This window comes from Octopus sinensis, unplaced genomic scaffold (assembly GCF_006345805.1).
Source record: "Octopus sinensis unplaced genomic scaffold, ASM634580v1 Contig15273, whole genome shotgun sequence".
Classification (NCBI taxonomy): Eukaryota; Metazoa; Mollusca; class Cephalopoda; order Octopoda; family Octopodidae; genus Octopus; species Octopus sinensis.
Genome location: NW_021833643.1, coordinates 1 through 58,187, shown reverse-complemented (window position 1 = coordinate 58,187; position 58,187 = coordinate 1). Strand labels below are relative to the sequence as shown.

The 58,187-nt window shown below is 37.9% G+C and overlaps 1 protein-coding gene across 1 annotated transcript; it reads left to right on the top strand.

Annotated features, from left to right (window-relative positions):
• The first annotated feature begins 23,230 nt into the window (after window positions 1-23,230).
• LOC115230310 (C3 and PZP-like alpha-2-macroglobulin domain-containing protein 8) lies at window positions 23,231-41,887 on the top strand. Its single transcript, XM_029800515.2, has 4 exons — window positions 23,231-23,359; window positions 29,726-29,842; window positions 32,968-33,414; window positions 41,767-41,887. Exons 1-4 carry the CDS (start codon window positions 23,335-23,337, stop codon window positions 41,796-41,798), a joined length of 621 nt encoding a protein of 206 aa, XP_029656375.2. The 5' UTR covers window positions 23,231-23,334; the 3' UTR covers window positions 41,799-41,887.
• The last annotated feature ends 16,300 nt before the right edge of the window (window positions 41,888-58,187 follow it).

Sequence of the window (58,187 nt, the reverse complement as noted above, 5' to 3'; positions counted from 1 at the left end):
TCGTGAATGACAAAGAGGGTTCTGTAAACAAAGCATTAATCATATTCTATGGACACGAATGTGTCTCTTTAGACCTGCTGGAGCCTTGCAACTTTTTTGCCGAATGGAACAGTTGAGCACTCAGTTTTCTTACTCAACTAATATAATAATAATTCTTTCTACTATACAGGCACAAGGCCTGGAGTTTTGGGGGAGGGGCTAGTGATTAGATCAACCCCAGTATGCAACTGGTACTTAATGTATCGAGCCCGAAAGGATGAAAGGCAAAGTTAACCTTGACATTAGCTCACCTCACTCCATCAAATTGATATGTTTGAACAGGTGTCGAAGTGATCGCTGAGCAAAATGAGATGGAGTGTCTTGCTCAAGAACACAATGCACTACCCAATCTAGGAATAGAAACCATGATTTTGAAACCATGAGTGCAATACTCTAACTACTAGGGCAACAACAGCAGCAGCAATAACAACAACAACAACAATAATAATAATCCTTTCTACTTGGCACAAGATCTGAAATTATTGGGAGGGGACCAGTCGATTACATCGACCCCAGTACTCCACTGGTACTTAATTTATCTACCCCAAAAGGATGAAAGACAAGGTTGACCTTGGTGGAATTTGAACTCAGAATGTAGTGACAGATGAAATGCTGCTATGTTTTTTTCCTGGTATGCTACCAATTCTGCCAGCTTGCTGCCTTATAATAATAATAATAATAGTAACAATAATAACAAGAGCACTCAAAGAGCACAAACCTCCGCCAAAGCAACACCAGCGTCCTCTCAATGATTAGCTAGAGATTATCATCATCATCGTTTAATGTCTGCTTTCCATGCTAGCATGGGTTGGACGGTTCAACTGGGGTCTGGCAAGCCCGAAGGCTGCACCAGGCCAGTCAGATCTGGCAGTGTTTCTACAGCTGGATGCCCTTCCTAACGCCAACCACTCCGAGAGTGTAGTGGGTGATTTTATGTGCCACCGACACAGGTGCCAGACGAGGCTGGCGAACGGCTACGATCGGATGGTAAGCTCGACTGTCCTCACAAACGAGAATACTAAAAATAAACCAGACCACTCTAAAAAATTAAGTAAAAAAACAGGAAAAATAATCCAGAATCCTTGTCCAGCACCAAATCGATCCCAAAACCTAATCAGTTTGTGCCAGTCATGAGGGCAAACATCACTGAAAGTTTCATCCGAATCCATCTAAAAGTTCTTGAAATATCTTGTCCATGATCAAAGAAACAAACACAACTGAAAACAATACCTCTGCCTTCACTAAGGTAGAGGTAATAACAGAAATAACGGCACTTTACTTTTAAAAAGTTCCTCCTTGGTATTAGGAAGGGCATCCAGCTATAAAAACTATACCAAAACGGACACTGAAGCCTGGTGTAGTCTTCTGCCTAGCCAGTCCTCAGTCAAACCTTCCAACTCATGCCAGCATGGAAGGTGGACGTTAAACAATGATGATGATGATACACACACACACACACATCATCATCATCGTTTAACGTCCGCTTTCCATGCTAGCATGGGTCGGACGATTTTGACTGAGGGCTGGCGAACCATGGCTGCACCAGGCTCCAATCTTGATCTGGCAGTGTTTCTACAGCTGGATGCTCTTCCTAACGCCAACCACTCGGAAGTGTATTGGGCGCTTTTTATGTATATATATTATATATATATAATATATATATATATATATATATAAAAATATATAATGTTTGTTTTTATGTTCAGTTCTAATAAAACCAATCTTACATTAATCTGAGGGGTTACTCTATATACTTTGTTAGAGAGTACAAATTATTATTCTTATACAAGAATGTTATTGACAGTGACTTCGAAGTTCCAGCCAGCTAAGCCATCATTAGTTTGTTAGCTAGATATGTATATGTGTGTGTCTTTGTGTTTTTCCATTCACTTTTAACATGCCCATGACCTATCTGTTTGGTAGAACTGACTGATAGAATAAATATCAATATTAAATTATAAGTTCTCGGGTCAGTTTATTTAACTAAGCTCTTCAGAGTGGTACTCCAGCGTGGCTGCAGTCCAATGAGTGAAACAAGTTAAAGGGAGATGTGAAATAAGATAAATTTGTTCTTTGTAAGGAGAGATGAATTCTGATATTTTAGGCTGGGGCTATTTCAACATAATATATGTGAATGGTCCATAAAAGGCTGATGCTTGACGTATCAAGCCTGTTGGCTTAATTTAACTAGTTTGCCATATTGCTTCAAATGTTTAAGTTGCTACACACTGCTTGTTTAGCCTGATCAAACAGAATAACAAAGTAACATGGGCTTTTCCGGCACTGGCAGTGATGTAAAAGCACATCATGATGATATGTACATAGCACAGAGAGAGTCACAGAGAGAATTCTAGCAACTGTCTTTTTTTTTTCACTTAATGATCATAAATTTAATCTTTTACTTTTTTACTCTTTTACTTGTTTCAGTCAGTTGACTGCGGCCATGCTGGAGCACCGCCTTTGGTCGAGCAACTCGACCCCGGGACTTATTCTTTGTAAGCCCAGTACTTATTCTATCGGTCTCTTTTGCCGAACCGCTAAGTGACGGGGACATAAACACACCAGCATCGGTTGTCAAGCAATGGTAGGGGGACAGGCACACAAACATACACTCACACACACACATACATATACATATATACGACGGGCTTCTTTCAGTTTCCGTCTACCAAATCCACTCACAAGGCTTTGGTCGGCCCGAGGCTATAGCAGAAGACAATTGCCCAAGATGCCCACGCGGTGGGACTGAACCCGAAACCATGCGGTTGGTAAGCAAGCTACTTACCACACAGCCACTCCTGCGCCTTAATGTTTTCATGTAAAAGATTCAACATGTAAAAGACGAAAAAATCCCTGCACATGCAAATATACAAGCAATGAGGAATGAAAAAAAAAACCCTCTCCCCTGCCAACAAAAAACAAAACAAAAGCCTAAAAAAAGGAAACGGTAAAAAAAACCCCCCCAAAACCCCAAGTGTATAAATGATACTGTGAAACAAATCACCTTTGATTATGTGATGTGATTTCATTGTTTAATCACGTGACCATATAATCTTCATGGAAAGGAACATGGCTGTGAAGATACATCAGAATGTGTAATGGATATCGCGTTAGCGTTTAGGAGTGGTCTACTTCCCTGTCAATGATTGCTTGTCTGTCATTCTATCTCTTCCTCTCGTCATATATATATGACGTAGTACATCAACATCAAAATAAATATCAAATGGAAATTGTAGTTGTGATACCTGTACCAGTGGCATGTAAAAAGCACCATCCAAATGTAGCCAAAGCCAGTGCTGCCTTGACTGGCTTCAGTGCCGGTGGCACATGACCTGCTGTGCTTGAGGAGACCTATTGAGTCAAGTACATCAACATCGAAATAAATATCAAATGGAAATAGTAGTTGTGATACATGTGCCGGTGACACGTAAAAAGCACCATCCGAACATGGCTAATGCCAGCGCAGCCTTGACTGGCTTCTGTGCCAGTGGCATGTAAAAAGCACCAACTGATTGTGACCGCTGCCAGCCTCCCCTGGCACCTGTGCTGGTGGCATGTAAAAAGCACCCACTACACTCTCAGAGTGGTTGGCGTTAGGAAGGGCATCCAGCTGTAGAAACTCTGCCAGATCAGACTAGAGCCTGGTGCAGCCCCCTGGTTTCTCAGACCCCAGTCGAACCATCCAGCCCGTGCTAGCACGGAAAACGGATGTTAAACGATGATGATGATGATGATATGCATACATCGATAGGATCCTTTCAGTTTCCTTCTGCCAGATTCATTCATAAGGTTTTGGTCAGCTTGAAGCTATAGTAGAAGGTACTTGCTGAAGGTGCCATGCAGTGGAATTGAACCTGAAACCATGTGGTTAAGAGGTGAACTACCTCCATGTCATGTCAGCTTGTGCAAAAGTAAAAACTAAGAAAACCCCAAAACCTAAAGAAAGTGTACCGTATGTAGAACAGAATGGAACAATGCATGAAACAGAAAACAGTGGTTAGTGTATACAAAAGAATAAAGGAAAGAAGAACTATGTAGTATAAAGAGAAACTTTGGTAAAAAAAAAAAGAAAAGGGGGATGGAAGTTTGTTTAACCCTTAAGCATTTACTTCAGCCATATCCGGCCAAAACTGACCAGTTCCAGCCTCTTGCACCTACCTTACAATGTTAGTCTAAAAATTATAGTCACGCAGTCAAAATTTCAATGCTATAAGGTAATACTCTCTTTACTCTTTTACTTGTTTCAATTATTTGACTGCGGTCATGCTGGAGCACCACCTTTAGTTGAGCAAATCGACCCCAGGACTTATTCTTTGTAAGCCTAGTACATATTCTAACAGTCTCTTTTGCCGAACTGCTAAGTTACTGGGACGTAAATACACCAGCATCGGTTGTCAAGCAATGTTGCGGGGACAAACACACACACAAACACACACACACACAAACATATACATATATGCGACAGGCTTCTTTTCAGTTTCCGTCTACCAAATCCACTCACAAGGCTTTGGTTGGCCCGAAGCTATTGTAAAAGACACTTGCCCAAGGTGCCACTCAGTGGGACTGAACCCGGAACCATGTGGTTGGTTGGTAAGCAAGCTACTTACCACACAGCCACTCCTATTCAAAACAATGTGGTGGATAAATAGCCATCACTTTTGCTAGAATAATTCGAATACTAAAGGGTTAAAGAAAGGAAACTATTCTGTAAGAAAAAAAAAAAAGGAAAAAGAAAGGATCTGCAAAAAAATAAAATAAAATAAAAGCTGTAAATTAGACAGAGCAGAAACCCAGTGTGTTAATTGTAATTGTGCATAATTAGAAAACGAGTCTTGCAGAAGAATGATACTTTTTACAAAATAATCGACTGCTTCAATTATCCTATTGTTCTATTATTCATTGCCGATGACATTATTTTTTTTTGTTTTTTTTTTGCTTTTCTAAATAGTTGAGTTAACCACAAAAAACTACAAATTTTACATGCCTTACTCAGCACTCTAAAGTTTTTTTTTTATTGTGTTTCTTTTTGTATTTTTTTTTACTTATATGTGCATTCACCTGCTTCTCTGACCTTTGTTTGTTTGTCATTCTATCAGTGTCTGTCTGTCTGCCTGTCGTTGTTGTTGTTGTTTTTATTTCGTCTTGTATTTTTGTTTATTATATCTTTGCATTGTTTCAATGGTCATTGGGTTTGGTTCCTTCTTCCTATTGTCTTTCTTGTATTTGCTGTTTGGTTTTGGCCATATGTAGAAATCTCTCTCTCTCACTCTTGATACCTCCTCTAAGATTTCTCCTCTCTCTCTCTCTCACTCTTGATCCCTCTTCTAAGATTTCTCCTCTCTCTCTCTCTCACTCTTGATCCCTCTTCTAAGATTTCTCCTCTCTCTCTCTCACTCTTGATCCCTCCTCTAAGATTTCTCCTCTCTCTCTCTCACTCTTGATCCCTCTTCTAAGATTTCTCCTCTCTCTCTCTCTCACTCTTGATCCCTCCTCTAAGATTTCTCCTCTCTCTCTCTCGCATTCACCTTATACACACATATATTCACATATATATGTATACATAACATGCAGTTCTGTAGTGAGTGTCATGACCTGTCACTTGATCTTACAGATTTTCTGAAAATGCCATGTGGTTGTGTGTATTTGTGTGTGTGTGTGGAGGCTTTGATGAGTGGTTAAAAAGTTCACTTTGCAATCATATAGTCTTGATTTCAATCACACTTGATGACAGCTTTGCTTAATGTCTATCACTATAGACTAGTATCAACCCAGACCATGGAATTGACATTGAAAGGATAGAAAATATAGAAGCCCATCATTTGAGCTGTAACAAGAATTTGAGCATCCATCCTTATCACACTGTGTGTGTCATGGATTTTACTTGAAAATTACACTAAAATTTACACATTGTGGTTAAACCACAGGCCTGTCTCTGGATAACCTTTGACCGTTTACCTGTTTCAGTCATTGGATTACGGCCATGTTGGAGCACTGCCAATGGGCTTCTTTCAGTTTCCATATACCAGATCCACTCACAAGGCTTTGGTCTGCTCAAGGTGCCATGCACTGGGACTGAACCTGAAACCATGTGGTTGGGAAGCAAGCTTCTTATCACTCAGGCACTCAACAAAAATAATTATGTTTGGTCATTACTGGATCGTGAAGACTGTTTTTTTCGTCTATAACAGAGAAAGAGAAAGAGAGAGAGAGAGAGTAGCTTACAACAATTGAAAACGTATTTATTTACAACATATTCATTAACACATTGCTGTGTTGCCAATTAAGAGGAATCTGATGAATGCATTGATATGCAAATGAGTAAAAGCAGTCACTGTTATTCATCACATTTTTCATAAGAAGTTATATATTTCTTTCTCTCTCTCTCTCTCTCTCTCTCCCTCTGTCTTTCTCTCTCTCTCTCTGTCCGTCTTTCTCTCTCTCTCTGTCTGTCTTTCTCTCTCTCTTTCTGTCTTTCTCTCTCTCTCTCTCTCTCTGTCCGCCTTTCTCTCTCTCTCTCTCTGTTTTTCTCTCTCGCTCTGTCCGTCTTTCTCTCTCTCTCTCTCTCTTTCTCTCTCTCTGTCTTTCTCTCTCTCTCTCTCTGTCCGTCTTTCTCTCTCTCTCTCTCTCTCTCTGTCCATCTTTCTCTCTCTTTCTTTTTCTTTAAAACACAATGTTAAACAAGCTATTGGTCAAGTATTGTTCTTTCTGTTTTTCTCTACAAAAGATCCATTTTCATTTTCTTCTCTGGACATAACTGCATAAAACTGACCACGAGAGAAGTATTCATTGTTTCAAACTCTGAAAGCATTTTGCATTGAGCTTTGTTAGTGTGGAAACCAAAATATGGCTTGACAGGAAATTGATACATTTGCATTTGGAAAAGCAATGCTCGATCACTTGGTGGCTTATACATTGTTGGGATAAATAAATCTTTTCTTTTATGGGCACCCAAAGCAGTAAAAGCACAAATAACAAGAGCATTCAGAGAGCGCAAACCTCTGCCAAGATAACACCAATGCCCTCTCAACGATTAACCAGAGATGATTTTTGAAATGAGAATATCTGAAATAAACTTGACTGCTCTCACAAATGGGAATACTGAAAATGAACCTGACCATTCTCAAAAATTAAGTATAAAAACTGGAAAAATAATCCAGAATCCTTGTCTGGTACTGGATTGATCCCAAAATCTAATGTGACTGTGCCAGTCATGAGGCCAAACATGCCTGAAAGTTTCATGTGAATCCATCCAGCAGTTCTTGAGATATCTTGTGCACGGACAAACATACAGACAAACAAACAAATATGACTGAAAACAATACCTCTGCTTTTGCTAAGGTGGATGTAACAATGCTGAAAGTGAGTGAAAGAATGGGAGATAGAGAAGGAGATTTGGAAAGAAAGTGGGGAAATAAATAAACTGAATTTACAGAATGAAGCAGTGTTTGTTTGTTGGATAAGTTGTGTGGTTTATAAAATTGTTTCTTAGATACAAATGTGTCTTAGAGCTGTACAGGTGTCTCTGCAGTTTCCTCTTTTGATCAAAAAGGTGCTAGAAGAACTTGATATGATGTATGACTTCTCATCGTTACTGTTATAATATCAAATGTTTCTGATGTTCTCTTATTACTCTCCAACTGTGTATCTTCAACAAGCACTCCACGATATCTCTATTCAATAATTCTTATGACCTGTACACTATACTTACTTACTTGTACTTGTGGGGAAATTCATCCTGGGCGGGTTGAGTCGGCTTCTTCCACCACCCTCGAAGCATCTCGAACCATGCTAGTGGAAGAAGTTTCGTGGGAATATGAATTTCACAAGCGATCCCCAACAATCCCGCATGTAGAGACACCCTGTTTGCTGCAGATTGTCCGCAGACGCAGGGACAGAACGACCGAGGAGCTGCCAGTTACCGAAACAGACACTCCGAGGATTTTCACTAGAGCCTCGTCTGCCGGGTTGTGGCCCTAATACCACTCGGTGTCAGACCAATCCGCCTTGGGTGGCCCTACCAGGAACCAAAGTTTCTGACGGCATAGCTCTGACACTACCCGTTGCCAGCGTCCCCACCACGGTGAGGAGGAAATGGACTTTGGAGACACTGTACACTATGACTGCACATATGTCACTCTTCCTAGACTGTTCTGCACATGCTCATTTATACTAACTAGTGTAGTTCACTTAGCCAATCATGGGGGTGTATAGATTCCCCATACAACAGAACTATAATGGAGTAAACTTTACAGTTCGAAAGGGTTTTGATTTTTCAGCCTTTAGGAATGGTTGAATTAATTCTTTGGTAGGAGGGGGCAGTTGAATCCTTTAAAGTTATTCGGCTACCAAAAGGAGTTTCTTTTTTTCTTTGGATTGTCTTGCAGAAAATTTTCTCTCTCTTTCATTATTTGACTGCTATTTCTAAATTTTCAGTATGTGGCTAAGCAACTTGTTGCTTAACCTTATATATATAAAGAACTTTCTGTAAAAGTTCCTACCGATAATGGTTCTATTTCCATACTGTAACTACTTGGTAATAATTATTCACTTTTAAAATTAATAATTATTTACCCTTATTATTAATAATGAAATATATATATATATATATATATATATATATATATATATGTTTGCTCTTGACAGGAACCCATGGTACCCTAGTTAGCTCACAATATAGCATATGTATATATATATATATATATATATATATATATATATATATATATATATATATGTGTATATATATATATATATGTGTATAATATATATATATGTGTATATATATATATGTGTATTATATATATGTGTGTATATATATATATATGTGTATATGTATGTAATATATATGTGTATATATATATATATGTGTATATATGTATGTATATATATATGTATATATATATTATGTGTATATATATATGTGTATATATATATGTATAATATATATATATATATGTGTATATATATATATATGTGTATATATTATTTATATATATATATGTATATATTATATATATTATATATGTATGTATATATATATGTATATAGATATATATATATATTTGTAATATATATATATATATATGTGTATATATATATATGTGTATATATATATAATATATATATATATGTGTTATATATATATGTGTATATATATATATGTGTATATATATATATATATGTGTATATATATATATGTGTTATATATATATATATGTGTATATATATATATATGTGTGGTTAATATATATGTGTGTATATATATAGGTGTATATATATATATATATGTGGGTATATATTATATATATGTGTGTATATATATATATATATGTGTGTATATATATATATATATGTGTGTATATTATATAATATATATATGTGTATATATATATATATATATAATAATATAAATATATATATATATATATATATATATTGTGCCTGTTGCTGGTGAAAAGAAATTGGCTAAAATTAATATTACCAGGCAACCTTTGGAAACCTATACAGGTATAAATGTGTGAAGGCGCATTTTGTAATTATAGGTGTGCATGTCGGGTGTGGCAAAAAGTTGAGTCACCGTATTAAAACATATGGAATGTTGTCTTGGTGTATAAATACACGTGTGTCTATGTGTCTGGATATCTATGATTATATGTATGTTTGTGTTTTCATGTGTGTGCCCATTTCTGTGTGTTCATCTTGAACTCTGTCTCAGTGGGGTTTTTCTATATTTACCTGCTATATCTGTATGTCTTTGTGTATGTCTAATAAATAGGTGACTATTAAAGAAATGATCATTCATTAAATTTTGATAATATATGCATACTAAATATGTGTGTGTGTCTTTATATTTATATTATATAGTATTATGGTATATATGTCTATATATATATATATATATATATATATATATAAAGTAGGTGAATGAATTATCCTATGTTTATCGTCAGCATGGAAAATTCGTTTAACCGATACCTGGGTAGCAAATATGTCAAGAGTAAAGGAATTTTGTTAACATCTTCGTTCGACTCCATTCTTTCATTCATTCATATATATATATACACACACACACACACACATATATATAATGTAAGTGAACATGTGTATATGTTTACAGATACATATGTATATACATACATTCATATATATATAATGTAATTGAACACATGTGTATATGTTTACAGATACATATGTATATACATACATTCATATATATATAATGTAAGTGAACACATGTGTATATGTTTACAGATACATATGTATATACATACATTCATATATATATAATGTAAGTGAACACATGTATATATGTTTACAGATGCATATGTATATACATTATCATCATCATCGTTTAACGTCCGTTCTCCATGCTAGCATGGGCTGGACGGTTCGACTGGAGTCTGGGAAGCCAGGAGGCTGCACCAGGCTCCAGTCTGATCTGGCAGAGTTTCTACAGCTGGATGCCCTTCCTAACGCCAACCACTCTGAGAGTGTAGTGGGTGCTTTTTACATGCCACCGGCACATGGGCCAGAGGAGGCTGGCAATGCCCATGATCGGTTGCTGCTTTTTACGTGCCGCATCTACAATTTCCATTTGATTTTTATTTTGATGTTGATGTACTTGAATCAATAGATTTCCTGAAGCACAGCTGGTCACCCTATGATTCAAAGTACTTTGAATGGGCTGGGGCTGGTTATGTGAAGCTGGTGTAGGATATGCCGTGGACTCACATTATTTGTCTGGACTTCGCAGTCACAGCATATCTCCAGAGGTTTCGGTCTTTTGTCATTGCCTCTGTGAGGCCCAACGTTTGAAGGTCATGCTTGACCACCTCATCCCATGTCTTCCTGGGTCTACCTCTACCCTGGATTCCTTCAACTGTTTGGGAGTGGCACTTCTTCACACATCTCTCCTCATCCATCCATAGTACATGACCATACCAGCACAAACGTCTCTCTTGCACACCACATCCAATGCTTCTTATGTCTAACATTTCTCTCAGGGTGCTTACACTCTGTCATGTGTACACACTGACATTACACATCCAGCAGATCATGCTAGCTTCATTTCTTTTTGAGCCTACGCATGTCCTCCACAGTCATGGCCCATGTTTTGCTGCCGTGAAGCATGGCAGTTCACACACATGCATTGTACAATCTACCTTTCACTCTGAGCGAGAGACCCTTTGTCACCAGTACTTTGTCACTTATTCTAGTGGTCACACTCTCTGAGCATCCACCCCAACTACTAACCTGGTCACCTAGGTAGCAGAAGCTATCAACTACTTCTAGCTTCTCCTCCTGGAGTGCGATGGAATCTGTTTTCTGAGCATCTGTGTTGTCTATTGCCCTTGTGCATCTGCCGCACATGAAAGCTATCTTCTCGGTTAATCTTCCTTTGATGTTGTTGCACCTCTTATGTGTCCATAGCTTACACTGGGTACACCTTAAGGAGTTTCTACCTACACCTTTTCTACAAATCGAGCAGGGCCACCTGTCTGAGGGTGTGTGTTTAATGAGTTCGCCTTCCTACTTACTAGAACTTTGGTCTTTGCTACATTGACTGTAAGTCCTTTTGATTCTAAACTTTGCTTCCACACCCGAAATTTCTTTTCTAGTTCCGGTAGTGATTCTGTTATGAGGGCCAGGTCATCAGCATAGAGGAGCTCCCAGGGGCAACCCATCTTGAATTCCTCTGTTATTGCTTGGAGGACTATGATGAATAAAAGGGGACTGAGGGCTGAACCTTGGTGGACCCCTACTTCTACCCAGAATTCTTCACTATACTCATTGCCAATCCTAACCTTACTAACAGCCTCTCTGTATAGGTCCTGTACAGTCCTTATTAACCATACGTCAATCTCCAGTTTCCACATCACCCACCAGATAAGGGATCGGGGGACCCTGTCAAAGGCTTTCTCAAAGTCCACAAAAGCTAAGTATAGGGATTTATCTTTAGCTAGGTATTTCCCCTGCAGTTGTCGAACCATGAATATGGCATCAGTGGTGCTTCTACCCAGCACAAAACCAAACTGCATCTCATCTAAGCAGACTCTCTCCCTAATGAGATGGGCTACAATCCTCTCCTTGACCTTCATCACCTGATCAAGCAGTTTGATACCCCTGTAGTTATTTCTGTTTAGAGCATCACCTTTACCCTTGACTATGGTGCCGCGCTACCCAGTCATTGGGTATGACTCCATCATGAACTGCCTGGTTTACAATGTGGGTGACAAGGCCATAGCCCACACCACCAGATGTTTTAAGCATCTATTATATATAATATATATATATATAACACACAGGGAGAGAGAGAGGGAATATATATATATATATATATATATATATATATATATATATATATAGCAGCTCACTTGTTTCTGTACTCATTCCTAATCTCTCTCTCTCTCTCTCTCTCTCTCTCTCTGCCTGCAACGGGTAACCTTGTACCTCCTCTACAGCAAGATACCTGTTTCTCTCTCTCTGTCTCACTATAACCATTCATCATCTGACACAAGATCACATCGTCCAATACCCTGCTTCTCTCAAACATTTTTGTCTTGCAAATTATTTGGTGACCCTGTCGGTGCAGGTGCCACTTAAAAAGCACCGAGTCCACACTGTAAAGTGGTTGACATTTGGATGGGCATCCAGCTGTAAAAATCTTGCCGAAACTGACCTCACCTGTGCTTGTGCCATGTGAAAAGCACTACATCCACTCTGCTGGGGAGTGGTTGATGTTAGGAAGGACATCCAGTTTTAAAAACCCTGCCAAAACACACAGAAGTCCAGTGCGGGCTTCTGCCTGGCTGGCTCCTGTCAAACTCTCACCCATCCAGCATTGACAGCAGATGATGATATATATGTACATATACGTATGTATATATATATATGTATATATATGTATACTCATACACACACACTTATAAAACAAGAATACTCTTGCTATGTGTGTGCATATATATATATATATATATATATATATATATATAATATATATATATACACACACATATATACTTACTTTACTTTACTTTTACTTGTTTCAGTCATTTGACTGCGGCCATGCTGGAGCACCGCCTTTTAGTCGAGCAAATCGACACCGGGACTTATTCTTTGTAAGCCCAGTACTTATTCTATCGGTCTCTTTTTGCCGAACCGCTAAGTGACGGGGACATAAACACACCAGAATCGGTTGTCAAGCAATGCTAGGGGGACAAACACAGACACGCAAACACATACACACACACATACATATATATACACATATATATGACAGGCTTCTTTCAGTTTCCGTCTACCAAATCCACTCACAAGGTATTGGTTGGCCCGAGGCTATGTATGTATGTATGTATGTATGTATATTTATATTTAACGAGATATACACATGCACACACATATATAAATAAATATGTAAAATATATATACATATTTATATCTGTGTATATTTGTTACACATATTTATTTGTTATTTATAACATCATGTTCTCATCTTGGAAGTTGACTCACCTCACTTTGTGCGACTAAAGTATTAGGTAATGTTGTTGTAGGTGGAGAGGTTTCCTTTTCAAATCAATAGAAGCATGAACAACTACAACAACAACAGACAATACAATAAAAAACGTATTAGTACCAACACCAACAGATGACCAATCTACATTTTCAAAGACACCTGCTATATATATGTGTGTGTGTGTGTGTGTGTGTGTGTGTGTGTGTGTGTGTGTGTGTGTGTGTATATGTAAGTTCTTCCTTTTTCACATCCTGAACAAACCCATCAGGACCCAATGACAAAGAAATAAATACTTGAGCTGAGACATACCATATACGTATTCGCAATGATCATTGAATTATGATAACGCATATACCTGTTTTTTTGATGGTTGAATTAGAACATAGTAATTCAAGCAGAAAAAAATTAGTAGGCGAAGATGTCTGTTCAATGCACACCTTAAAAGTCTTACAAAAAGAACAGAGAGAGAGATAGATAGGTAGATTATATAGATAAATAGAAAGAGAGAGAGACGAAGGAAGAGAGTAAAGCATGCTTTAGGAAATGTCCCATGGACAAGGACTACATAGAAAATGGGAGAGATGTGTGTAGGTGTGGGTGTGTTACTGTATACATTGATATGTTTTTCCCATGTAGACGAAGGAAAAAAATTTGAAAGAATTATACGTATTTTATTAAATGTATGAATCTATGTGAATATTCTTCCTATGGTACAGTGTATGTGTGGAATGAGAGTGAGGAGTGAAACTGGTTTTATGCCAGTGCTTTTCAGCCGATATATTTTGTCTGTACATGTAATGTGTTCTACACACCTGAATATGTAGAAACTTGCATGTACCATGGGAAGCAAATTTCTTACCTCATAGCCATGATGTAATGTGTCGAAGAAGACCAAGATACAAAGGTTGATGAACACACACACGCATATGTATAAGAACATATATATATAGGTGTGGCTGTATGATAAGAAATTTGCTTACCAACCACAGGGTTCTGGGTTCAGTCCCACTGCATGGCACCTTCAGCAAGTGTCTTCTACTATAGCCTTGGGCCGACCAAAGCCTTGTGAGTGGATTTGGTAGACGGAAACTGAAAGAAGTCCGTCGCATATGTGTGTGTGTGTGTGTGTGTGTGTGTGTGTCTGTGTCTGTGTTTGTTCCTCCACCATTGCTTGACAACCACATCTGTGGAGTCATATCTGTAGTGAAAAGAATTAGCTGTCTTTTGGCTGCTATTTCTAAATTTTTGGTATGTGGTGAAGCACTTAATTATATTTATAATTTTATATAAAAAAAACTTTTTGTAAAAGTTTCTGCCGATAATGGTTCTTTTCCATACAGAAATTACTTGGTAAAATTTATTAATTATTAAATTAATAATTCTTTAACCTATATCTGTAATGAGTAATATATTATATATATATATATATATATATATATATATAATATATATATATATATCATATATATATTACATACACCACCCATATACATATATATATATATCTATCTTTATATAATACACACACACACCACACACATATATATATATAGCAAAGATATGTTGTTAACACTCTCACACCGTCTCTCTCTTTCTTTTTCTCTCTGTTTCTTGCACGCACACACACGCATGAGTAAACAGATACATTTGTTAACACTCATGTACCATCTCTCTCTTTCTCTCTCTCTCTCTCTCATACACACACACAGACATACACATACAACTATGGTTTCTAACATACGTAATTGAAAAATAATGCTTCAGGTATTTTTTGTCCACCCTACACACGTAGCCACCCACACATGTCTACTACTACGTTATTCATAATATTTTATTTCTTCTGGTTTTCTGTTCTCAGTTAGTGGCTGAGTTCTTTTTGAGCCTCATGGAGGCCAAGTGGCCAAGCTCCTTCCAAGTGATGGGCCTCATGGAGGCAATGACCAAGACCTTTGGCATTATACTTACTTTTTTTTAAAACTTTTTTACTTGTTTCAGTCATTTGACTGTGGCCATGCTGGAGCACCACCTTTAATCGGGACTTATTCTTTTGTAAGTCCAGTACTTATTCTATTGGTCTCTTTTGCCGAACCGCTAAGTGACGGGGACATAAACATACCAGCATCGGTTGTCAAGCAATGCTAGGGGAACAAACACAGACACACTAACACACACACACACACACACACACATACACATATACATATACATATATATGACAGGCTTCTTTCAGTTTCCGTCTACCAAATCCACTCCCAAGGCATTGGTCGGCCCGAGGCTATAGTAGAAGAAACCTGCCCAAGGTGCCCACGCAGTGGGGACTGAACCCAGAACCAATGTGGTTGGTAAACAGCCTTACCACACAGCCACTCCTGCGCCTATGTCATGCTTAAGAAGAAGACTCATCAAGCCAAGCAAAATCACAGTTGTGACAGATACTGGTGTCGCACAAATGGCACCAGCGCCAGTGACATGTAAAAAAAACACCCATTAGACTTGAGTGGTTGGTGTTAGGAAGGGCATCCAGCCATAGAAAACCATCTCAAATCAGACAGGATCCTGGCACAGCCTTCCAGCTTGCCAGCCCAGTCAAACCGTCCAACCCATGCTAGCATGGACAACAGACATTTAATGATAATGATACTCTTTTACTTGTTTCAGTCATTTGACTGTAGCCATACTGGAGCACCACCTTTAGTTGAGCAAATCGACCCCAGGACTTATTCTTTGTAAGCCTAGTACTTATTCTATCGGTCTCTTTTGCCAAAACACTAAGTTGTGGGGACGTAAACACACCAGCATCGGTTGTCAAGCAATGTTGGGGGACAGACATAGACACACAAACATATACACACACATACTACATACATCGTATTATATATATATATATATATATATATATATTATATATACGATGGACTTTCAGTTTCCGTCTACCAAATCCACTCACTTTGGTTGGCCTGCAGCTATAATAGAAGACACTTGCCCAAGGTGCCATGCAGTGGGACTGAACCCAGAACCGTGTGGCTAGTAAGCAAGCTACTTACCACACAGCCACTCCGGTGATGATGATAATGATAAGATTGTCCTTGTCTTTGATCCTTTTGGGGTCAGTAAGAATAGATAATCACCTGTTGAGCTCTGGGGTCGATGTAAATGACTTAGGCTCTCTGCTAAAATTGCTGGCCTTGTGATTGATGTAGAAAGAAAAGAGAACTTTTCATTATGCTAAGAAGCTTGATCATCACCCTCTATCTCTCTCTCTCTCTCTATACATCATCATCATCATCGTTTAACGTCCGTTTTCCATGCTAGCATGGGTTGGACGGTTCAACTGGGGTCTGGGAAGCCAGAAGGCTGCACCAGGCCCAGTCTAATCTGGCAATGTTTCTACAGCTGGATGCCCTTCCTAACGCCAACCACTCCGTGAGTGTAGTGGGTGCTTTTTACGTGCCACCTGCTACATATACACTTGCGTCAGAAATTAATTAGCACTTCTCAAATTTCTACATTAAATAGGTTAAATCAACTAACCTATGAGCTGTTCAAAACGTCTTACGCGATGAGAAAACTTAGTATGGTGTGATTTCGGTCCTTGCGAGGCGCTACCTATATCTATTAAACAAAGGAAGATTTGTCTGCATCCGCACTCCAAGTTGTTGTTGCACTGCTATGTCAACATCATAAGGCTGTAGACTCTCAAACTGCTCTGCAAACAAAGTTACGTCATCGTTCTGCGCAACAGTGAACTCGCAACAAAGCAATAGTTCGAGATATGGCCACTAGGTGACAGCACATACCTTGAGTGAAGAGCAAATCAAGGGTGCTAATTAATTTCTGACGGTAGTGTATATATGTGTGTGTGTGTGTATATATAAAATTTGTGATGTATGGTATTCAGTTACTCAATAAATGAAAACTGCATTAAATACTCCAAAACATAGGACAAACACAGAAAGACTGTAATTCTTCATCAGTTATCGACTGAAAAATACTAATACTCAGTTTTGTACCTTTAACGATAAAACTGAGAGCTTAGTATATTGGTGGCACCTGCAAGATATACATCATCGTCATTTTAGGTCTGTTTTCCATGCTGGATATATATATATATATATATATATATATATATAATATATATATAACAAACAAATATATTAGTTTAATGCTCAAGAAGTGAAAAGTCTTATATATGTGTGTGAGTGTGTGTATTTGTATATATATATATATATATATATATATATATATATATATATATAGTTATGTGTGTCTGTGTTAGTCCACCATCACTCTCACTTGACAACTGATGTTGGTGTGATTATGTCACCATAACTTAGCGGTTCAACAAACGTGACTGATATAATAGGTACAAGGGGTTGATTTCTTAGACTAAAACCGTTTAAGATGGTATTCCATCATGGCAGCAATCTGATGACTGAAACAAGTAAAAGATGAAAGATTGTACATCAGTGATTCTCAACCAGGGTCCATTTGGCTCCTGAGTATTATAAGATTTTGTGAGGGCCCACGCAAGCAAAATAGTTAACTGGAGCTCCAAAGATGAATCTTAGGGGCTCATGGAAAAAATTTTGCTTTTGGTATATTCACTGCAAGAAACAGTTAAGCTTCTTTAGAACAGGAAATTTGAAAGAAGTCTCTATAAAACTAGGTTTTAAACATCGAAAGACTATGGGGTTCACTAGAATAAAATAGTAATTAAAGGGGTTCATAGAGAAATCCTGCTTTAAATGTAGTATGTATTGCAAGAAACATATAGGTTTCTGTCTCTAACATTTTACATAGTCCAACCTTCACAAGTTAATGTGTGAAAAACGAAATAGGAAATTTGAAAGAAGTGTCTATAAAACTAGCTTTTAAACATGGAATGGCTATGGGGGTCCACCAGAATAAAATAGTAACGAAAGGGGTCCATAGATAAAAAAAAACATGTATGGTAAGTAGCTTGCTTACCAGCCACATGGTTCCAGGTTCAGTCCCACTGCGTGGCACCTTGGGCAAGTGTCTTCTACTATAGCCTCGGGTCAACCAAAGCCTTGGATTTGGTAAACGGAAACTGAAAGAATCCCGTCGTATATATCTGTATATATATGTATGTGTATGTTTGTGTGTCTGTGTTTGTCCCCCCCCCAACATCGCTTGACAACCGATGGTGGTGTGTTTACGTCCCTGTAACTTAGCGGTTCGGCAAAAGAGACCGATAGAATAAGTCCTAGGCTTACAAAGAATAAGTCCTGGGGTCGATTTGCTCGACTAAAGGCGGTGCTCCAGCATGGCCGCTGTCAAATGACTGAAACAAGTAAAAGAATAAAAGAGTAAAGGAGTAGCTACTGTCGTACATAATATTATTTATAAAATGCAAATAATATTCTGCTGAGTTGCTTCCCTTGCACACTAGTGATATTTGTACAGCAGTACTCAATGATTCTCATAATGTGGCCCATTACATGCAGTGGGTGCATAGCTTACCAGTAATCAGTAAAGAGCCATTTCTCAAGTCAAATGCAGCCAGAGTTTCACTCATCACAGGCATCTCATTAATTTGATACATAATTATATGCCTAATGAAATGCAGAGTACTGGCTTCATGAATCTCTGATGTATACTTATATATATACTCTAGATAATGTACTAAGTGCACTTTTTTCCTGCATTTTTACACATACTTATGCACGCATATTTACACACACATACTCTCTCTCTTTCACACACACATGCACACACACTTTCACTCACACACAAACACGCATGCACACACACACACAGATGCACTCACATACACAGGCACATATACACTCTCTCTCTCTCACACACATGCATTCTCTCTCATACACACATTCACTCATACATACACAATTGTGCATGCATGCACACATACACATACACACACACACACACACATGTACACATCTTTGGGAGCTTTACTTGTTTGGTAAGTGAGTTGCTCTGAGGCTCTGTGTTGAAACTGCAGGAATTGCATCATCTTAGAAGAGCCTGCTTAGTTTATTTCAGAACATGCTAAATCTGTTACACTTGCTTTTCCATTTAATTTATGAGCCATTGCGGTTTTTGTCACGCATTTCTGATCTGATCACTGATGCAATTCAATGGCTGTGTAATTGTGTCAGTAATTAAGTCACAAATCTTTATATATAAAAGTAAGGTTGTGTGTCTGTCTCCTACGATTTAGATTCCTAACTACTCCCACATTTTGCGGTGCAGTTTAACCAAAACCAGGTATCTTATAGTCGTGATTCATATCGAGCCCTTCTGGGTATTGGCGCGCGTCTACGATGAGTCTACGATGAGTCTACGATTTAAAAAATAATTTACCATCATTTTTTTCCATTTTGATGCATTTTTTCGCTATTATATAAGGGAAGTAACTCTCTAAAAATGTCTACGATGAGTCAACGATTTAAAAAAAAATTTACCATAATTTTTTTTCCATTTTTAATGCATTTTTTGCTATTTTTGGGCTATAACTCTATAAAAATGCTTATATAGTTATTTCCCTTACAAACCTGAGCAACGCCGGGCGATACTGCTAGTGCATGATAAAAATTTTTTTAGTACTTAGGTAATTAGGCACAATTATGGCTATGTGCTTAAGAAGTTTGCCTCCCAACAGTTTTGGTCTAGGGTTCAGCCTCACTGCATGACACCATGGGTAAAGTGTTTTAAGTATAGCTGCAGGCTGACCAAAACCTTGTGAGTGGTCCAAATTCATGTGTACTTACTTACTACTTGTATTTATGATGGCTTCTTCTCTGTTCCTAATGGCATCACGAACCATGGCGGCCCATGCTCGACAGTCCTGTGTGAGGTCACTGGAGATAGCGAGCCATTCGCGGTTCCATCTGCGCAGACCGACCACTGGCCTTCTGCCACAATTTAAAGCTATTATTTATTTTAGATCCTTCAGGTGAGCTGGCAGAATCGTTAGCACACCGAGCAAGATACTTAGTAGCAGTTCTTCCAGTTCTTTACATTCTGAGTTCAAATATTGCTGAAGTCGACTTTACCTTTTGTCTTTCCAAGGGTCATAAAATAAATACCAGATGAACACTAGGGCCAATATAAATAGCCGTCCACTTACCATGAAATTTCAGGCTTTTTACCTATAGTAAGAATAATTATTTATCTTTAGACCTAACCAAAGGTGCAAGCCTATGACCATATATTTCTGAGAACAAATTCTTAGATCCAATATCATTCTTGACAATCTCATGTCTGAAAGTATTGCAAGAAGCATAAATGCAAATATTTCTGCAGTATATTTACCAAACTTGAAACTGTAACAATTTTAGTAGTTGACCTTTTCAGATTTGAATGCTAATAACGAATGTAGCTATTAATTTAGTCTAAATTAAGCAACTCATTGATCCAGTCACAGCTACTATAATGCGAACCTGGGAGACTGGTTTCATAGACGAGTTAATTATAGATAATGACTTTGAAGGGTGGTGGTGTTTGGTGTTGAAGGCCCTCCCACCCTCAGTGAAAAAAATATATATAAAAAAAAAAAGAAAAAGCAAATAGAAAATATCTAACAGTCTGGGTTTGATGATGGCTGCAATGTTTAATTTGTGACTTATGAGTTCTGTTTCTAAGCTGCATAATATGTGTGTGTGTGTGTGTATATAGATCAAATAGAGTGAACATGCTTCAAAGCATTGCGTGTGTGGGTGTACTTGTGTGTATGTGTCCACGTGTGCACATGTGTGTGTGCATCTGTGGGGGTGTGTGAACATGTGGATGTGTGTTTGTCTGTGTGTGTATGTGTGTGTGCATCTGTGGGGGTGTGTGCACATGTGGATGTGTGTTTGTCTGTGTGTGTATGTGTGTGTGCATCTGTGGGGGTGTGTGCACATGTGGATGTGTGTTTGTCTGTGTGTGTATGTGTGTGTGCATCTGTGGGGGTGTGTGCACATGTGGATGTGTGTTTGTCTGTGTGTGTATGTGTGTGTGCATCTGTGGGGGTGTGTGCACATGTGGATGTGTGTTTGTCTGTGTGTGTATGTGTGTGTGTGTTCATGTGTGTTTGTGTGTGTTTGGATATGTGTGTGTGCACACCTGTATGTGGATGTATGTGTGTTTGCATATATGTGTGTGTATAGATAAAATAGAGTGAACAAGCTTCAAAGCATTGTGTGTGTGCTTGTGTGTATGTGTGTGTGCATCTGTGTAGGTGTGTGAACATGTGGTTGTGTGCTGGTCTTTGTGTGCATATGTGTGTGCATGTGTGTGGGTGTTCATGTGTGTTTGTGTGTGTTTGGATATGTGTGTGTGCATCTGTATGTGGATGTATGTGTGTTTGCATATGTATGCGTGTATGTATGTATATATATATATATGTATATATATATATATATATATATATATATGTGATGCTATAGGGATAGAAATGAAGCTATTATGTTCTACTGGGCACAATATAATAGTTACATTGATGTTGTTGTTGTTGTTGTTGTTCCCCAGTTCAGCCTTTATTGAAATGGACCTTTGATCAAATGTATTCCAATCACGATCACTTTATATTTATTATTTTTGTATATTTAGAATTACATTGCCTAATTCATCCTTCTTTCTTATAAACAATAGAGTGTGATTTCAGGAAGTGTTGGCTACTATATCTAGTAGATTATACAACTTTTGTATATACAGTTCTTTGATGGTGGTGTTCTTGTTGTTGATACCCCAAAGCCAATTCTGATCAAGCAGACTTATGATCAAAAGGCACAGTCTTCCTAACATTATCAAAGACTATCCAATACATTCTTCCTTTTTTTTTTAATTTATAAGACAATAGGGTGTAGTTTAAAGAGGATTTACCTGGGGGTTTTTTCTAACGGTTTCTAACACTTCCCTCCATGGTTTGTCAACTAGCATTGGTTTGTTTACATCCTTTTAACATAGTAGTTTGCCAAAAGGAAAGGGATAGAATAAGTTCTAGACTTCAAGAACAAAACTAAGTATTGTTCAGTGAAACCCTTCATTGGGGTGTCAAAGCATGGCTGCAATCCAGTGAGTGAAACAAGTTAAAGATAAAAAATATGGTTATGTAATTTGTTCAATTCTACATTTCCTATAATAATAATAATAATGATAATGATAATAACAATAATAATAATGATGATAATAATAATAATAATAATAATGATAATAACAATAATAATAATGATAATAATAATGATAATAACAATAATAATAATAATAATAATGATGATAATAGTAATAATAATAATAATAATAATAATAATAATAATCTAAAGGTACATGGCTCAGTTGTTAGGGCATTGGGCTAACAATCACGAGATAGTGAATTTGATTCCCAGACCAGGCTATGTGTTGTGTTCTTGAGCAAGACACTTTATTTCACGTTGCTCCAGTTCACTCAGCTGTAGGAAATAGTTGCGATGTCATAGATGCCAAACTGTATCAGCCTTTGCCTTTCCCTTGGATAACATCGGTGGCGTGGAGAGGAGAGGCTGGTATGCATGGGTGACTGATGGTCTTCTAAATACAATCTTGCCCAGATTTGTGCCTTGCAAGGGAACTTTTTATGTGCAATCCCATTGGTCATTCATCACCAAAGGGGATCTTTACTGCTTTACTGTTTTTTATAATAATAATAATAATAATAATAATTACTCTCTTTTCCTGATCTGGTATTGCAGGACTATTGGACCCTCAGGTTTTGGTTCCTAGGTCGAGCTGATGGAGTCACTAAAAAGAGGGCCTTCACTGATTACTTTCAGGAATTGATGAACCAAGAAGACTTTCCAAAAAGTATGTTGTTTATATTGTTTTTAAATATATTGACTCCTGAGCCTTATTTCTTATTTTGTTCCAGGGTTCCAGTTCAATATCTTATCTAATTTTGATATCAATGCCTTAATGATTTTTTTCTCTGTATCACGCATAAACCGGGGTTAAATAGACTTTTTTTTTTTCCATGATCCACTTGTAGGTCATTTTTGATATCTAAGTTCATTTTATGAACTAGACCTTCCAGTGGATCATAAAATAAATTCAAATTCTTGGCTATTAGGACGTCAATGATATTGAAGATGTGAATATTCAGATTTCATAAATACTGAATTTGACTCGTATATAATTCCTTTAAATGAATTGAATGAAGGTTCAGTCCTCTTACTAGAAACAGTAGGCACATGTATTTTCTCCAAAATCTTTAAAAAGTAACAAATGGTTGGTTTCCTTGGTACATAAAATGTATTCTGTTCCCTTCTGTTAATTTTATATTCTGTTCAATCAGACATTTTATCAGTATGATATAAATGCGAAAAATCAAAAGAAAATGCAAAATAAATTACAAAATATATGAAAAAAATAGAAGTTCTAGTGGACTGTAATTACTAGTTTAAGCAGCAATAACATGCCAACTCCCAAAAGGGCTCATCGAAAAGAAATAATAAGATGGCCCACCAGAAATCATATGGGTTTTGCAAACGTAACACCATGACCCTATGATGGGTCATGTGGGAATTGATGTGTTCAAGAAATTCTACTATTGGTGCACATTTCAGTATTCTACACATAGGGAAAGTGTTTGTTGTTGGTAATCTCTTGGACCTGAGAAACATGATTCCACAACTTCTTGTTGAAAACCCTGTACAAATGCATTATATTTGTGTTGTACATTAGTTCCCTCCCTCCATCAAATCAACGTTACCTGGACAGGTATATGGTGTACTACACACACACAAACACATACTGCATATATCATCATCATCATCATCGTTTAGCATCCGCTTTCCATGCTAGCATGGGTTGGACGGTTCAACTGGGGTCTGGGAAGCCAGAAGGCTGCACCAGGCCCAGTCTGATCTGGCAATGTTTCTACGGCTGGATGCCCTTCCTAACACCAACCACTCCATGAGTGTACTGGGTGCTTTTTACGTGCCACCTGCACAGGTGCCAGACGAGTCTGGCAAACGGCCACGATCGGATGGTGCTTTACATGTGCCACCGGCAATGGAATCTCCTGTCAAAGATGATGGATGAACATTCAGCTGAATGACCTGCACACACAAGTACATGTACACACACACACAAGAACAACTACATACACACACACAATACTTAAGCACGGTACTACATCAACTAGAAAATATAACTGAAATTTAAACCAGTTTAAGCCTTTTGTTGTGAAATTTGAAAACAGTGGGAATACATTTAGTTAATTTCTTTATACAGAGAGAAATAAATGAGGATTTTTTGACATATTTCATGGCTTGTTGATTACTCAGAAGACAAGTATCCCTAACTCCATCTACCCATAAAGAAAGTATTTAATTCAATCACTGTACCGAGACTAAGTCGCAGGCCATGTTATTATCAGTGACATAAATTAGATAATTGGTATTTATACATAATAGAGTGGAGGCGCAATGGCCCAGTGGTTAGGGCAGTAGTCTCGTGGTCGGAGGATCATGGTTTTGATTCCCAGACTGGGCGTTGTGTGTGTTTATTGAGCGAAAACACCCAAAAGCTCCACGAGGCTCCAGCAGGGGATGGTGGTGATCCCTGCTGTACTCTTTCGCCACAACTTTCTCTCACTCTTTCTTCTGTTGGCCTGCTCGCTTAGCCAGCGGGGTGGCGTCATTTGAAGGCTAAAACAATGCGAAGTGCATTGTAACCAGCGATGTGTAGCAACATCTGATAGCCTGGTCGGTCATGGTGACAGTGACATAATAGAATGTGATTTAAAAATACTGACATAAATAGAAAGTATGTGTATAGTACATGCATAGATAGAGGTGCAGAAATGGCTGTGTGGTAAGTAGCTTGCTTACCAACCACATAGCCCTAGAGATCAGTCCCACTGCATGGCACCTTGGGCAAGTGTCTTCTACTATACCTATTTCTTTACTACCCACAAGGGGCTAAACACAGAGGAGGCAAACAAGGACAGACAAATAGATTAAGTTGATTATATCGACCCCAGTGTGGTACTGGTACTTATTTAATCGACCCCGAAAGGATGAAAGGCAAAGTCGACCAAATCCTTGTGAGTGGATTTGGTTGATGGAAACTGAAAGAAGCCCATAGTATATATACATATGTGTGTGTCTGTGTTTCACGCCCCTACCATTGCTTGACAACTGATGCTGGTGTGTTTATGTCCCCTTAGTGGTTTGGCAAAAGGGACCAATAGGATAAGTACTAGGCTTTTAAGAATTAATCCTCGGGTCGATTTGCTCGACTAAAGGTGGTGCTCCAGCATGACCATAGTCAAATGACTGAAAGAAGTATAAGAATATGTAAATGCACACACACTAACATACATATATGTGTGTGTGTGTGTGTGTATATGTGTATGTGTGTGTGTGTAGTTATATATGTGTGTGTGTGAGTATATATATATATATATATATATATTACGGAGATGTACTTGCATAGCAAGTGACTTGATCTGAGATCGTGTGCTGGAAGGAAAACAATTGCAGTGTGGAAGGTGTTTATAAGCCATTTAAGAACCACACAAAACCGTGTGTTTCTTAAATGGCTTATAAACACCTTCCACGCTGCAATTATATATATATACACACACGTATGTACACTCACACACACACACACACATAAGTTTCATAGTCATGCCCATTGTCAGTGTCTTGTAAATGACAACCATGCTGGTGGCACGTATAATGCACCCACTACAACCTCGGAGTGGTTGGCATTAGGAAAGTCATCCTACCATAGAAACCTAACCAAAATCAGACTGAGACCTTTTTGTGGCTGTCAGTATGTATGTATGATTTGTTTGTTGTAAGAGTGTTTTTTTTTATATTTATGAAAAATATTTTCCCAGATCTAAACTTTATTTCGTTGGAGAAGATATTATCTATATTTTGTTATTTACTCTCAACCCATATATTAAGCACATTGGTATTAGTTCGAGCCTATTGAAAGCAAGTCTTGGAAGGGGTTTCATGGGAGTTACGTAGAATGAATTTTATTTTCTGTTCTACGTTCATCTCCCTGACACTAGATGTAAAGAAGAATAATCCGAAGTTAGGTAAAGTGAGAAAAACCTGAAATTATGTAAAGGGAGATAATCTGAAGTTATGTAAAGGGAAATAATCTGAAATTATGTAAAGGGAAATAATCTGAAGTTATGTAAAGGGAAATAATCTGAAGTATTGTAAGTGGTAATAAGCCGAAGCTGTGTAATACCCTTACACACTAACTTGAAGTGTTGTCAAGGGAAATAATCCGGAGTTGTGTAAGGGGAAATAACCCAACATACTACGTTGAAAAATTTATGGAACGAATTTCAGTACTTGCATTTCGTTTATTTTTATACTGAAAATAAATATCCATGATCAATATTTTTTTTCGTGTTTCCTTGCCTAACTAGTACAGTAACAGCCGTGAGCAAAAATCCGCCAAAATTTCCACACTATATCATTGGTTCTCAACCGGCGCCCTTATGGCCCCTGAGGTCCACATAACATTCTTGGGGATCCGTGTTAATGAAATAATAAATTGAGGATCCATAATATTATTTTAAGGTTACCTGAAAAAAGATTTGCTTTAGATGTATGTATTGGTATTTATTACCAGATACAGTTAAGTTTCTTTCTCTAAAATTTTACTTAATTCAAACTACACAAGGTGATGTGTGAAAAACAAAATAGGTATTTTGAAAGAAGTTGCTGTAAAAGTAGTTTGTAGACATCAAAGGGCTATGGGGGTGCACCAGAATAAAATGATAATCAAAGGGATCCATAGATAAAAAAAAATTGGTAGAGAACCATTGCTGCAAACGATTGAACGACTTGCTCGATTTAGCAGCCAAATTTCGCTGAGGTCACATTCGACAATCAGTTCAAGAAGACAAGCCATCTTGGCTCATGCAAAACTAAATATACAGCAACCGGTGGTCATGTTTGGTACGTTTCTAATCATGAGATTGCTCAATAAATTCTGAGCAGGGCTACATCAATACTAACAACAAATTTTGTACTTTCTAGAAATGAAGGTTTAGTCCTCTTACTAGAAACAATAGGCACATCTATTTTCTCCAAAATCTTTAAAAAGTAACAAATGGTTGGTTTCCTTGGTACATAAAATGTATTCTGTTCCCTTCTGTGATGATGGTGATCTACGTGTCAACTGAAAGTTACGTGAAGCAGAAGAGGACGGCATTAACTTCACGAATAATATCTCTCTGAAGTTGTCTGTGTATGGCAGGTTTGGTAGCCTTCAACTAACACTATCTCCTCAGAGACCCTGCGGTGCAAGTTAACCAAAATTGAGAGAGTATGATAGAAGAAGGCTTGCTCTTCCATCCGCAGAAGAAAAAATTTAAATCGGACCATGTTAACACCAAAAATTATTTACATCAATAAGGTGCTTTTTTTCTATAAAAACCCTTAGTTTTTACGATTTTTTTACTGCTGTGTCGTCATTTTTCGGTGTATTTCAACCAGAAAAATGTTCACTAAAAGAGAATAACCAGCTACATAATGCAAAATTTTTACTTTTCAAAAATTCCAATTCTAAAGATTCAAAAAGAAAACAAGCCTGAGCAACGCCGGGCTATACTGCTAGTTTTAAATATTTTTAACGTAAAATATTTTAGTGACTCCCTCAGCAGGTAAGGGAAGCAACTCTTATTGTTTGGTATGATTACGCCACAGTGAAGGGTAAACTTTACTTTATGTGCTGTACTAGTGATAGTGTAAAGGAGGCGCAATGGCCCAGTGGTTAGGGCAGCGGACTCGCGGTCGTAGGATCGCGGTTTCGATTCCCAGACCGGGCGTTGTGAGTGTTTATTGAGCGAAATCACCTAAAAGCTCCACGAGGCTCCGGCAGGGATGGTGGTGATCCCTGCTGTACTTTTTCACCACAACTTTCTCACACTCTTACTTCCTGTTTCTGTTGTACCTGTATTTCAAAGGGCTGGCCTTGTCACTCTCTGTGTCACGCTGAATATCCCCGAGAACTACGTTAAGGGTACACGTGTCTGTGGAGTACTCAGCCACTTACATGTTAATTTCACGAGCAGGCTGTTGATCGGATTAACCGGAACCCTCGTCGTCGTAACCGACGGAGTGCTTCCAAGATAGTGTAAAACTACTGTGTAGCCGAAGTACAATGTACTAAATGAGTAGAAATAAACAAAATGTGTTAAAAACATTCTGTGCTGTAGAGTGACCTAGTCCATCCATGTGCATCATGTTTATCTGGTCTATGGAATTTTTTTTTTATATGACGTGTAAGAGTAGGCTTACTAGCTGTTAGATTAACCATCATGCTTTGCAAATAGAAAAGCACATTGTGTCTCGTACTCCACGATTCCCACATTAGAATTTAGTGTCACCAATTTTGAGTGTATGTGCGAATTGTGTATGTGAGAGAGAGACAGAAGATGGATAGATGGATAAATAAAAAAGAAAGATAGATGAATGGATAGACAGATAAGTGTGTGTGTGTGTGGTGAGTGTGGTTATTTGTATGCATGTTCATATGTGTTCATATGTACGTGTGTGCGTGCATGTGAGTGTGTGTGTACAGGAAGACTTCAAAAAGAGTTAGTTAAGCAACATTAAGGAATGAACAGAGGTGATGGTCAAAGATATGATATTTGCTGCTGACTGGAAGAAGAAATATAGCAAGTATGATACAGATCATGTTTGTTGCTGTGTTCCTATGGTCTCATTGAATATGGGATTCGATTTATTGAATTTATGCATATTAAGTCATCATCATCATCATCATCATTTAATGTCCGTTTTCCATACTAGCATGGGTTGGACAATTCGACCGGGGTCTGGGAAGCGAGGAGGCTGCACCAGTGTTTCTACAGCTGGATGCCCTTCCTAACGCTAACCACTCTATGAGTGTAGTGGGTGCTTTTACGTGCCACCTGCACAGGTGCCAAGCGAGGCTGGCAACATCCACGATCGGTTGTTGCTTTTTACATGCCACGGCATGGAAGCCAGTCAAGGTACCGCTGGCATCAGCCACATTCGGATGGTGCTTTTTATGTGCCACCGGCACAGGTATCACAACTACAATTTCCATTTGATATTTTGATGTTGATGTACTTGACTCAATAGGTCTCCTCAAGCACAGCAGGTCGCCCTTTATTTATCTGGTCATTTGTTTATTCTTATTTTATGACAGATTACATTGGTTTCGTTAAGAGAGCTTTGGTTCTGCTGAAGAAGTATTCACTTATCAAAAGAGTCGAACTTTTGGTGGAAAAACCTGAGGATCCTGATGACACTAGCACACCAATTAGTAAGTTTAATTTGATTTACATTGGAATTTTTATGCTTTCAGTGTTTTATGTATTTAATTATTCACGAGCTTTCTTTTGTCTTTGATAGACATTAGACTACAAAAGGAGATTTCTTCTTTCTTTATGCCTTTAACCCTCCAACGCGGAGTATAGGCCACTTATAGTTGAATTCTATGTCGCATAATTTTTCGCTTCTGTACTTATACTCTGCCATGAATGTCCCCCTTTCTCTAGTTCCTTTTGTGTTGATCTCCGCCACGAGTTCTTGGGCCTACCTCTCCTTCTATATCCATCCGGATTCCACTGTAAAGCACTTTTCGCTACATTTGGTGTGTCTTTTCTAATTGTGCTACCAATCCACTTCCACTTTTTCTTAAATATTTGCTCCCCAATCGAAACTTGATTTGTTTTTTCCATAGCTTCATATTGCTTATGTGTTCGGGCCATCTAATTTTAAGTATACTACACAAGCATCTGTTGATGAATGATTGTATTTGCTTATATGACTTAACTGTTGTTCGCCATGTCTCAGCCCCATACAATAACACTGCTAAAAATACAAAATATAAAATAAATACAAAAGGAGATTAATGATATATAAAAAAAAGAAACATCAGTTTTATCATTACTGTTTCCTATAAAGTACCTCAAATCTTTTAGGATTTTCAGATATTCTCATAGTTAGGTAAATGGCCCCAATGCTGACATTAAAGTCAGAAAAGCACAAATGTATCACAAACTTAAGAGAATGCCCAAGGGGAAGGAAAATCAAACTGTTCCTTACCACTGTTGAGTCAGTGTTCTTGCATGGCAGAAAACATAGACAATTGCCACATAAGCAAAGAAGAGTTTGGCTGGTTTCTACACAGTTTGGCTGGAAACAGAAACACAGAAACACATGACCATTGAGCATCTATATGAAAACTTTCCAAAAGTGACCAACAAGATCGGAGAACGAAGTCTCTGCATATCAGATCATTGTGTGTGGCACCAAGAAGAAGCATAAAAACTTGTGCTCTAAGACCCACAGTATATCACTGGTATGCATAGGAGACATTGTTTGATGTTTGTTGACAACTTGAAGGAGGACACAAGATTGGATTCTATCCGTGAAATGAAGAGGTGTTGATGGATTGGGCTGCTTGGTGAAATGTTTTTGTCTTTGAGGATTTGGTAGTTTCCCAGCCAGATTAAAATTTATTCCTTATAACATCATATTGTAATTTTGAGGAAGGCTTACATATTTGTGTCTCTTATTTGTTTTGCCTCATAGACAAGCAAAACAGTTCCACCTTTTTTTTTTTTCTTGCCTGAGTAGTTTCTTTATGGAATTGGCAGCCAGCTTTAAGAACTGTATAAAACTTATGTTCTGATAAGCAAAACAATGAAAACATCACTTAATGAAATCTGCTGTTGATAGGTGAATCTCCCATAAATCGCTTTCTACTACCTTCAAAAATAGAAAGATTTCTTGAATAATGTAGTTCTGGTTATGCAATGTCATGCAGAAATGTCTCTGTACAAAGATCTGCTTCATCTAGGCGGGCCTGGTTTAAAATTGTATCAATAAGAACAAGATTTCATTTCATCTAACCCTAACCAATATTAGCATAGAAAATAACAATAAATATAGAAAAAAAAAACATATAGAAAATATACAGAAATATAGTAAAAACTGTGGAAAAGAAAAGGAAAATGTTTTATAAAATGTACTTTTAACTAAATTTATTCACTGAAACTAAATTCTTAAAAGACAATCTATTGTTTATTGTAGGTCAGTCATCCAGTTGTTGTAGTAGTAGTTAATTTAATTTTTTTGTCTATTTTTGTTTGTTGTATATACATACACACACACATACATATATATATATATATATGAGAGGGTGCAAAAAAGTTCCTGGCTTTGGGTAAAAGAAAATACAGGAGGATCAGTTAATTATGATTTCATTCAACATCTTCCCCTCTCAGATTCACACACTTAATGCAGGGGTCCTTCACATTCTGTAAGCCCTGTAAAAGAACTCGGATGGTTGGGTCTCAACCCAGGCCTTTCATGATACCTGTAAAGCCAGGAACTTTTCAGCACCCACTTGTGTGTGTGTGTGTGTGTGCATGCATATATATATATATATATACACACACTCACAATGGCGAAAATAAATTTGAAACGTTTATATTAATTTAGCATCAGAATTCTTCAAGTTGTATAAAAATAGTTATTGTCTGCATCATTCATAAGAGAAATAAATTCTGCATAAAGTGTAAAAGATAGAAATAATTTGTATGGTGTTAGTAACAAAATATTTTGTAAGAAATAGAACTTTTATCATCGGTCTTAAATTTATTTTTGCCAGTGTATATATATATATATATATATATACACTTTATTTTAAGCAGCAGAAAATTCAACAAAATCTGTTACTCTGAGTTTCCCGTTGCCGTTCGTCGGACAGTTTTTGCTAGAATCAAAAACTGTCCGATGAACGGCAACGAGAAACTCAGAGTAACAGATTTTGTTGAATTTTCTGCTGCTTAAAATAAAGCATATTACTCTACCACTGGTATTTGAGTACTCTTTTTTCCACCTTGTTTCACATTTATGTGTTTACTCCGGTATATATATATATGACTTGCTAGGGTACCCCCACACCACTCCTTAATTCTACTACTGCCTGCTACTAGCCATTGTCCACCATACACACACACACACACACTTGTCATCTCGTACACCTTTTTTACCATTCCTTCTTTGATATAACTCTCTTGTTTTTAAAAATATTTTCCTCCTTTTTTACCACTTCCGTCTTTTAGTATGTGACCTCATGAATACCACCGGCGATCTTTTATCCTCTGTCCTCCCGTCTCGGGATCTTTCCTTCTCCTATGTTTCCGATGAAGAGCTCCGCTCAAAACATCAAACCCTCCTTCTTCCCTTCTTTCCTGAGCATCCAATAATACTTTATTTATTCCACATCCTTGCGTTGTTGTCTTTTTGTTTTCTTGTTTGGATTAACTTTATATATATATATATATATATATATGTCTTAGACTCAATAAATTTATATGTACATTTCTCCTTTTTTAAATAACATTTTATCATTTTCATTCAATTATTTTATTACAGAAAGTTTTATAACAGTTATCACTCCCGACTCATACAACTATCAACTTGTTCCTGAAGTTCCTGTTAACAACAAATCCTTCCTGACATTCCAACTGAAAGCGGCCGGCGATGCACACATTGCGCTCTCGGCCATGTACAGTGAGCTGCAAAGCAAAACCCATGAAATCGTCATCGGTGAGAACAACAAACGTTCACTGATTAGAGAGGGATCATTGGGTTCAATCCGGGCTGAATCAATGACGATGAACATCTTGAGCAGCAAAGAGTTTCGATACTTCTGGGTGAGCTGGTTGAACCATCACATTGAGGTGGGTCGAGGCAAGAAACACGGCCAAGGAAGATTCCTTCATTGGCATGTCCCACCAAATAAGCAGTTCAATATAAACTGTCTTGCCGTCTCTACTGGAAAAGCTTCAAAGGGAAGATGGGAGTTTGTGGAACTGCTTGGTGAGTTATTGTTGATTATTTGTATTTGTTTGTATTTTTATTTTTATATATAAATTCCCTGTTTTACCATTTATTTGAATGTTTCTTCGTTTGTTTCTCTAAGCCATGCAACCTCCTCCATAGCAAGGCACCTGTGCTTGTCCCTCTTATTATACTTCAGTCTTTCAACTTCTAGCATAAAGCTATCTCCTCCTCCTCCTCTCAAATACTCTCTGCTCTTCTTAGTCATGGAGGTTTTTCAGCCTCTCCTTTTTCTTCTCTCTTTTTCTTTTTCCTTTCTGTCTTGCAAATTGCTTGGCAACCTCACTAGTGCTGGTGTCACTTTAAACAGCAGCCAACCCACACAGTAAAGTAGTTAGTATTAGGAAGGGCATCTAGCCATAGAAATTGTTCTAAGGCTGATATTGAAACTCAAAACAGCCCTGTAGCTTGCTTGACCCTGTCAAACCATCCGACCAATGACAGCATGGAAAACTGTCATTAAATGACGATGACGATGATGACAACGATAACGATGACAATGATGATGATAATGAAGGTGACGATGATTATAATGATGATGATGATTATAATGATGACGATGATTATAATGATGATGATGATTATAACAATGACTATAATGATGACAATGATTATAATGATGATGATGATGATGATAATGAAAATGATGATGGCAACAATTATGATAATGACAAAGATGATGCTGATGATAATGATGACAATTATGATAACGATGATGACAATGCTGATGATGGCAATGATGATCACGAAGATGATGATTATGACAATGATGACGATAATGATGATGATGATGATGATGGCGACAATGATGACGATGACAATGCTGATGACTATTATGATGATGGCAATGATGACAACGATGATGATGATGGCAATGATGACAATGACAATGATGACGACAGCAATGATGATGATGTATCAGTGTGAACACAATGTATCAAGGCTGGACCATGGAAAATGGATGTTGAGTAATGATGATAATGACGATAAAAGAAGAAAAAAATCATAGAAGGGATACTCTGCCAAAATATATAACTGATCAATTGCAGTACTATGGCCCCTATGGTTAACCACCTTTAGGATGGGGTTTGTAAAACATATATTTCTTTATTGCCCACAAGGGGCTAAACACAGACAAATGGATTAAGTCGATTACATTGACCCCAGTGCACAACTGGTACTTATTTAATCGACCCTGAAAGAATGAATATCAGTCGACCTTGGTGGAATTTGAACTCAGAACATAGTGGCAGACAAATACCTATTTCTTTATTACCCACAAGGGGCTAAACACAGAGCAGACAAACAAGGACAGACATAGGTATTAAGTCGATTACATCGACCCCAGTGCGTAACTGGTACTTAATTTATCGACCCCGAAAGGATGAAAAGCAAAGTCGACCTCGGCGGAATTTGAACTCACAACGTAACGCAGACAAAATATCACTAAGCATTTCATCCGGCATGCAAACAATTCTGCCAGCTTGCTGCCTTAAAGCATAGGCTGGTTTGTGCAATATTGGGGGTCTATGAATGAGTTTTCAATCAGCTATCTTTAATGCTTGTAGAATTATCTGTTAAATCACCATTCCAGTTAGAACCAATAATATAATTGCTGGTTTCAAGATGAGACGATTGGTTGATGTTGTGTTGCCAGGCACATTGATGTTATCATCATGCCTGTTGTTAGCTTTATTGCTGTGTATGTAAGTATGTGTATGTGTGTGCTTGGTTGTATGGTTATGAAGTTTGCTTCACAGCCATGTATGGCATCTTTGGGCAAATGTTTTTTTTTTACTATAGCTTTGAGTTGACCAATGCCTTGTGAGTGGAACAGTAGTTGGAGATTGTGAGGAAGCCCATGTATACATGTGTGTGTGTGTGTGTATTGATTTCATTAACAGGAGTGAAATTCTTTCCATTCTTGGGTAAACAAAAGCCCCAGAATTTCATTGGCTTTAATAGTTTTGATGTGTGAGAAACTGTGGAATTAAAGCATAAAAGTTGGTGGCAGGAAGAATATCAGGCCATAGAATATCTGCCTCAGTAAATTTCATCTACCTCATATCAGTATATATGTATCTTGTATTTTAGGTGTGTGAGGGTACAAGGCTCTGTGGTTAGAGCATTGGGCTCACAGTCATGAGGTAGTGAGTTCAAATCCCAGACTAGGCTCTGTGTTTTGTTCTTGAGCAAAACACTTTATTTCACGTTGCTCCAGTTCACTCAGTTGTAGAAAAAAGATACAACATTATTGGTGCCAAGCCGTATCAGCTTTTGCCTTTCCCTGGGATAACGTTAGTGGCATGGAGAGGGGAAGCCGGTATGCATAGATGACAGCTGGTCTTCCATAAGCAACCTTGCCTGGACTTGTTCCGTGGAGGGAAACTTTCTAAGTGCAAGCATGGTTATGTGATTAAATAGTTCACTTTGCAAGCACATGATTTCAGATGCAGTTCAACTGTATGATGCCTTGGGTTAGTGTCTTCTACTATAGCTCCAGGGTAACTAATGGCTTGTGAGTAAATTGGTAGACAAAAAATGGATGGAAGCTTGTCATATATATATACATATATATATTATATATATATATATATATATTATATATATATATATATATATATCTGAGTTTGTATGATTGTATGTAGATGAATATATTAATCAATGAAATTCCAACTTGGTCGGATTTTCATGTTTCAGTATTTACAATTTTTACAATTTTACAATATTGAAATAAACTAGTACTTTCATGTAATATGCAATCTTCAGGTTTATGTTGTGACAGTTGTCAATTGTGGAACATGGCTGTCACTACATAAACCTGATGATTGTGTAATGCATGAAAGTACTGGTTTATTTCAATATTGTAAAAACTTGCAAATAATAAAACGTGAAAATCAGATTAAGTTGGAATTTCATTGATTAGGCTGTGTGGTAAGTAGCTTGCTTACCAACCAAAGCCTTGTGAATGGATTTGGTAGATGGAAACTGAAAGAAGCCCATTGTATATATATATATATATATAAAGAAGCCCATTGTGTATATATATATATATATATATATATATATAATATATATATATATACATGCATACATATATGTATGTATCTGTGTGTATATGTTTGTGTGTCTGTGTTTGTTCCCCCAACATCACTTGACAACCGATAACGATGGTGGTGTGTTTACGTCCCCGTAACTTAGTGGTTCAGCAAAAGAGACTGATAGAATAGGTACTAGGCTTCTAAAGAATAAGTCCTGGGGTCAATTTGCTCAACTAAAGGGTGGTGCTCCAGCATGGCCACAGTCAAATGACTGAAACAAGTAAAAGTATATATATATATATATATCATCGTTTAATGTCTGCTTTCCATGCTGGCATGGATTGGATGGTTTAACTGAGGATTGGCAAGCCTAGAGGCAGCACCAGGCTCTATTCTGATTTGGCAAGGTTTCTATAGCTGGATGCCCTTCCTAATGCCCACCACCCCGAGAGTATAGTGGGTGCTTTCTACATGACACCGGCATGCGAGTCATTCAGAGGGCACCGGCATCGACCACGCTTAAATGGTGCTTTTTTATGTGCTACAGGTACAGGAGGTGCTAGTCAGGCAGCACTGGCATCAACTACACTCAAATGATGCTTCCCAAACTAGACAACCAGTGTTTGTTTGTTTATGTCCCCCTTAATACAGTGGTTCAGCAAAAGTGACCAATAGAGTAAGTACCACACTTAAAAAATAGCCTTGGGATCGATCTGCTTGACTAAAATCTTCCTAGGCATTACTCCAACATGGCCACTGAATGACTGAAACAAATAAAAGAACAAAATAAAGAGTTCTCTAATTCTGTAATTAATCTTTAGACCCTTCCCTCTTTAGATAGCTTTATCCTTATTTCTGTTTGTTTTGTTTTGTTTTGTTTGATCTTATATATTACTTCTTTACTGTTTGTTAATTATTAATAGAGAGGCTGGTTTGTCTTTCACACAGTTTCCTTTCTTTTTTTTCTTTGTTTGTCTTTCTCTCCTCCTCCTCTTTCACCTGGAAAAGTGCATGAGGTTGAGTAATTGAAAAAATGAAAAAAAAAAAAAAAAAACCCCACCAGTATGGGGGGTGGGGAAAAATAAAGAAAAGCAAGAATGAAAATTGGGAGAAGGGTGAGAATGTAAAAACAAAAATGAATGCTATTACACTTCGTTACATGGTTCCAATTCAAATGACGACTGTGTACATAATAAATATAATTATGAATGTAATTTGCTTGCATTTGTAATTGCATTATGTTTGCATCAGAAATTACCGTTCCATTTATGAAAATTTGAGACAACAGCATTTGAAATTTTTCAGAAAATGAAACCATGTTATAGTACTAAAGCTTTCATTATTGAATACACCCTACTCTATTTTATTTAACTCATGTAATATAAATATAAAAAAAGAAAAAAGAAAAAAGAAAGAAAAAACGTGTGTGTGTTAGTAATGAATAAGTTCATTGTGACTAATGAGTTTTTTTTAAGCTTTCATTTTTTACTAACGACTAACAATTTCAAAATAATTTCAGTAGAAACTGATAAGGATCCTTTTAACTGATGGAGTGTAAAATATTATCAAATACATCAAGCCTGTTCTTTTTTTTAATATAATGCTCACAACATAATTGTACCTAAATTGCTTGAGATCAATTTCTAATTGAACGAGAGAAGCAACATTTATATTACTTGTGGAAAATGTTGTTTTGGCCAGTGTAATTTAATGGAGATATACGTGGCGTATATGAATTCCATTTTGCCGTTTGCTTTAAACTGAGAATGTCAGATGATAAATCAAAGTTTTGCAGCAATATTGTAAATAAAATATCAAAAATACAATTTAAATAATGAAAGGAAACTAATTTAAATGAGCACAAATAATTTCAACAACAACAACAACAATAATAATAATAATAATAATAATGATGATGAGGATAATAACAAAATTAAACACTTTGGTACCTTGAAGAGTTAACAGCAACTAGTAGTAAAAAATTATTTTTGGCGCCTTTTAAAATTTACCATTTTATTCAGAGTGGGTTCTTCATTCAAAGTAAAAGGACAGTTAAAAAAAAGAAAACACACTGGTTAGATATATGCGTGGTTAGGAAGCTTGTTTCCCAGCTACATGGTTTCAGGTTCAGTCCCACTGTGTGGCACTTTGGGCAAGTGTCTTCTGGTATGGTCCCGGGCCAACCGAAACTTTGTGATTGAATTTGGTAGGCGGAACTTAACTGCCATGTGTGTATATGTGTGTGTAGGTGCTTGTGCCTCTCCAAGAGAGAGAGAGGGGGATATATATATATTTCTTTTACTACCCACAAGGGGCTAAACACAGAGGGGGACAAACAAGGACAGACAAACGGATTAAGTCAATTATATCAACCCCAGTGCGTAACTGGTACTTATTTAATCGACCCCGAAAGGATGAAAGGCAAAGTCGACCTCGGCGGAATTTGAACTCAGAACGTAACGGCAGACGAAATACTGCCAAGCATTTCACCAGGTGTGCTAACGTTTCTGCCAGCTCGCCTATATATATATATACACACACACACACACACACATATATATATACATACATATATATGGTATCTGTACACGCATGCATGCATGCATAAATACGTACATGATGGGTTTTTTCCAGTTTCCATCGACCAAATCCACTTTGGATGACCTAGGGCTATAGCAGGAAATGCTTTCCCAAAGTGCCACCTTAGAACTGAACCTGGAGCCTCATAATAAGGAAGCAAACTTCTTAACCATATAGCCATGCCTGTGTCTATATAGTCCATATCTGACCCTTAGTTACATTTAGTTATGATTGAATTTTACCTTTATGATATTATATCGTGCCTGGCTGTTTATATTAATTTTTTCTACGTGCTTTAGCATTCCACTAAATCATCCATTGATTTCTATGGCAAATACATATATGCTGACTGGCAAAATTAGCTGACACCAGCTGATTTGGTGGCTCTCACTGATGAAATGTATGGAAATATGGCAAACTAGACGTTTAGTCAGATTCTCGATTTGGTCATGGGGTAGTTCCTTCCTCTATCAGCATATGTGTATACATTTGCACTCTTCCTACAGTGCAAAGAGTATATTACTCCTATTTCTAGCAATGTCGGTGTCTCAGCATTCTTAGTCACATTTAGTGATGATTGAATTTTTCCTTTATGGGACACATACGCACACACAAAGTATATTTATATGAATACATATCTTTTACACACAATACATATCACTTTTACACACAGTCACACACGCAGGAGTGGCTGTGTGGTAAGTAGCTTGCTAATCAACCACATGGTTCCGGGTTCAGTCCCACTGCGTGGCATCTTGGGCAAGTGTCTTCTACCATAGCCCCGGGCCGACCAATGCCTTGTGAGTGGATTTGGTAGACGGAAACTGAAAGAAGCCTGTCGTATATATGTGTATGTATATATATATATATATATATATATATGTGTGTGTGTGTGTGTGTTTGTCCCCCTAGCATTGCTTCACAACCGATGCTGGTGTGTTTACGTCCCCGTCACTTAGCGGTTCGGTAAAAGAGACCGATAGAATAAGTACTGGGCTTACAAAGAATAAGTCCCGGGGTCGATTTGCTCGACTAAAGGCGGTGCTCCAGCATGGCCACAGTCAAATGACTGAAACAAGTAAAAGAGTATGTATGTGCATATAGACATATGTACATGCATGGGGCACTCCGTCAGTTATGATGATGAGGATTCCAGCTGATAGGATCAACGGAACAGCCTGCTCATGAAATTAACATGCAAGTGGCTGAGCACTCCACAGACACATGTACTCTTAGCATAGTTCTCAGGGAGATTCAGTGTGACACAGAGTGTGACAAGGCTGGCCCTTTGAAATACAGGTACAACTCATTTTTGTCAGCTGAGTGGACTGGAGCAACGTGAAATAAAGTGTCTGGCTCAAGGACACAATGCATTGCTGGGAATTGAACTCACAACCTTATGATCATGAGCTGAATGCCCTAACCACTTAGCCACACACCTTCCTATGTACATACTCTTTTACTCTTTTACTTGTTTCAGTCATTTGACTGCGGCCATGCTGGAGCATCACCTTTAATCGAGCAACTCGACTCCAGGACTTATTCTTTGTAAGCCCAGTACTTATTCTATCAGTCTCTTTTGCCGAACCGCTAAGTGACGGGGATGTAAACACACCAACATCGGTTGTCAAGCAATGCTAGGGGGACAAACACAGACACAAACATACATACACCTATATATATACACATATACGACGGGCTTCTTTCAGTTTCCGTCTACCAAATCTACTCACAAGGCATTGGTCGGCCCGGGGCTATAGTAGAAGACACTTGCCCAAGATGCCACGCAGTGGGACTGAACCCGGAACCATGTGGTTGGTAAACAAGCTACTTACCACACAGCCACTCAAAAAAGATATATATACTTATAAAATGGTAAATCCAACTAAATCATTGAGGCTCTGTTAATAAAATTAAGTCATTCGCATATTGCTGAAGCAAGAAAGCAAGAATTTCCGATCATTTTTTATTTCTTAGCTTCTTATATGACACAATACCACACCTGACTACATCAGTTAGACTGTCCTGAAATGCATGATATCACAAGAATCATACCAACTTTACTTACATTCATTCTAAAGAAATTGAGTGGTCTTAAATGTAAGGGAGACAACTCTAAGCCTTCTTATATCAATCATTTTTATTCTGTGACAGAATCATTACAGAATTGGGTTATTGACTTTAAAATTTTTCAACAGGATGCTAAATGCTAATTCTCTCCCCTGTTAGGGTTTATTTTAACCCTTTTCAGGCACATGGCGTTTTGATATGTGTAACCAAAAAGACCAAAATTGTTTTTTGTAATGAGATACATCTACTGAAAGACGATCTCTGATTGGCTATTACACTTCAAAACTAACCGTTCACAACAGTTGTTCCATCAGGCCAATGGATCTGTCTCAAAGTCCTTTCAGCTTGGGCCAATCAATTGGCCTGGGTGTCACAAGAGGGCTAAGCTGTTATAAATAATTTTCGAAATAAGTGACAATTTTTTTGGCAATTCATCCTTTTGTTTCCATTTTCCACTATTGATTTAATCTATAAAGAACTGCTTAAAAAATATGAAATGTAGCTTATATAGATAGGGTATCATACACACACACACACACACACATTGTTAAATTGTGTCATAAATTATATATCATATAATAGTCTAGAATATTGAAAGTGATATAAGATATTTTAACTTATATGGCCTTTTTTCAATTAGATGCTTACGTTGATCCAAGTGGTAAGTTGTAATTCCGTTTATTTTCACCATGTGTGTATCAACTTAGTTTGCATGAATCGCTTTCAATTTTGTGTCACTCATTATTATTATTATTATTATTATTATTATTACTATTATTTCTTCTACGGTTCGAAGTGTGTTCTATGTGCATGTACTGAAGTTCTTTTCTTTTTCTTTTTCTTTCATTCTCTTATTTTCTTAGTTAAAATATGATGAATGTGCTTTTGTGTCTATGTACGCTGGTTCTGTCTTCAAATTTATGTATGTGTATCGCTCCTTATGTAAACTCCTCATTTCATTTCATTGTCGTATGTATGTACATCCGAGGGGGTTGCTGAAAAGTTCCTGGGCTTTATGGTTTCTCAAAAGGCCTTGTTGTAGGGCCCAACCTTCTGAGTTTTTTTACGCTTAAGAAAAATTGAAGGACCGCTGCAATAAGTGTGTGAAACTGAGAGGGGAATATCTTTATATATAAAAGTAAGGTTGTGTGCTGTCTGTCTCCTACGATTTAGATTCCTAACTACTCCCACATTTTGTGGTGCAGTTTAACCAAAACCGGGTATCTTATAGTCGTGATTCATATCGAGCCCTTCTGGGTATTAGCGCGCGTCTACGATGAGTCTAAGGATTTAAAAAAAAATTACCATCATTTTTTCCCATTTTAATGCATTTTTTCGCTATTATATAAGGGAAGTAACTCTCTAAAAATGTCTACGATGAGTCAACGATTTAAAAAAAAATTACCATCATTTTTTTTCCCTTTTTAATGCATTTTTTTGCTATTTTTTGGCTATAACTCTCTAAAAATGCTTATATAGTTATTTCCCTTACAAACCCGAGCAACGCCGGGCGATACTGCTAGTGTTGAATAAAATCATAATTAGCCGATCTTCCTGTATTTTCATTTACCCCAAACCAGAATCTTTTCAGCATCTCCTCATATTTGTACAATCATCTTTGATATATATCTGTCTTTTCCATGCTGGCCTGAATTTCACTGGTCTCACAATGTCTGACTACTTGTTATGGTCATTATCTTCTGGCTTGATGGCTTCCTATCCCCAGAGTATGTGTCATGTGCCTGCATGTGTGCATGCATGCATGCATGTATGTCTGTGCCTGTGTTTTAAAAAAAAAATTGTTTTTGGATCTTTTCCTTTTGAACGGCAGATGTCAACAAAATTTCTAGTTAACTAAACACTTTTAAACTTCGTATACTGGTAGAATGTGTTTATAAAACATCATTTTCTCTTGGTTTTATTGAGAAAATTCTATAGTTTGTAAGATATTTCGTCTGAAAATCCGAGCATTTCGGCAATTTTAACCAATCGATTACCTCCATTCAACTAAAATCATTTGCCACGTCTAAAACTGAGACAACATCCTGTAACTAACCCTAACCCTAACCCTAACCCTAATCCTAAATTTTTTTCCTTAATTGTTAAATTAATTTAATTCCATTGCTTTAGTTTTTTTTACATGCGTAACAATTAAATTAATTTAACAATTAAGAAAAAAAAATTTAGGGTTAGGGTTAGGGGGGAGGTTTAGGGTTAGTTACAGGATGTTGTCTCAGTTTTAGATGCAGCAAATTATTTTAGCTCAAAAGAGAGCATAGGATTGGTTAAAATTCGAAAAATTAAACTACGTTAAACAAACAAATTACAATTTTCTCAAGAAAGCCAAGAGAAAAAATGTTTTATTTTGACACATTCTACCAGTATACGAAGTTTTAAAGTGTTTAGTTAACTAGAAATTGTCTGCCGTTCAAAAGGAAAAGATCCTTGTTTTTTTTTAATTAAGAATTATTTAAAAAAATAACTTTAATAAGACAAATTGATACAGACAAGTTGAAAATACCATTTTTGTTTTTTTTGTGTAAATTAAGTGCTTTTAGTTCTCTTCAGCTTTGCAAACAGTTTTTTGTGCATGTATGTATGTATGTATGTTTGTGTGTTTGTGTATACACACATGCATATCGGTAAAATGAAAACAAACACTTTGGTCATGAAATGGTCTCTCGCTATAATACAATTTACTCATAGAATATAATGTGTACAAATATATATATATTTTTTTGTCACAGTTTTAATTATTGTTACCATCAATTCTGAAGATTACATCTTTGCACTTGCTATGGAATAAATGCTGCCCTTTCTCTCCCAGAACTTACTAAATTGTTGTTAAATTTATAATGTTTAAAAGTAGTCTTTTGGTTTTTGGAACATTTAAGTGCAGAGCTTTCAGTATGGGTGGCACTATGTGGAAAATTTTGTTGAGTACTGTCTGGTATAGAAGAGCACAATTGACTATCTGTCCCTTTTTCTTCTCCCCCTTTTTTAAATGTTTATTTATTATAGGCACAGGCTTGGCTGTGCAAGTAAGAAGTGTGCTTCCTAACTATATGGTTCTGGGTTCAGTCCCATCGCATGGCACCTTGGGCTGGTGTCTTCTGTTATAGCCTTGGTCTGATCAAGGCCTTGTTAATGGAAACTGAAAGAAGCCCAACATATATATATATATGTGTGTGCACATTTAGTCTTTGTGTTTGTCACACACCACTACTTGATAACTGGTGTTAACTTTGTGGTTCAGCAAATGACATCGATAGAATTAGTACCAGTAATTAAATTTTTTAAAAAATAGGGTTAATTTATTTTACCCTTCAAAGTAGTATGTTAGCCTGACTACAATCCAAGGCAGAAAAGTTCATTCAAGATGGAGAGTGTCTCTTTCATCCAAGATTAGTAATTGCGTCAATTGAATTTATTACTGATGTAGCCATGTCATTCAGACATCTTACCTCATCCTTCCATACAATATTTATTTGTCTATCTATCTATCTTGTCTGTCTGTTTGTCTCCTGCAATTGAATGCTAACATGCTTGCTTTCATACTAAGCAAGAATGTTAACATTCGTCCTTAAGTAATGCCTTATCGTTTACTTTTAAAATCTATTTCACAAAACGATGTCTTCATTTATTTTCCTTCATTTTCATGTGCAAAATTTTATCTTTTCTCTATGTATGAAGTTTAAAATTTGTAAACCCAGCAAATTTAGAAGAGAGAGAATTAAAAAAAAAAAAATTGAAATATAACGTTGTTACTTCCCCTGTATTTATTATTCCCCTTTGAACGGTTTGAGTTTCTATATTTTTGTAAATATATAGAGAATCATCGTTTTGCTTACAAATATATCGACACCATTGAAAGAACTTACAAGTGGACACTCGCCATGCAAGAAACAACAGTCGAATTTTCATTTCCCTAATATCACACCCTGCAGGTGTAAAACAAAAACGGATATTTTGGAAAATGTAATCTTAGATATGTCATATCTGAAAGAAGTATGCGCTGTTCTTTGACTGAAACAGCTATTTTTATCATTGGTCTTGTGGATCGAGAACTAACAGTCGGCTGGAGAGAGTGATGGTGGTGGGAATAAACAACGCCAGCCTTCCTATTGTTGTCACGACAATTATCACAATAATATTCATCACACAACAACCTTTATCACAGCTAATTTTATACATCATCATCATCATCGTTTAACGTCCGTTTTCCGCGCTAGCACGGGTTGGACGGTTCGACTGGGGTCTGGGAAGCCAGGGGCTGCACCAGGCTCCAGTCTGATCTGGCAGAATTTCTACAGCTGGATGCCCTTCCTAACGCCAACCACTCCGCGAGTGTAGTGGGTGCTTTTTACGTGCCACCTGCACAGGTGCCAGGGGGGTCCGGCATCGGCCACGATCGGTTGGAGCTTTTAACGTGCCACTAGCACGGGAGCCAGCCAAGGCGGCGCTGGCAACGGCCACGTTCGGATGGTGCTTTTTATGTACCGCCGGCACAGAAGCCAGTCGAGGCGGCGCTGGCAACATAATATCCAGGAGTTGACTGGAGACTCTTATAATTACCCTAGCAGCATAATCTACCATTTTAAAACCATAAGAACATATTAGAATTACTATATCCGGCGTGGTGGTTGTAGGGATGAGATAGTGTCCTCGTTGTTGTTGGTGGTGATGATGGTGGTGTTAGTTACAAACTTTGATCAAAATGTTTATTTGACCCATTGAATCCTGGGGCTAATGCACGACTGTTTTTTTCTCAGCAGTAGAGGTACCAATAAATCAACCTTTATCTTCCCTAAACCACTACAGTTACCTTTATATAGTCACGTGATCTACTAGAAATATCAGTGAAATTTCCCTTCTACAAGATATCTATAGTCCTAGATACACTATATATATAAATATGAGCACTTCATTTTTGAGGCTCTGCTGAAGCTATAGGGTGATACACAAGCACTCAGCTATGAGTGCATTGCTTCTTATAGCAGAAACAGCTTATAGCAGAAACAGCTAATGGAAGTTCATTATATTAATTTCTTGTTTCATAGTCATTTGTTCAATTTCATATTACGCTCTGTACTTGACTAACACTTTTTCCTGAAGCATATATATATTGAGTTCTACACCAGGTTATTAGTATCATTATGCCTAAGAAAAATAATAATAATCATAATAACAATTTTGGCACAAGGCCAGCAATTTTGGGGGAGGGGCTAAATCAATTAAATTGATCCCAAAGCAAAACAGGCATGAAAGGCAAAGTCGACTTTGGTGGAATTTGAACTCAGATCATAAAGACAAAGTGCCACTAAGCATTTTGCCTGGTGTGCTAACGATTTTGTCTGCTCACTGCCCTAATAATAATAACAATAATAATAATAATAATTGTTTTGTGTTGGTATAAAAGATGGGCTACAACAAATATTCTGCTCAATACCACAGATTTGCTTGTCCGTTGTTTGACCTTAACCAGTTGATTATGTCCCTTAGTGGCTGACGATATGTGCATCTCTGATCACAAGCAGAAGTAGTGGGGGAGCATCATAGCCATTTGTTGAGAGGGATTCTTTGGCATTTGAATAATTCACCTTTGGAAATATGGGTGTTTCATTCAACATCCTTAAACAACCCCTATTCAAGGACCTTTTGTCTGGGATGGGCTACTCGACCTGAAAAAAATTCTAACTGGGCCCCATCTGCAAGGTCATGTGCTGTTTATCATGATATGAGATTACCATGTCGCGCATACATGGTTGCGATGCATGTGCCTAGTGTACCCTTATCAGACAAGTAGTCATGATGGGTATACTGGGCTTTGTATATTTTACCTCAGCATCACTTTGATGACATGCACTGCCCTCTCACTCAATAATAATAATAATAATAATAATAATAATAATATATAAAACGAAAGTAATTGGTTTAATCATTATGGTTGGTTAAGTCATGGAAGTTTTTCTTTTCCTTGTTCTTTTATGTCTTGCAACTTACTTTTGACCCTACTTAGATGGTTGGTATTAAGCAGGTTCTCCAGTCAAAGAAATCATGCTAAAGCTGACACTGGAGCTCATCACAGGATCACAGATCTTCAGCTCTTGTCAAACTGTCCAATCCATGCCAGCATGGAAAACAGATGTTTAACGTGACTGGTGCTGCTGCTGCTGCTGCTGATGATGATGATGATGAAGGTGAATCAGTGCAATGCTATTATAAGTGAATTAGGGATTCTCTATGAGGTTACTTGACCTGAGAGAAATAGCAGCCAAATTCCTTACCAAACAACTACAGCAACTTGTTCATTTCAAGTCCTTTCCTGAGAAACATGTTTGGCCATGGGGTAAATATTACCTTGCTTCAAAACAGCTGAGGGTTGGCAGCAGGAAGGGCATTTCTCTATAGAAAATCTCACCAAATCTCAACAAATTCAGTCTGACCCTTACAAGCATGGAAAAGTGGATGTCAAATGACGATTAAGGTGATTCTGGTCTCTCTCTCTCTTTGATTTTTTTTTCTTCTTAAGACCTAGAACTCCTAAGACCAGTTAGCCAGTTTCCAGGACTCCTAAGGTCAGTTAGTTCCCAGGACTCCTAAGGCCAGTTTCCAGGACTTTTAAGACCAGCTAGACAGTTTCCAGGACTTTTAAGACCAGCTAGACAGTTTCCAGGACTCATAATGCCAGTTAGCCAGATGTTTAAGTGACCAAGAACACAATATTCCTCCTGAACAGGATGCAGGCTTGTTGCTGGGCTCAAGACCAGAAAATTTGAAGGGAGCGGCAAGTAAATAGATCAACTCTGGTAAATTTACTTGTACTCAATTTTTATTGATACCCTCAGTGGGATGAAAGGCAAAGTTGACCTCAATGGAATTTGAACTGACAGCATAAAGAGCTGGAAAAATAGCACTCAGAATTTTGTGACTAGTGACTACTTGATTAAAATGTTAGAAGATAATTTAATTCTCTTTACCTTTGCAAACCCACAAAGGTCTACTTTACCTATCAACCTTTTAGACTAGTGACTGAGACCTTTGGCGATATGCTGTGCTTCAGAAGACCAGTCAAGCCAAGTGAACTCATGGTCATGGCTGATGCTGGTGTCACATAACTGGCACCTATGCTAGTGGTATGCTAGAAGCACCTTTCAAGCATTAAGCCTCATGGAGGCAAAGTGGCCAATGCTGGTGGCACATAAAAAGTACCTTTCGAGAGTTGGGCCTCATGGAGGCAATGACAAATGACCAAGACCTTTGGCATTAAGCTGTGCGTGAGAAGACCCATCAAGCCAAGTAAAATTGTAGTTGTGAAAGATACTGGTGTCATGCAAATGGCACCTGTGCCAGTGGAATGTAAAGGCACCCATTATGCTCTCAAAGTGTTGGTGTTAGGAAGGGCATCCAGCTGTAGAAACCATGCCAAATCAGACTGGAATCTGGTGCAGCCTTCCAGCTAACCAGCCCTAGTGAAACTATCCAATCCATGCCAACACGGACAATGAACATTTGATGATGATGTGCATAACTGAGGCAATATTATTAAAGGAAAATAGTCATCTATGTATCATACTTAATGTATATACACCACTAAGAGGAAACAAACTACAGTTTTCATCTGAGATAAAAAAAATTTTACAGATAAAATTACTTATAACGATTCTGCCAGATCACAGTTATGTGGGCATGAAAATACTGATGCCTATCCTATGAAGGTGATTCAGATAAACCCATTACCAGCACATGACTAGTAACTACTTTTATCAATGGCCTCCTCCCCTAATAAAAGGTTGATTGGTAAAGTAGACCTTTGTGGGTTTGCAAAGGTAAAGAGAATTAAATTATCTTTTAATGTTTTAGTCAAGTAGTCATTTTTTTTTTTTTTTTTTAATAGTTTGAGATTTATATGTAAAATTTAAACATGATGTTTCTAACAAACAGTCCCACTCCTGCACAGCTTCATGTCTCCATGACTCCATCTGCATCCATGCCACATACATACATGCACATGTATGCACATGTACATGTGTACACACATACACAGGGTTAGACACACACGCACACACACACACACACACACACACACACACACCACGCATTATGTACTCTTCTGGTTAATGTTAGGATTTTATGGGAAAATGAGTGGATTCTCTATTTAGCAACAAAATGCCAAAGTAAAATAAAATATTATATGACATTGTTCAGGATGATGATGATGAAATTGATGATGATGATGATGAAGATGATGATGATGATGATGAAGTTGATGTTGATGATGATGATGATGATGATGATGATGAAGTGGATGATGATGAAGTTGATGATGATGATGATGTTGATGATGATGATGATGATGAAGTTGATGATGATGATGTTGATGATGATGATGAAGATGATGATGATGATGATGATGATGATGATGATGAAGTTGATGATGAAGTTGATGATGATGAAGTTGATGATGATGATGATGATGAAGTTGATGATGAAGTTGATGATGAAGTTGATGATGATGATGAAGTTGATGATGATGATGAAGTTGATGATGATGTTGACGATGATGATGATGATGATGATGAAGTTGATGATGATGATGATGATGATGATGATGTTGATGATGATGAAGTTGATGATGATGTTGATGATGATGATGATGATGATGATGAAGTTGATGATGATGATGATGGTGGTGGAGATGATGATGATGATGATGATGTTGATAATGATGGTGGTGATAAGGGTAGTTTTTGAAAAGTGACACCGAGGTGAGGATGATGGTAATGCTGCTGCTGCTGCTGCTGCTGGTGCTGCTTTTGATGATGATGATGATGATGATAGCAATGTTGATGGTGATGGTGGTAAGAGCTTTAATAATTATCAAGTCGATATTGATGATTACGAGGCAACTGCTTTTGATTACAGTGACAATGATGATGATGATGATTGTGATGACAACAACAACACAACGAAGAGATAACAATGAGTTCAAGTCATAAACAGTCTCCTTATCTAACAATCAGTCATATTGACTAATTTAAAAATAACTTAATAACCACGATAATAAACGAACTTTGTTGCATAGGCCATTGATCTTAGCTTGCTGACTGAACAGATTAAATCAGAACTCTGCATGATCGGGTCTGTTATGTTGTCATAGTAACCCTTTATATCAGTATACACAAACCCTGAAATTCTTACCCAAGCTACAGTTTTAGTTGGGGGTAGGGCGAAATCTGTCCAGGTTAGAGAGTTGTTGGAATGTTTAGAGCATTGGGTGGAATCATCATCATCATCGTTTAACGCCTGCTTTCCATGCTGGCATGGGTTAGACGGTTTGACTGGAGCTGGTAAGCTGGAGAGCTGCACCAGGTTCCAGTCTGATTTGGCAAGGTTTCTTTCCAATGCCAACCACTCCAAGAGTTAATGGGTGCTTTTTACATACCACTGACAAGGATGCCAGTTACATGACACTGCCATTGGCCACTTGGCTTGACGGGCCTTCTCAAGCATGGTATATTGCTAAAAGTGTTGGTCACTTTTCATCGTGTCCATGAGCCCCTTATTAAAAAAATCATGCTTCACCACCTCATCCCATGTCTTCCTGAATCTACCACAGGTTCCCTCCACAGTTAGAGGTTGGCACTTCTTTACATAGCTGTCATCATCCATGTGCATCACATGGCCATACCAGTGCAGTCGTCTCTCATGCACACTTCATCTGATGCCTCTTATCCTCAGTTTTTTTCTCAAAATGTTTACACTCTGTTGTACATGCACACTGACAATGTCTTACTGAAATGTCTTGCAGTTTTTGCTCCAACATTTTGTAGCCCGAATTCAGCTCCCATATCTCCAAGGCTTGAAATTTTTGGAAAGGGGCGAGGGGGGGGGGCAGTCAATTAGATTGACTCGAGTACGCAACTGGTACTTATTTTATTGAGCCCGAAAGGATGAAGAGCAAAGTTGACCTCAGCAGAATTTGAACTCAGAATGTGAAGACAGATGAAATACTGCTAAGCATTTCTCCTGGTGTGGTAACATTTCTGCCAGTTCGCTACCTTCAATAATAATAATAAGAAGAAGAAGAAGAAAAAGAATGTCCTATATTAGGACGTAGAAGTTTCTAAAATATAACATCTAATAATGGTCAGGAGTTGTGACAGACAAGCAGATAGTATCAGCAATGTTTTTTTTTAAAAAGGAAAAAAAAATGGAAACATAGTTTGTTTGATTCAGCCAGTGGACTGGCATCCAACACATATTATATATGTATGCATACATATGTGTGCTTGTTTCTGTGTATTTATATATGTGTGTATATATGCAGGTACTTATGAATACATGTATATAAACATGTTTTGAGGGGTAAGGTTAAATGGTTCCAGACAATAGAGAACCCAATAGAAAACTACAGTGTCCAAGAATTTAAATGCAGAATTTACTAGTGATGGTTAATGCAAGATTTGGAGCATATCTAGACATACAACTATATGCATGAGAATACATACATAAAACAAAACATATAAATCTGCTCATATACATATATGCATATAAAAATACATTGTTGATGTTGAAATTCCACTGAGGGAGGAGCTTTGGGTCTAAGAAACCAGCTCTTTCTTTGTTGGCAAGAAATCTTGAAATAAAACTGAAATAATGACATACATACATATATACATACATACGTACATACATACATACATACATACATACACATACGTACATATATACATACACTCACATGCATACATAAATACATACATACATACATTTTACTCTGTTGGTTATCATGGCATATGTTCCAGTTGATCCAATCAACGGAACAGCCTGCTCATGAGATTTATGTGCAAGTGGCTCATTTATTACACAGCCTGCATGACTCAGAAATGTAATAGCCACAAATTTCCTTCATCACATTACCTCGAAGATTTGGTTTTCCAGTATTCAGATTACTCTGCCAAAAGTAATTCTTATTCCTTCATATTGTTTCGAATTAATCCTGAATTATCTTGTTGCTTTTAGATTTCAATAAGGTTTTACTGCTTATTTTCAGAATAACAATGTGAACTAGGAACTAGCTTCCGTGACTATCACAAGCAACACTATCATGTTAGTGGTGTACTTTGTTTTTTAATCTCCTGTGCAAGCATGTCTGACCCTGGGGTAGATGGAATTTGGGGGAATAATTCCTTGCCTGAAAAACAAAGTAAAGATTGGTAACAGGAAGGGCATCTGGCTGGCCAAAGAAAAATCTCTTTCATCAAATTGCATCTGACAATGTGAGAATGGAAAAGTTGACTTTAACCCTTCAGCATTTTTAGCATTTAAACCGGTCTTATCCGGCCTGAATATTTTACCTGTCTTATGCTCAAGCTGGCTAGATCTGGCTCCTCACACCTATCCTGCAATGCCAGTCTGAAAATAAACAAACACATAATTGAAATCTCGAAGCTATGAGATAGAGATAATGCATGATTAATTCAAAACGCGTCTGGCACCTGTGCAGGTGGCACGTAAAAAGCACCCACTACACTCACGGAGTGGTTGACGTTAGGAAGGGCATCCAGCCGTAGAAACACTGCCAGATCAGACTGGGCCTAATGCAGCCTTCTGGCTTCACGGACCCCAGTTGAACCGTCCAACCCATGCTAGCATGGAAAGCGGACACTAAACGATGATGATGAGAATAAATAAGTATTACTTTAGACGGAGAAAGGGTTTAAGTGACCATAACGATGATGACGATGACGATGATGATAGTCCAAATTTTGGAGACCATTCTGCCACTGTTATCCTTGCTATGGTAACCACTAGTACAACTATCACTACCACCACTTTTGGTCATCAGTGACACTACCACCAACATTACCATCACCATCACCATCACCACTACCTCCACTGTTACTACCATTACAAACTTCGTCTTCACTGCTAATACCGCAAATACTATCACTGCTACAACCATCTCTGTTGCCAACACCTTACGACCACTGCCACCACCACCACCACCACCACAAACTTCACTACCATTAGCACTACCCTCAGCAGTAACAGCACTAACATTATTACCATCACTGTTACTACCACTATACCACCAATACCACTTGCTGCCACCACCACTACGACGATGACCACCACTATCACCACCACCACCACCACCACCACCACAAACTTCACTACCATTAGCACTACCCTCAGCAGTAACAGCACCAACACTATCACCATCACCGTTACTACCACTATGATCATTACCACCTATACCACTTGCTGCCACCACCACCACCACCACCACCACCACCACCACCACGATGATGACCACCACTATCACCACCACCATCACCACCACCACCACCACCACCACCACCACTACTATGACCATCGCCACCACTACCACTATCACCATCCTACACTTACCTCTGTTACCTGCACTGCAAACTTCATCACTACCATTATTAATACCAATGCCATTATCAGCAAGAACAACATCTGCTGCTGCAGCAGCAACAACAGCAGCACCAGAAGCTGCAGTCCATTGCTGCCACTAATGCCATCATTGCTAATTTCACTACCACAAGCAGTACCAATGCCACCATCGTCTACCATTACCAGCAGTACATATTTCACCACCACCACCACCACCACCACCATCACGACTGTTACTGCTGCTGTTGTTGTTGCCGTTGCTATGATCATAACTGAATGGCAGATTGTCCTTCTCTTCCATTCTCTGTGTCTTGATGTAGCTACTAACTACACCAAGTTACTGCTATGACTATGTTTGCAGTGCCTCACCTAGCCTCCACCACCTCATCTATCCCCCCACCTTCTTACCAATACTCTGCAACCTTGTCTTTGCTGAAGAGAAGTTGCAGAAGACCGGGGTATTGCTGGCGACTGGAGTATTGTCCGGGTAGAATTGAACTATGACCTGACCTCAAACTGTCAATATTATTGTGTGTATATGTATATGTATATATATATATATATATATATATATATATATATATAATAATAATAATAAATGGTAAAATTAATTAATTAATTAATAATTATAATTTTACCAAGTAGTTCGGCATATTAAAGAACCATTATCGGTAACTTAAACAATAATTTTTATATTATGAGTATAATCATACTTTAGGTTCAGCAAAAAATTTGCTTCACCAAATACCGAAATAGCTAGTTTTTTTGGCTGCTATTTCTAATTTTGGTATGTGATGAAGCAAATCTCTTTGCTGAACCCTAATTATAATTATACTCATAATTATAAAAATTAATTATTATTATTTTATATATATATTATATATATATATATATATATATATTTTACTCTTTACTCTTCTATCACTTGTTTCAGTCATTTGACTGCGGCCATGCTGGAGCACTGCCTTTAATCGAGCAACTCGACCCCGGGACTTATTCTTTTGTAAGCCCAGTACTTATTCTATCGGTCTCTTTTGCTGAACCGCTAAGTAACGGGGACATAAGCACACCAGCATCAGTTGTCAAGCAATGCTAGGGGGACAAACAGAGACACACAAACACACACACGCATATATATATATACATATATACGACGGTCTTCTTTCAGTTTCCGTCTACCAAATCCACTCACAAGGCTTTGGTCGGCCTGAGGCTATAGTAGAAGACACTTGCCCAATGTTGCCACGCAGTGGACTGAACCCAGAACCATGTGGTTGGTAAACAAGCTACTTACCACACAGCCACTTCTGCGCCTATCATCGTCATCATCATCATCGTTTAACGTCCGTTTTCCGTGCTAGCATGGGTTGGACGGTTCGACTGGGGTCTGGGAAGCCAGGGGCTGCACCAGGCTCCAGTCTGATCTGGCAGAGTTTCTACAGCTGGATGCCCATCCTAACGCCAACCACTCCACGAGTGTAGTGGGTGCTTTTTACGTGCCACCTGCATAGGTGCCAGAGGGGTCTGGCATCGGCCACGATCAGTTGGTGCTTTTTTTTTTTTTTTTTCGTGCTACCGGCACAGAAGCCAGTCATGGCCGTGCTGGCATCGGCCACGTTCGGGCGTTGCTTTTTATGTGCCACCGGCACAGAAGCCATTCGAGGCAGGGTTGTTGCTTTTTATGTGCCACCGGCACAGAAGCCATTCGAGGCAAGGTTGGCATCAGTCACGTTCGGATGGTGCTTTTTATGTGCCACCGGCACAGAAGCCAGTGGAGGCTGCACTGGCAACGGCCACGTTCGGATGGTGCTTTTTATGTGTCACCGGCACAGGTATCACAACTACTGTTTCCATTGATATTTGGTTCGATATTCATGTGCCACCGACACGGAGGAAGCAATTCGAGGCGGGGGTTGAGGTATCAACAACTACTGTTTCCATTGATATTTGGTTCGATATTCATGTGCCACCGGCGATATATATATATATATATATATATATATATATATATATATATATACATATATACGACGGGTGCTTTCAGTTTCCGTCTACGAAATCCACTACAAGGCTTTGGTCGGTCCGAGGCTATAGTAGAAGACACATGCCCAAGGTGTCACGCAGTGGGACTGAACCCAGAAACGTGGTTGGGAAGCAAGCTACTTACCACACAGCCACTTCTGCGCCTATCATCGTCATCATCATCATCGTTTAACGTCCGTTTTCCGTGCTAGCATGGGTTGGACGGTTCGACTTGGGGTCTGGGAAGCCAGGGGCTGCACCAGGCTCCAGTCTGATCTGGCAGAGTTTCTACAGCTGGATGCCCATTCCTAACGCCAACCACTCCACGAGTGTAGTGGGTGCTTTTTACGTCCACCTCATAGGTGCCAGAGGGGTCTGGCATCGGCCACGATCAGTTGGTGCTTTTTTTTTTTTTTTTTCGTGCTACCGGCACAGAAGCCAGTCATGGCGTGCTGGCATCGGCCACGTTCGGGCGTTGCTTTTTATGTGCCACCGGCACAGAAGCATTCGAGGCAGGGTTGTTGCTTTTTATGTGCCACCGCACAGAAGCCATTCGAGGCAAGGTTGGCATCGTCACGTTCGGATGGTGCTTTTTATGTGCCACCGGACAGAAGCCAGTGGAGGCTGCACTGGCAACGGCCACGTCGGATGGTGCTTTTTATGTGTCACCGCACAGGTATCACAACTACTGTTTCCATTGATATTTGGTCGATATCATGTGCCACCGACACGGAAGCCATTCGAGGCGGGGGTTGAGGTATCACAACTACTGTTTCCATTGATATTTGGTTCGATATTCATGTGCCACCGGCGATGATATATATAATATATATTATATATATATATATATATATATACATATATACGACGGGCTGCTTTCAGTTTCCGTCTACAAATCCACTCACAAGGCTTGGTCGGTCCGAGGCTATAGTAGAAGACACATGCCCAAGGTGTCACGCAGTGGGACTGAACCCAGAAACGTGGTTGGGAAGCAAGCTACTTACCACACAGCCACTCCTGTGCCTATATATATATATATTATATATATATATATAAAATACCATATTGATGCTGTAGCCACATCATCATAATCACTGCATTAACAGCATCTGCTGCTACTGCTGCTGCTAGTATATATTTTAACATAATTTTATATATGTGTACATGTATGTGTCTGTGAATGCATATATATCTATATCTATATTATGGCTGTGTGGTAAGAAGCTTGCTTCCTTTACAAATTGTTCCAGGTTCAAATAGTTCCATTGTGTGGCACCTTGGGCAAGTGTCTTCTACAACATGAAGCCTTGGGCCAGCCAAAGCCGCCATCACTTGACAGCTGATGCTGTTGTGATTATGTCTCCGTAACTTTGCGGTTCAGCAAAAGACACCGATAGAATAAGTGCCAGGCATTTAAAAATAAGTACTGTTGTTGATATGTTCGACTAAAAAAAATTCTTCCAGGTGGTGCTACAGCATGGCCTCAGTCTAATGACTGAAACAAGCAAAGGGATGAAAGGATATATATATATATACATATATATATACACACACATATATAATATATATATATATATATATAAACTCCTTTATTCTTTTATTTGTTTCAGACATTTGCATGTGCCCATGCTGGAGCACCAACTTTAGCCAAGTATTTTGACCCCAGGAATTATCTTTGGAGGCCTGGTACTTATGCTATCAATCTCTTTTAATGAACAGCTAAGTTACAAGAATGTAAACACACCAACATTGGTGGTCAAGCGATGGTGGGGGGATAAACATAGAAACACACACATAAACACACACACACACACTCACACATATATATGACTGGCCTCTTTCAGTTTCTGCCTACCAAATCCACTCATAAAGCTTTGGTTAACCCAAAGCTATAGTAGTAGGCACCTGCCCATGGTGCCATGCAGTGGGACTGAACCCGGAACCAAGTGGTTGGTAAGCAAGCTACTTACCACACAGTTACTCCTACACCTATATGTATATATATATATGTATTTACACATATGTATATGTATGTGTTTACACATATGTATATGTATGTATTTACACATATGTATGTATATGTATATACATATATATACATGTATATATATATATATATGCACATATGTATGCATATGTATATATATATATAATCAATCCAAACAAGAACAAGCAAGAAAAAACAACAATGTGAGGATGTGGTACAAGTAGTGTTATTCAATGCTCAGGAAAGGAAACAAAAGAAAGAGGATTTTACATTTCGAGCAGAGCTCTTCATCAGAAATCTAGTAAGAGTCTAAAGAAGGGAAGACAGAATATATATATATATATATATATATATATATAAGCCAGCCCGTCATATTCCTGTGTCAGGCCGAAGAACGAAATGTTCCCAAGATAAGAGAGCTTTCTAATCTAATGTTGTGGTTGAGCTGTATATTTATGATTTATTACATTATTAGTAGTATTAGTATTGTCCTTTGATCCTCGGTCGAAAATTTGCTTATTATTATTATTATTATTATATTATTACTATTTTCAGCTTCGCCTTGTATTGCATATTATTTCTCCATACAGGGGTTTTTTCAATGGCGGCCCATTTTCGCGGGGTTC

Coding starts and splice junctions, on each gene's coding strand:
- LOC115230310 (XM_029800515.2), top strand. CDS start 23,335: ATGAACCAAGAAGACTTTCCAAAAA. Junction 23,360..29,725: donor CCAAGAAGACTTTCCAAAAA/GTATGTTGTTTA, acceptor ATTTTATGACAG/ATTACATTGGTTTCGTTAAG. Junction 33,415..41,766: donor GGAGTTTGTGGAACTGCTTG/GTGAGTTATTGT, acceptor TTTTTCAATTAG/ATGCTTACGTTGATCCAAGT.